At 59.5% G+C, this 68,449-nt stretch overlaps 3 protein-coding genes, 1 non-coding gene and 1 pseudogene across 4 annotated transcripts in view; 2 read left to right on the top strand and 3 right to left on the bottom strand.

Annotated features, from left to right (window-relative positions):
• Window positions 1–20,491: 20,491 nt before the first annotated feature.
• Window positions 20,492–30,959, bottom strand: ICOSLG (inducible T cell costimulator ligand). Its single transcript, XM_019432719.2, has 7 exons — window positions 30,759–30,959; window positions 28,727–28,767; window positions 27,494–27,856; window positions 26,547–26,843; window positions 24,271–24,436; window positions 23,379–23,415; window positions 20,492–22,475 (listed from the first exon to the last, which is right to left on the bottom strand). The coding sequence occupies exons 1-7, from the start codon at window positions 30,770–30,772 to the stop codon at window positions 22,425–22,427; spliced, it is 969 nt and encodes a 322-aa protein (XP_019288264.1). The 5' UTR covers window positions 30,773–30,959; the 3' UTR covers window positions 20,492–22,424.
• A 4,693-nt stretch (window positions 30,960–35,652) lies between these two features.
• Window positions 35,653–49,341, bottom strand: DNMT3L (DNA methyltransferase 3 like). Its single transcript, XM_053904044.1, has 13 exons — window positions 49,263–49,341; window positions 48,720–48,818; window positions 48,501–48,545; window positions 47,890–47,969; window positions 47,526–47,638; window positions 46,726–46,897; window positions 44,511–44,598; window positions 43,330–43,418; window positions 40,767–40,842; window positions 40,274–40,413; window positions 37,931–38,022; window positions 36,142–36,144; window positions 35,653–36,052 (listed from the first exon to the last, which is right to left on the bottom strand). The coding sequence occupies exons 1-13, from the start codon at window positions 49,339–49,341 to the stop codon at window positions 35,887–35,889; spliced, it is 1,242 nt and encodes a 413-aa protein (XP_053760019.1). The 3' UTR covers window positions 35,653–35,886.
• Window positions 39,153–39,237, top strand: TRNAR-UCG (transfer RNA arginine (anticodon UCG)). Its single transcript has one exon. It is a non-coding gene; the product is annotated as a tRNA-Arg (tRNA).
• Window positions 49,342–62,044: 12,703 nt separating the features above from the next.
• On the bottom strand, window positions 62,045–62,146 carry LOC128777548 (U2 spliceosomal RNA; annotated as a pseudogene).
• Window positions 62,147–66,406: 4,260 nt separating this feature from the next.
• AIRE (autoimmune regulator) overlaps window positions 66,407–68,449 on the top strand; it is a 10,688-nt gene continuing 8,645 nt past the window's right edge. The window contains exons 1-4 of the mRNA XM_019432615.2: window positions 66,407–66,652; window positions 67,190–67,364; window positions 67,594–67,749; window positions 68,123–68,197. Coding sequence (XP_019288160.1) covers window positions 66,407–66,652; window positions 67,190–67,364; window positions 67,594–67,749; window positions 68,123–68,197 — 652 coding nt within the window. The remainder of the gene's footprint in view (window positions 66,653–67,189; window positions 67,365–67,593; window positions 67,750–68,122; window positions 68,198–68,449) is intronic.

Here is a 68,449-nt window from a genome sequence, read left to right as displayed (position 1 = left end):
TCAGAGAGAGGAGGTGTGACGGCGGAAGCAGGGGACAGAGAGGGAGATGCCAGCGGGAGTGGCCACGAGGGTGGCCTCGAGAAACCAGAAGAGGCAGGAAATGGGTCCTGCCCTGGACCCTACGGAAGGATCATGCCCTGCCGATGCCTTCATTTGAGCGCACTGAGACCGAGACTGATTTTGGACTCGATCTCCAGGACGGTAGGGCGACGGGGGCATTTGCTGTAAGCCACTAAATGTGATGATTTATTACGGCAGCAGTAGGGGACGAACAGCCTGCCGTAGTCAAATTTCCCTACAAGGCTCCTGAGCGGCAGGAGAGGGCAGACATCTGGGTCGTGGTTATACGGCTCACGTCCGAAGACCATACTAGGGAGAAGCCAAGGGAGAACGAGAAGTAATTAGTCAAGCAGCTTTCTAACCGACTGCTGCACACGCATCTTCACAAACGGGGTGGCCTCGAGCCGGGACCTTGACTCTGATACTTATTTCGCCACTTAGGAGAGTAAGACGGCCTCCCGGTTGCATCACTGGAGATGTTTCCACACAAGCGCAGCCGGCCAAGCCCCGGGGGCTGGCGGCCCAGTGTCCAAGAACGATGGGCTCCAGCCGGCCAGCTTCCAGGACGGCGGATGGTCACTCCAGGACAAGATGCGGCCCCGGCAGCCGGGAAGGCGGGGACAGAGGAAGGAGAGGCCCGACCCCACCTTCCTTCCCAGCTTCCCCACATGGCGGGGGTTCAGAGAGACCCCCAGAAACGAAACCACCGGGATGCAGGGTGCTCTGCGGCCTGGTCCAGACCGTGGGCTGCTGGGGACCCTTGACGAGGAGCACCCAGATCTGCAGTGACCTCACTCTCTCAATGTCAGGAGTGCGCCCCCCGAGGCCAGCGCCCCGCTCCCAGCTGGGAGCAGTTACTCAGCACCAAGAGCAGGGGCTGGTTGACAGATGGAGCGAAGCAAGCCAGAGCCCCACTCGCTGGATTCCAGAATGTGAAACTCCCCAGGAATGCCGTTCTTTGTGGTGAAATTGGCTTTCCTGGAGTGACCACCCGCCGTCCTGGAAGCTGGCCGGCTGGAGCCCATCGTTCTTGGACACTGGGCTCCTCCCGAGAAAACCGGATTAACCCGTGACGGCCCAGAAAACAGGTATGAAAACCCCCCCTTGACGACTGAGAAAAGCTGTGCTCAGACCAGGTTTTGCGCGGTGCCCGTTAGAGCCCTTGGAGGGGAGAGCCTGGCACCCGCACACGGCACCGCGGCAGGTTCCAGGGCGGCCAGGTCCTCTCCAGCCGGGACGCCGGCTGCGGGGAACCCGAGGACCCTTGTGGGAGGCTTCTGTCTTTCTCATGGAGGCCGACGGTGACCATCCAGCCGTCTTTTCCTCTCTTCTGTGAAACGTCTTTGCCAACAAGAGTCCATTTACAGACTTTATGTGGGACTGATTGTCCTGCTGGCCAAATAGAAATAAAACTTGGCCGGGCGCTCCTGCACAGTTCACCGGAGAAGCAGCGTAACTGCCCTACTTCAGTCCGAGACCCTCACTGTCCTTTTCCTCATCGTGTGACTTTTCATCTTTCCCCACTTTTCTTGAGGTAGCATTGACAGGTAACATTTCATACGTTTAAGGTGAACAGTGCGTGGGGCGCCTGGGGGGCTCAGTCGGTTAAGCGTCCGACTTCGACTCAGGTCACCATCTCACAGTTCGTGGGTTCGAGCCCCGCGTCAGGCTCTGTGCTGACCGCTCGGAGCCTGGAGCCCGCTTGGGATTCTGTGTCTCCCTCTCTCTCGCCCCTCCCCTGCTCACGCTCTCTTGCTCTGTCTCTCAAAAATGAATAAACGTTAAAAAAAAACTTTTTTTTCTTTAAAAGGCACACGGCGTGTTGATGTGACACGCTTACTGCAAAACGAGGACCGCTGTCATGCTGGCTAACACCTCCGCCAGCTCACGTGATTACCCTTTCTTTTGTGGTGAGGACATTTAAGAGCGAGTCTCTAGGCAACTTCGTGCGTATAGCACAGTATTATTAACTATGGCCACCGTGCTGTAATTAGATCCCAGAATTTACTCATTTTGTAACTGGAAGTTTGTTCCCTTTGACCAACATCTGCCTGTTTCCCCAGCCCCAGCCCCTGGTAACCACCTTTCGAGTCTCGGTGTCAGTTTATAAAAAATTTGGACAACACAAAACTTCCCTTACAGGATCAAAAGAGTGAGTTTTCCAAAAGTAGATGCAAGGGAAGAGCCAACTCCTGAGAGAAAATTTTAGAAGCAGCGTTTCCATTAATAAGAAGAGGTCTGGTCTACAAATGTACCAAGCACCACTGCATTCCGTGCAGATGCTGAACTCTGGTTGGGTAAAGCCTGATCGGCAGAGAGCGTTTTCGGCTTTCTGTGGGATCTGAGCGCCTGCTGGGTGGGCTTCCTCCTGCGCACTAGGTATAAACGTGTAATTACTACACCTCCGTTGCTTACAACGTTGCCGGCTGACGTCATCCGTTCAGAATTTCAAGCCCGCTGTTTGTTCATACTTCAACTCTTTCCGCTTTGGTGGTCACAGGCTAGTGAATATCAGATCCGTAACGGTTTTCAACCGGGGGCACTTGGCAGGGAACACGCGTCTGTGCCTGAGGACGTATCTGCCGTCGGCACCTAGCAGGTCAAGGCTGGGGATACTGCTAAGCGCCCTACGTGGTGGAGGATGGCTCCTGTGTGTTCTAAAAGGATGGACAGTCAGGGACTCTGCCAGTGGTCCACTGTGGCACCCCTCTGATGGGTTGGGGGGTTCCCAGGGGCCCCGGGGAGGTGTGTGCGCCCTGTAGACACTGCTATGAGTGCACCGGGGCATCACCCATAACCACAACCCACATAGCCTGCCACCTGGGCGATACCATTTTCAGACCTTATTTAGTGGCCTTTTGCTATGAGTAATTTGATGTTAGCTCCTCATTCGATGTCAGGATTTTTAGTCCACAGTGATGATGTTTTGTATTATTTTGACTAAGTAAATATCGCTTACAGCAAAGACCAGGGGTACGTTATGATTGCCTTTCTGATACTGCCTTATGTTTTTCCCGGTCTTTCTACATGCTTTGCTTTTCTTTTTTCTTACACACCCCTCTTCCTCCCCACCTCTCCACTCTCTCCCTGGGAGCTGGTCATGACACCTCCCCCAGGTGACCTCAGCCCCTGAATATCAGTTTGTGCAAATAGATGCTCCATGATGCGACGCCCTTCCTCCTGTTGACGCCCAGTGGGGTTGACCCTGATGAGGCAGGGGGCTCTTTCCTGTTTATTACACGCACCCTGCTTCCTCTCACGGAACCCCGCAGAATGAGGGGCTTCCTTGAAGGAGAGGGGGCCAGGTAGAAGTCACCCAGGACAGATACTGTCTGTGTCACCATCCTGCCTCTTGAGTTCCTGGTGCCGAGATTGGAGTGGGCACTCAGTAAATGCTTGCAGAGGGGTGGCCAGAACAGTGAATTGACCGACAAGGCACGTGCTGCCCGGAGGGGCCTCGGGTTAGGGCTGGGTAGATACCCTGCCATGTGGGTTCTGTTTGCTGTCCTGGGACCCATGGACACGGAGGGACTGGACCCCATTAATTGCAGGCAGAGTGCAGACTTGGAATGTGCTTCTCTGGAAAATAAATCCCAGTGGCCCTCATCTTTGGGGCTTTCTGAGTTCCCTGTGAGTGTTTGGGGAAGAGAAACATCCATTGGTCTCCTGAAAATCCCTAGAATTTCCTCCGAGATTCCAGTCTACTCGGTCCATGGTCACTGGGGACACTGTCCAGGTTTCTTTCGGAGCCCCCAGACTCACCCTGACCTTGGAAGAGTCTCTTGGGGTGGCTTCCACAGAGGGAGGAGCAGGTGGCTCGAGGTGGGTCTCCAGGGATAAGGCCATGACCCAGAGCACTGCCTGCCACACCCCCAGAGCTGGTAGCTCCAGGCTGCGCCTGATTCCCTCCAGTTACCCCTGCAGAGGCCTGGTGCCCCTCGCCTAGGAACTGACACCACCTGAGCCAGCTGCAGAGCAGCCTGTTGGAGGTTGGCTCAGCCCATGTGGGATGGAAGGTGTGCCAGGACCGCGGTGAGTCCATCACACCTGGTGGTAGCATGCCCTTCCCCCCACTTTCCTCTCCTGTGACCCTGCTGTCTCCCCAGGTGCCTGATCCACCCAGCCCAGCGCTTCCCCCCAGCCCAGCACTCCCCCCCTGCCCAGCACTTTCCCCCTGCCCAGCACTTCCCCCCCAGCCCAGCACTTCCCCCCCTGCCCAGCACTTCCCCCCCAGCCCAGCACTCCCCCCCTGTCCAGCACTTCCCCCCAGCCCAGCACACCCCCGCCAGCCCAGCATTTCCCCCCCCCCAACCCCACACTTCCCCCCAGCCCAGCACTCCCCCCAAGCCCAGCACTCCCCCCCTGCCCAGCACTTCCCCCCAGCCCAGCACTCCCCCCCTGCCCAGCACTTCCCCCCCCAACCCCACACTTCCCCCCAGCCCAGCACTTCCCCCCCAGCCCAGCACTCCCCCCCTGCCCAGCACTTCCCCCCCCCAACCCCACACTTCCCCCCAGCCCAGCACACCCCCGCCAGCCCAGCATTTCCCCCCCCAACCCCACACTTCCCCCCCAGCCCAGCGCTTCTCCCCCAGCCCAGCACTCCCCCCCCTGCCCAGCACTTCCCCCCCTGCCCAGCACTCCCCCCCTGCCCAGCACTTCCCCCCCTGCCCAGCACTTCCCCCCCAGCCCAGCACTCCCCCCCTGCCCAGCACTTCCCCCCAGCCCAGCACACCCCCGCCAGCCCAGCATTTCCCCCCCCAACCCCACACTTCCCCCCAGCCCAGCACTTCCCCCCCAGCCCAGCACTATCCCCCTCTTCCCAGCTTCCCCCCCAGCCTAGCACTCCCTGCCCAGCCCAGCACTTCCCCCCCCAACCCAGCATAGCACTTCCCCCCCTGCCCAGCACTCCCTCCCCCAGCCCAGCACTTCCCATTCAGCACAGCACTACCCCCTGCCCAGCACTTCCCCCACCAACCCCGCACTTCCCCCCCAGCCCAGTACTTCCCCCCCTCCCCAACGTTTCCCCCCAGCCCAGCACTCCGCCCCCCCAACACTTCCCCCTCAGCCCAGCACTTCCCCCCAACCCAGCACTTCCCCCCCAGCCCAGCACTTCCCACCCTGCCCAGCACTCCCCCCTCTACCCAGCACTCCTCCCTCTGCCCAGCACTCCCCCCTCTGCCCAGCATTTCCCCCCCTGCCCAGCACTTCCCCCCCCAGCCCAGCACTTCCCCCCCAACCCAGCAGTCCCCCCTCTGCCCAGCACTTCCCCCTAGCCCAGCACTCCCCCGCCAGCCCAGCACTTCCCCCCCGCAACCCCGCACTTCCCCCCCAGCCCAAAACTTCCCCCAGCTGCCCAGCACTTCCCCCCCAGCCCAGTACTTCCCCCCTAGCCCAGCAGTCCACCCCCACCCTGCTGCCCAGCACTTCCCCCTGCCGCTGCCCAGCACTCCCCCACCAGCCCAGCACTTCCCCCCCAGCCCAGTACTCCACCCCCCCAACACTTCCCCCCACTGCCCAGCACTTCCCCCCCAGCCCAGCACTTCCCCCCCAAGCCCAGCACTCTACCCGCCCTCCCAACACTTCCCCTGCTGCCCAGCACTTCCCCCCCCAGCCCAGCAGTCCCCCCCCCGCCCAGCACTCCACCAGCCCAGCACTTCCCCCCGCCCAGCACTTTCCCCCCAGCCCAGCACTTCCCCCCCCAGCCCAGCACTCCGCCCTCCCCAACACTTCCCCCCATTGCCCAGCACTTCCCCCCCCCCCGCCCAGCACTCCGCCCCCCCCAACACTTCCCCTGCTGCCCAGCACTTCCCCCCCCCCAGCCCAGCACTTCCCCCCCCAGCCCAGCACTTCCCCCCCAGCCCAGCACTTTCCCCCCCCAGCCCAGCACTCCGCCCTCCCCAACACTTCCCCCCCATTGCCCAGCACTTCCCCCCCAGCCCAGCAGTCCCCCCACTGCTGCCCAGCACTTCCCCCCCCAGCCCAGCACTTCCCCCCCAGCCCAGCACTTCCCCCCTGGCCCAGCACTTCCCACCCAGCCGTGTTCCCTGTGAACACCCCACCTCCCATGACCCTTCAGGCTCTTTGTCCCCAGAGAGGAGGCAGAGGGGACCCAGACACCAGTCAACCTAAGGCCAGCCCAGGAGGGTGTGGGGGAAGGCTGCACTGGAGGTGGACCTGGGTGGGAAGAGAGGGAGGCAAAGAGGAAGCCACCTCCCCCAGGCCAGAGGAGCAAGGGCTCCTCGCTCATCCGCGGACATGGTGTCTGCTGAGCACCGAGGGCATTGTCCATGACAGCTACAGGACAGGCACTGGTCCAGGCTCTGGGGCCCTGGAGTGGAGAAGACAAAGTTCCCCAGGACTGCAGTGCAGCTTGGCCATGACTCTGTGGGGATGGGACGGGAGCAGGGTCCGTGGGGCCTCCTGGAGCAGAGACCAACTGGAGTGAGGAATTTCCTCCAGATGCCTAGGAAGGGGCACATGAGGAGAGACCAGCAGATGCAAAGGCCGGGAGGCAGGCTGGCCCTCTGCAAGCTCTGAAGGAATGGGGCGGGGGAAGGGAGGGGAGGGCAGAAGATTGGTGTTTCCTGGTGGGAGTTTGGGCTTTCGGGATGGGAATGATGTCTGTGCTTGGGTGCTGAGGGGACAGATTCGGGGAAGAGAAAGCGAAGGGTAAGAGAGAAAGGGAAAGCTGAAGGGGAGAGCAGGGACTCTCGGGGTGGGTCTTTTTTAAGGTTTCATCTGTGCCCCTCCCCACCCTGAACGCAAACTCCCGAGTCTCAGCCTGTGACTCAGGCCTGCGGGTTCTTGGGACACCTACCGTGGGACCCTCAGGCCCCGTGTCCAAGACAGAGCTTACCAGGTCCCCGGGAGGTGTGCCTGCAGCCCCTGCTGACCAGCGACCAGTGGGTGTGAAGGGCACGTCTGTCATTCTAGGGGCCTAATTCGGTTTCTAGCAACTGAGTGTAAGGAAATTCGGACGAGCCACAGAGATTCAAAGCTGGTGTCCTGCAGGAACAAGAACTCCTCCCGGGGTCTCCAGTACTAGGCTTCTGCTGCCTTTGAGCAGTTCTGCTCTCTGTACGTTATACACAACCGATAGCCTGAAGCGGGTAATTCTTACTTATGGACGAGGTTGAACCTTGGCCCCAAAGAGATCTGCTTGCCGCCTGCCCCCTGCCCCCAGCGCGGATGAACGGAAGTAGTATTTGCAGATGTTAACCAACGTAAGGACCTTGGGATGAGATCATCCTGAATTAGGCTGGCCCTAAAACCCAAGGCTGGTGTGCTTGTCAGAGAAAGGGAAAGGAGGCGTGAGACGGGACATTCACAGGAGGAACAGCCGGGGATGGCTGCCAACAGCAGCTGGGGAGGAGGCGGGAGGCATCCGTGACTTAAGACTCCTGGCCTCCAGACCTTGAGAGCCCGAGAGTGCCAGTGTCTGCTCGGCTGCAGCTACCCAGGCTGTGCCAGCCTCCCCCCCACCGCCCAGGCTAACTCGGCCTGCAGGTCAATTCTGCCCTGCGGTCAGCTTCCTCCGCCCACCCCTGGGAAAGCCACCCACCTGCCCCTGAACTCCTGTTGCCATTCCCTTGCTCCCCTCGAATTTGTGCCTTCTCGCTTCTGCTCCGAACTCTCTGGAAGGGCTTAACGGGTCCCTCGCTAACAATAAGTTACGTGAAATCTCTAACACGCATTCTTTTTATGTCTGTATGAGACATGATTTTACCTCTTGGCGAAGATTATCTTGGAGCTTGTGTGATGTCCGGACTGTGAAATAGAAACTTCTGGATATAAAGTCGGCCTCTTGGCTGCCGATCCAAACACCTGTGCCAACTACTTACTCATGATTCAAGAAAATAAATAAGTCAAAGTGCTCATGGGGGAAATGGCTGTAATCCCAGGAGGCATAATCAGCTTTGAAACCAGAGGAAATGAGCCCCTGAGAGCAGGCCTGTTCAGGTCTGGTGGGGCCTCAGGAAACGGCTGGTTCCGGCAGTCAGGATGTCGTCTAGGGGGACGCGGCCCGCTCTCCTTGTGCACCAGTGAGGTCCCGAGTGGGGCCCCCGACACCGGGGCAGCCGGGGCCCTGCACCCCCGGGGCCTCCTCCGTGGCCGTGCAGAGAAGGTGCCACTGGGGGCCTGGGCCGTGAGCAAGGCCTCTGGCACCTGCTCAGCCCTGGCCCCTCTCCAGGTGGCTGGAGTGCCCAGCGGGCCGCAGCCGCTTCTCAAGCGGCCCCTCTTCGCCCGACCGCTCACGTGGCTCCTGCCGCGTCCTGCTCCCACGCCATAGAATCCAGTACCACCGCTGCCGGCCACAAAGGCAGTGATGGTGATCCTAGCGGGCGTCAGTGGGCTGGGCCTCACCGCCCGCCTGGTCTGTGACCTCCGCTCTGTCCAGGGGCTGCCCCTCCCACCTGGCACCTGCAGGGCCGCCCGGCCACAGGCGCTACACACAAGATCACTTGAGGCCGGGGGCGGTCATTCACACTGCTGGCGCCTCCCGGGAGACCCCGCCGCCCAGCACTGGCCACAGAGGGACAGACCACCAGCAAGCGCACCGGGCCAGCTCTGAGCCCGGCCTCGCCCCCTGACCCCGCGCAGGAAGGGTTCCGGGCCCCGGCTGTTCACCGACGGCTGCCCAAGCTCGACGCGGCTCTGTTGTGTTTTATTTCCTCCCACGGTAAACCACACACCTGCTTTTATCAGGCTTTTCTGGAGGGGTTTTCCGAAGTTAGACAGCGAATTCTCCTTCGGGGCAGGGGTGGGGGGGAAGGGGGCTGTGGTGCAGAAGCTCAAATCCACACAGGCCGCTGTCCCCCGGGACCCCCTGCCACTCATCCTTACGCGCGGTGGTGTGCTCGTCCCCGACACTGTCACGGCCACCGGGAAGACGGGGGTCTGCTGCACACACAGAGTGACCAGTGTCACCACCGCCCTGGCCCGGCCGGGTAACTCGGACCCTCCGGGGTCGGGTGGCTAGGATACCGTCCTTATCCAGGGGCACAGCTTGGCCCACACAAGAGTTCTCAAAACTCAGAGTCTGGAGGCATTCTGGGCTGTCACCGCCAGGGACCGGTGCTGCCGGCAAGGGGTGGGGACGGCCGGGCTGCCGCGCATCCCACGGCGCCCAGGACAGAGAGTGACGTGGCCCCGGAGTCCGTGGAGCCTGGGGAGAAGCCCACTCTAGACAAACCTGCGCTTAACTCCTCGGGTTGACGTTGGCATGTTGACGTCGCCCGTGCCCACTGCCCCGTGACCCGTCCTGCTCGGCACATCCCCCCAAACCCACGTTGCTCTCTTCAGCCCCAGCTGCGGTGGGCGTGCCTTCCGCATCTGTGTCCTCCTGTCCCTCCGCGTCCTTCCTCCTCGCCTGGAGAAGCTGTCCTCTCTCCGGGGACACACGACCGGCAGAATGAGTCGCAGGGGGTGGTGGTGTTAAAACCCGCTTCACTGGGTTCCGGCTCCTCACAGCAGGTGAAGAATACCAGGCCTGGGTGACCCGTTGGGCCCCACATTGTTGCTCTCTGCCTCCTGCAGAGGTGATGGCATCCTGTCCTGCTGTCACCACTGGAGCCACGGGGAAGGCTTTGTGCGGGATGTGGGGGTTCCCGGGGGGCCTGAGGCACGTGTGAGTGGGGTGGGCCCGGGAGGGAAGCAGAGGCAGGGCAGGTGAGGGGACACCGTGGGGGGAATCAAAGCCCCTCAGAAGGCCAGGGACGGCGTGAGCCCACGGAGGTGGCGAACGGAGCAGCGGGCCCTGACGTGCCACACAGACCCGGGCCGTCTTGTCTACTGGTCACATGAGCTCTGTGAGGTCGGGGGGGCCGTAACACAGCCGTGAGGCTGGTCCCGGAGACAGGGGCAGAGGCTCAACATCAGGACGCTGACCTGGAGGGTGTCCCCTCAGCGGTGTCCACTTCCATGCCTCCTCCTGCTCACAGAAGGCCGTCCCCTGGGTGCACAGGCACATGCTTAAGGGACTCTCCTGGGCATATCATTCGAACTCCTTTTTTGTGTTTTCAGGTCAGAAGATGAACGTATAGCTTGTTCCATTAACTGCAGAGCATATCTCCGTGGGGGTTGGGACCACAGAGGTGGGGTCAGTGGAGGTCAGGACCACAGAGGTGGGTCCCATGGGGGTCAGGACCACAGAGATGGGCCCCATGAAGTCAGGACCGCAGAGGTGGGCCCCATGGGGGTCTGGACCACAGAGCAGGGCCCCATCATGTGACATCTGACAGACCACTGGGACCTGAAAGCCAAGGGCACTGGTGGGTCATTTTCAGGTCTTTTGTGGCTGAAACACAGAGGCATCACCCATGTCAGATAATGTCAGAAGTCGTCTCGGGACTGATTCTGGAAGAAGGTTCACCGGGCTCCTATCCAACATGAGAGAGAGGCTCAGCTCTCCCTCCTTCCTCCACCCACCAAGGGAAAATTGACCGCTGTCTCAGAGTCTGCGTCCCCGCCCTTCCCTGCCAACAGCCATTAACCCCCCAGCCCTCACGGTGGGCAGGCCCTTAACAGTGCTGAGACGCTGAGATTTGGGGCCTTTCCAGCATCTGGAGGTGGTGATGTCAGGAGAGGGCAGGCGCTCCCACCCTGCTCACCCAGCACCCTTCCAGACATGCGTGCCAGCCCCCGGCCCCACCCCCACCAGTGCCAAAACACCCCAGGGGATCTGGAGCCTGTGCAGACACGTCATGCTGTGGGCGGCAAACCCCACGCAGTTATCGGGCACTCGTGACACACCCAGCCAGGTCCCTGGATGACTGGGGCCCCCCTGGCAGGAAGAGCCCTCCCAAGCCAGCGGGCTGTGGATTCAGGCAAAATGACACACAGCTAGAACTAAGGAAAGGCGAGGGAACAAGGAGCATTCATTGTCTCCATGAGGGAACATCCTTATCAACTTAGCATACGTTCTAACTCTTCAAAAACCCACCAGCTTCAAGATAAGCGTAGCCATTCTCTGTCTTAAGGAGTGGGTCTGCGGGGCCCCAAGTCCTGACTCACCACTGAGCGAGCCCTGCCCCTGTAGGCAAAGCTCCCCTCCTCCACTGGCCTCCCCAACCACTGTGGGAGGAACATTACTGGTTTCTCCATCGGTGAGTGTTGGCTCAGGCTCACCCCTGGGCAAGGGTTGGTAGCTGAGCATGTGTCCTCTCTCCAGCAGGTCACTGCTCCTCACTGCCTGGAATGAATGCATGGTGGATACAGGGATTACATCTGCGCACACATCACCTCCTCAGAACCTTCTAAAGAACACAAGAAGGTGTCCTTCAACCCTGCTACCCTCTTTTTTCTCTTCCAGAGTCCCGATCACTCCGATACTCTCTTGTTCACCTGATTTCCGTGTAGCTGGAGGTGGTGATGTCAGGAAAGGGCAGGCGCTCACCTGATTTCCGTGTAGCACACCCACATCCCCAATGTCTAGAATAGTTCCTGCCCCAACTCAGCACTCAGTGAACATTTGAGCCCTCTTGGGGGGGCAGAGTGAATATCAAGTGAATGAATGATGGGTAGATGGATGGGTGGATGCTTTGTGGGTGGGTCGGTGGATGGATGGATGCTGAGTGGGTGGATGCTGGGTGGGTGGGTGGGTGGATGAATGGTGGGTGGATGGATGGATATGTAGGTGAGTGGGTGGATTGATGGATGGATAGATAAGTGGATAGATGAGTGGATGGATGGATGAATGGTAGGTAGATGGGTGGATGGATGGATGGATGGATGGATGAGTGGATGAGTGGGTGGATGGCTAGATGGATGAATAGGTGGATGGGTAGATGATGGATGGATAGGTAGGTAGATGGCTAGATGGTGGATAGAAGCTGTGTGGGTGGGATAGATGGATAGGTGGATGGATGGATGGATAGATGGGTGGGTGAGTGGGTGGGTGGATGTATAGATGGGTGGATGGATGGATGGATGGATGGATGGATGGATGGATAGATGGATGAATAGGTGGGTGGGTAGATGATGGATGGATAGGTAGGTAGATGGCTAGATGGTGGATAGATGCTGTGTGGGTGAGATGGATGGATAGGTGGATGGATGGATGGATGGATGGATGGATGGATGGATGGATGGATAGGTAGGCAGATGGGTGGGTCGATGGATCGGTGGATAGATGGGTGGGTGGGTGGGTGGGTAGATGTATAGATGGGTGGGTAGATGGATGGATGGATAGGTGGATGGGTGGATGGTGGGTGGATGCTGTGTGGGTATGGATGGATGGATGGATAGGTAGGTGGGTGGGTAGGTGAGTGGATGTATAGATGGGTAGGTGGATGGATGGATGGATGGATGGATGGATGGATGGATGGATGGATCGATGGATGGGTGCATGGGTGCATGGGTGGGTGGATGGATAGATGGGTGGGTAGGTAGGTGAGCGGATGTATAGACGGGTGGGTGGATGGATGGATGAATGGATGGATAGATGGGTGGGTGGGTGGGTGGGTGGGTAGGTGAGCGGATGTATAGATGGGTGGATGGATGGATGGATAGATGGATGGATGGATGGGTGGGTGGGTAGGTGAGTGGATGTATAGATGGGTGGGTGGATGGATGGATGAATGGATGGATGGATGGGTGGGTGGATGGATACATGCATGACTGAAAGCCACCACATGTGCTGTGTCAAGACTGCTATAGCAAGACAGTTTCTGAGAAGAGAAAACACTTGGATCCTGGACTCACAAAGACAAAGGGGGCCTAGCTGAAAGTGTTAAAAATAGAGGCTGTTAAAAACGTTTTGTAACGAACTGATGGAAATTCCCCTTATCAAAGGAACTACTGTAGATCAAGCCACAAACGTGGTGTGTCCAGGAGCTGAGGACTGTTTCTTGGGCCCACAGTGTAATCTCTGGGGGTTTCCCTGGGGGAGCCTAAGTGACCTCTGCTGCCGGGGAGAGCTGCGCATGTGCTGGCAGTCCTTTGGGGTGGGGGGTGGTCCTGCGGAAAGCAGCCATTCAACATTTTAAAAAGACACTGACCGTTCACTCCTGGGCTTTGCACATAAACTGTGAGCCTCATCTAGAGGGTAGTCATTGAGACAAAATGCCCTTGGCTAATTTGTGTCGACAAACAGCACTCCACAAGGTAGGACATTTGGACGGGAAATGCAAAGGTCCAGATGAATAACTTGGGGAGGGTCCTAGGCTCAGAGACCCGGCAACAGTGTGTGCTGGCTAAGTGTCCTTCCAAGACCGGGTGGAGCCCCACAGCAGCCCTGCGGCGCGTGCCAATCTCTGCAGCCAGAGCGCGACTTACCTGCTGCAGCCGTCTGCACGCTACCAGCCCCTTTCAACCGGCTGCAGAATTTCTGAACACCCAACCACTGTTTCCCGCTGCCTGGGGTCAGCAGGGCCAGAACGAGGCACTGAGGCACCGTGCCCGGAGCTCCAAGCTATAGGGAGGCATGCTGGTGGGTTTGAGCCCCTGTGGGTGAACACTGCCTCCGACTTTCCCCCCGGGTGCCGTCCTGGACTTGGGCCCCACTCAGTTCCTGCCTTGGGTCACAGACCCTGGGGCCTGACCTTTCAGAAAAATTGGGAGGTGGGACTTCCTTCAGTTGTAGGTGTCACAAGCTCCCCCGGTCCCCAGAGCCAGGCTGGGTTGGCTCCCGGAACGTTCACGGTGGTTCTTCATCCGGGGAGCTTTAAACACCCGGTGCCTGGGGTCTGCTCCAGACCTTGTGATGTCATTGGCCTGGGGTGGAATTTTGCTAGATTTTGCTAGCAGGGCCCAAGAAGTCCTAACATGATCCCAGCATGTGTACCAACATTTGGACCCGCCGGGAGGACACCGAGGAGCTCAGCTGGTGCGGCGGGGACTCTTTAGCACCGTAGAAGGAGGCCGTAATGTGGAACTGGAAGATTCCGCCATTAGCTCCGTGATGGGATTCTTTTTTCTTTTGTTGCCACTGGGAAGGAGCCACCTTGCTTGCTCTGCCTGCTCAACAATGTTATGAAGATCAATGAGCCGTGACTTCTAACAACCTGCCATGCAAATGCTCCCCACTGGTGGTGTGGCTTCAGAGGAAGGCACAATAGGGCCAAGAGGCTTGTTTCCACGTCTGGGGGCGTTAGCGCCCACAAGCGACACACACACACACGCAAGCCACAGACCGTGACTGCTCCGGCTGTGTGTGGGCACCTGCAGTGGCCACACCTGCGTCAGGGCCCTGAGCCCAGCGCAGCCGGATGGATCCCCTGCAGAGGGAGCTGCCAGGAGATGCCAGTCCTCTCCCCCTCCCCCGCCCCTCCGCCAGCAGAACCCGAGGTCCCCAGGGATTGGGGTCCATCTCTTAGATGTTCGTGTCTGAACGAAGGAGCCCAGTCTCTCATTTGCGGAGTGAGATCAGGTTGGCCTGAGGGTCTAGAGGGGGGAATCCAGCTGTTCTGGATTTTTTTTTTTTCCGGAAAAAAATTGCAAGCGTTGTGGAATTTGATGCAAAAACTTTGAAAACTGGTTTGTATATTTATGTAATCGTGTCCATCGGTTGCCCATGGTTTCCTGTCTGAACCTTCCCCTCCTACACGGCTGCCTCACCTCTGCCTCCCTGGGCTGCCTGCTGCCGGGCTCGCGTCTGCACACGATGCCGTGAACTGCACCCGCTGACATCTCAGGGCTCAGGGACACCCTGTGGTCTGGCAGGGACCAACCCTGGAGCGTGGCTGCACGTCCACCGGCTGTGGCCCCGGACAGGCCCTCCCTTGGGTGGGGCACCATGGGTGGCCCCAGGCACACTTCTGAAGGCCCACAGCAGGGGTCCAGGAGGGATGTGGGACCCCCTCCCCTGACCTTACTAGTCTCACCTCCATATGGGACACCATCAGCCTCTCTGGGGAGCCCCAGGAGTTCAGTCAAGAGGCTGCCAGAAGAGCGTGCCCTCTCCTTTGTCCCCACAGAGGGGCTGAGTCACTTGGCTGAGTGCACAGCATAGTGGTCAGGACTGGCTGGTTTGGGCCCTGGCTCCCAGCTGCGGCTGCCCAACTGCCCCCGTGCCTCCATGGGAACTGGGGAGCCCCCCCCCCCCCAATTCTCCCTGTTCTGGAAGGAGCACCAGGGCCGGCTCTGGGAAAGCCTACAAGTTCGAGAGGGTCCTTTCCGAATTGGCATCTTGGGCTATGAAAGTGTCACTTCCTCTTTCTGGCCCAAAGAGCAGACAGGAAGTTCAGGGAGGTAATTTTAACTAAAAGTCTGTTGCCTTTTCCTCTAAGCAGGTTGGGTTTTATGCAGTTTTCCCTGTGGCCGTTGCCAACGTTTGTCAAGGGCGCTTCTGGCCCACGCGGAACGTGCTCGCTGGTTAAAGCATGTGTCCTGGGCAGCTCGGAGCCACTCTCCCAAAGCCCAGAACTCAGCCCAGAAGCGAATGCTCCCCGCGCTCGCTCTCCGGTGCCCAGGCCCCGCTGCCCCCGAGAAGGGCTTACAGGCCAGGACACCAGCTGGCAGCCGTCGCCAGGAAGTCCTCAGCTGGAACACCTTATTCACGAGCAGCTCAAATTCTGATCTTGTGTCACAATTGTTCATAACAACCCAGCACAATCCCTTCCTCAGGGCATGGTGGGTCCCCTCTCTGACCTTGGTCCCCCCCCAACTGTGGGTACCCCCCGGCCACGGGTCTCCTTCTGACCTTGGGTCTCCCCCGACTATGGGTCTCCCCCTCTGACCGTGGGTCCCCCCTCTGACTGTGGGCTCCACCCCGACTGTGGGTCCCCTTCTGACTCTGGGTCTCCCCTCTACTGGGGGTCCCCCGTCTGCAGCCAGTAGCCTTTCCCAGACTCGGGCCCTCGTAATGAACGATCTTGCATTGTGCCCTTTATTGGCATATGTTACTCCCAGCCTTTGCTTGATGCTTATTTTATTCCAGTGGGAAAAGGAATCCCGAGCGTGTTCGTCATTAAGTCTGTTTTATAAACAACCCGCCCCGGTGGGCTTTCCTGTCCTCGGAAGGACACAGTGCCGGCTCCTCCGCGCAGGTTCCCGCCAGCCTGACCCTCTGTCTCATTTCCACCTGGCCCCGGAGGGGACAGGTCACTTTTAGGTGGTGACCGGAGTTCTCTTCCTTCCCCACCAGGTCTGCTGAGACTCACAGGAACCGATTTTCTTTTTCAAATTTGGAGGTTTTGTTGGAGGACGAACAGAAACCCAGTCAGTGGTTAAAACACACGTGGAGGGCTCCGGGATCTCGATTACAGGCACAGGAGCAAGTGGAAACTTGCCCGGAAGCCTGAGATGCTGAACCCCTTTGTGCAAACAGCCCCAGCCGTGGCCCGTCCGGGGTCGAGGGCAGCGTGCAGAGTCCATGGCGAGCCCGGGTGCCGGGCTACCAGGCAGCAGCCGGGCCACGTGGGAGAGCCCACGCCTTCCCCGGGTGGCGGGCTCCACGGCCCTCCTGCCCGACACGCCCCTGACACCGTGCGGCAGAGTCCGGGGGCCCCTACACAGACTGCACTAGACCCTGAATGCGCCCTGCATGGTCAGCACGGCCCTGAGACATCTGACGGGGCCGTGGCTCTGCCGTGATCACTGCGCCTCACCTACAGCCAAGAGAGAAAAGCCGTTACATCCCAGGTTTGCGATCCATTCCCCACCCTTGCTTTTCTAGGAAGTGACTTTTTTAAAAAGTAACTTTTCTGCCCCCTAAAGACTACAGTGTGGCTCTAGCCTCTTGCTCCTGGAGTCTGGAGTGAAATCTCATCAGGGACTTCTGCACCCCGGCCAGAGTCGGGCCACCGGCCTCCTTTTGGCCAGGTAGAGGCTGGCCTCCGTGGATCTCGTCGCTCTTTGCCAGTGGGGGCCTCGCAGGGCAGGGGGTGGGGCCACCGAGGACAGAGCCTGATGTTTGCGGTTAAATGGGCTCTGCTGGCTCTCAGTCCTCCAGAGCCTGGGGATTCCTGATCCTGAAACCCCTCCCTGGTGGCCTTTGCCACGTGTTGTATCTTCCCTATCACACCTCTGGGATCGGCCACTTCTCTTTCTAAGGACTCCCCACCAGCCTTGCCCCACCCCTGCCGCCAGACCCCCATGGCTTCCTCCGGCCTCAGCCCAGGCCGCACCCAGCCCTGTTTCCCAGCACCCCTTGCAGCAGAGCCGTGTCCAGAGTGCACGTCCTTGGGTGGGGAGGCCCCTGCAGGGAGGGGGATGGGCCCTAAGGAAGGCAGGGGCCTGGGGGGCGCTGGGATGCCCCGCTCCCCAGTCAGCCTCCCTTGCCAGCTGCATTGTGGACTGCGGCCCGACCCCGGTCCCCACCGTTAGAGACTGGCTAAGAGTGGGGCCACGGAAGGGTGACACGGTGCCAGGGCCAGTGCCTGTGTAGCGGGTGAGCCGGCAGGGCGGGACCCTGGCCGGCGCAGGGTCAGGGTTAGGGCCGGGACTCACCGCTGGGTCTGCCCCGTGGTAGATGCTCCCTGGAGAGGAGTGAACACGGGTGTCCGTGCCACATGGAGCCGCGACCCAGGCCGGTGAGCGTCGTGCTGCCCCCGCACCCCGCAAGCGCATCTGGACCTCAGCCGGACTGCGGAACCCCACCCGGGCCCCTCTCCCCTCTCCTCACCTGCTCCCTGGCCCCTGTCTGCTGTCTCCCTCTTCCTCTCCTCCTCTTGGCCGCTGGGTTGGGCCGAATGGTGTCCCCCCCGCCCCAGTTTTAGTCAAGTTGAGGTCAGCCTGGGTCGGGGTGTGGTGCTCCGGGGGAGACAGACGCGGGGAGCAGCAGAGACGGGGCACAGCTCGCCCAGGAATGGCTGTGAGCCACCAGCAGCTGGAGGGGGCGTTGAGGGTCCTCCCTCCGAGCGCCTACAGGACCGGCCCGCCAGCACCTTGCTCTTGGGCTGCAGCCTCACAGCCTCCGCCTGGCCCTCGCCATCCGGGCCCCGAAGCTCCCGGGTTGGTATTTTGCCGAATCCTGGCGTTTGCTCTTGTTACCTTCTGGTCACTCTCTGGGCTCAAGGACAGCGTGAGGGAGGGACTCAGCCCAGATCCGAGGGCAGGAGTCTTCGCCGTCCCCTTGTCCCCACCACGGGTCCGTTCTTGGCCACACTTTGGACCACACCTGTGGCATCTACACTCTCTGAGAAACTACGCTGTGCGGGCACCTCGAGTGCAGATCCACGGGGCCCTTTGGGCGACCCCCCCTCACAGCCTAGGAGCCGCCACTCTGATGGGACAGGTGTCCTCTGCCTTCCTGGTGGCACGTGCCCCGACAGACCTGGGGTCGTGGGGGGCGGGCAGGGAGATGAATCACACTCTCCCAGGGGAGGGGTGCAGCCCTGAGCTCAGGCCAAGACCCTGAGAGGGGATGGTGGGGGGGGAGGACAGTGGGAGGGAGGATGAAGGGGGGAAGTCAGAGGGAGGACGAGGGGGGAGGGAGCACAGTGGGGGAGGACAGTAGGGGAGAACAATGGGGGGAGTTCAATGGGGGGAGGACAGTGGGGGAGGGAGCACAGTGGGGGGGATGGGGGGAGGGAAGGTAGTGGGGAAGGGAGGGCAGGGGGCAGGAACACAGTAGGAAGGAGGACAGGGAGGGAGCACACAGGAGGGAAGGAGGGCCCTGGACCGGTCTCGGCTTGCACACCCCAGGGCCCAGATCAGGGTGCAGGGCCTTTGCTGCAGTGTCCAGCCCGGCCCGGTCATACAAGGAGCTGGCTGGCAGGATGTGACAGGACACCCGCACATCAGAGCTTCTGTTCGTGCGTGTTATGGGGGCCCAGGGTCCTCCCCAGCACCTCCCAGCAGGGACCGTGGCAGGAGAAGCCCCCCCCCCCCCCCCAGCTCAGCTTCTGGACACGGAAGGCAGGCTGACAGCACGGGAGGCCCCTGGATTGTCAGCCTACAGCACCCCCGGGCCCTGGGGCTCGGAATCCAGCCCCCCGTGTCGGGAGCTGGGCTGCCCCTGCCCCCCCTCACAGTTGCCCCCAGCTGCCTGCCTCGCCCCGGTTCCGGCAGGACCCCCCTGGATTCACCGAGAGGGGTGACCCTCACTGGGAGAGTGGGAGTGAGCAGACCCGATGCCGGGGAAGGAGGGGGCTGGGGCGGGCTGTGCCAGGGCCAGAGAACGCTCAGGAATGCAGCGGCGGCCCGTGGGCTGGGGTGTGGGTTCGGACGGGCCAGGGGCCGTCAGGGTGGACTCCTTCTCTAAGGACAGAATTATCTCAGATTAAATCAGGAGAGCCGCCTTCTGTTTGGGAAAGCTGGGCGTGGAGGGGGGTGAAAACCAGATGTGCGGCTGGGGGTTCCTCAGCACTGCCCGGAGTCAGCCTGCTGGCTTCTGCCCCTGACCAGCTCCTGGGGCCTTCTCTCGAGGAGTCCGGGCCTGAACGGCCATTCCAAAGCCACGGCTGCCCTCCCCCGGGTCGAACAGAACGGCTGCAGTGGCCACGGTCGGTCGTAGGAAGCATCCGAGCGGCAGGGGCCCGTTCGCGGAGCCTAGTTCCAGCCTCCTCGCCTCACAGGAGGGGAAACCGAGGTGCAGGGAGAAGTGACGTGCTCAGGTCACACGGGCAGCTGACCCTGCTCTGTCCCCTGCCCTAGTGATGGGCCACCCTGTTTGTTGGCCTTGGCTCCGCCTCCCCATGGGTTTCGCCGCACCTGCTATGCGCAGGTGGGCAGCGTCGCGGGATTCCCGAAGGCTCGCGTGTCTGGCGGGGCCTCTGCCCACAGCACCGCCAGGCGCCCACCGGCCAGGCTCCGAGAGCAACGGGACAGGCAGCTTCCGGGCCCCACACGGAGGGTCAGACAGGCAGCGGGCTGAGCTGAGTGGGAGGGAGGCCCCCAACCCTGAGCTAGGGCATCCCCCAGCCTGGACCTGTTAACCAGGAACCCCTCACCTATGCCACAGCCAGCCGTGGGCAGGGGCCCCAGCGCGGATGGGGACAGGAAGCGCCCCCCCCCCCCCCCCGCCTCCCACAGGAAGGCGACGACGGAGGGCACAGGTTCTGACTCTCGGGCCACTGACCTCTAACGTGGCTACTTCTCTGTGCTGGGCCGTCCCATGTGCCTCTACACATTAAAGGCCAGTGGCAACCCCAAGTGTGACGACCAAAACTGCCACCAGACCGTGTCCAGCGTCCCCTGGGGGACAGACCTTTCCTGGGTGAAAACCAATGGGACAGGGGCAGGGTCCCTAGGCTGGCAGTAAGGTTTTGTTTTAATGTTTATTTTTGAGAGAGAGAGATTGCAAATGGGGGAGGGGCAGAGAGAGAGGGAGACACAAAATCCGAAGCGGGCTCCAGGCTCTGAGCTGTCTGCACAGAGCCCGACACCGGGTGCGGGGCTCGAACCCACGAACCGCGAGATCATGACCCGAGCCGAAGTCAGATGCTTAACCGGCTGAGCCCTGCAGGCACCCCTGAGGCCGACAGTAAGGACGAGCCGAGCTGAGTGTGCAGGTGACTGTCACGCTGACCAAAACCACCGGACACAGACACCACTTTCCATCTTGTTATTCTTATAAATCAGGTTTCCAGAAACAGATGTAAAAACACTGGCCTTCGGCCTGTTCACAGTGCAGCGTAAGGAGTGGACAGTGACGTCCAGGCCGAAGGGCAAGGGGTCACTGTGCACCCTCCCAGGCCCGAGGGAGTGGGGGGGGGGTCCTGCTGGCATCCCTTGGGAGCCCCGGGTCCAGGCAGACCCACAAACAGGCGGTGGTGGGAGAGCGGCTGGGGGTCTGGGCACCTGGCCCCCCTTGCCCCCCCCAGGGAGAAGCCCGCTCGGACAGGGGAGCGCTGGAAACAGACCCTGTTCCGTCCCGTCTGGGTGGGCGCCCAGTGACCAGGGTCTGCTGCGGACGGGCGGGCTGCAGGAGGTGCAGGACCCTCAGCCTGGACTCGGGGGGCCCCCGGGGAGGGCGGCTGTGCCGGCACCCCTGCCCGAGGCCATAGGCGGGCTCCGCAGCCCCTGCCTGCACCCAAGTGGTCCTTCTGCTTTTTGCTCTGGATGCCAGTCGGCGACCTTCTCGTCCCCCTTTGGGAACACGCCTCTCCTGATGCTTTCGGGTAAAGTCTGGGTGCAGTCCGCGGCACGCTGTGACAGCCAGGCAAGGAGTTTTGGGTACAAACACAGACAGTGAACACTTCTTGTAACGGACTGGGCTCAGCATTCCCACTGAGCCTGGTCCTTGTTTTTGCCATCACGCCCGCCACCAGTGCTGAATGACCGCGGGCGGGACACCGCCTTTCCCAGGGGCGTGCACACCAGGGTTAGTGGGCAGCCGGCTGTGCAGAACCTTCCAGAAACGTCAGCTGCTAGATTCAGTGGGGGCAACAACATGGAAACCACGCGGCGAGGGTCGAGGCCACGGGCCGCACACCCCTGGGTGGACTTGGGCCACCGCGCCTCTCCCGTCCCCCGCTGGGCCTCGTGGGCTCCACGGCAGCCGTGCAGGTCCCGGGGGAAGCTGGGGGTGACAGGTGCGGAGGGTGGCATGGAATTAGTGCCACATTTTGAACGGCTGCCACTCTGCGGGGAGAGCGCCCCCTCCGTGCGCGTCACGGCACCAAGTTGAAGGACCTCGATGGCCACGCAGTGAAGCCCGTGTCCACTGGAAACACGGGTCCCCAGTCCTGCCTGAGCAAGTTTCTGCGTTCTGCTCTTTCCCCTGCTTCTGTCACGATGGCCCCAGCAGCACAATGTCTTCTCGAAAAAACTCCACTGTGCCTTTTTAGGAGGGACATCCAGCTTTTGACTAAAACAAACAAGGTCAGGTTTTCTCCCCGGTGAAGATCCCAGAAGAAAAGGAGCTCCCAGGGACCTTCCAGTGTTGACCGGTTCCTGCATTCTGGACACACTCACACACGCACAGACACACGTACTCACACACACACGCACACGCAGCTCAGGGTGCAGGAGGGGAGGGGGCCCCGCACGTGTGCCTCTCCCAACAGCCCTGAGTGACCTCCAGCCGGCAGGGGAGGTCCTGGAGGACACCCAGCTCGCCTCACTCCTTCCTAAAAGAGCCACCCTTCCTCTGGTCTCAGAAAGCCCCCATCCCCCAAAACCCCCACGCGTTTTTGGGATTGAGAAGGGTTCCGTGGGCTCCGGGGGGCTGGGGCGGGGGGAGGAGCCATCACGAGGCCCCTTCCTCCTGCATTTGGCAGCAAAGGCGGGGAGCCCGCTCACTTGGGGGCATGTGCGTTCGGAGCTGTTGGCCCTTGTGAGAGGTCCTCGTTCCAGGATTCGGGCGGCACCTGGAACATTCTCCCTGGGATCAGGCACGGTCCTACGTGTCCCTTCCAGGCCAGAGAGCCCCCGTGTCCGTGAAGCCCCCTTGTTAATGGCACCGATGGGGGCAGACGGTCCCCTCTTGGCCACCAGAGTCAACTCCCAAGCTGCCATCCGCCGTCCCTCCTGGTGGGATCTCACAGAAACCCTGTCCACGCTCCGGGTGGTGAGTTCTCATCAGACACGGTCTTGGAAAGAAACAGAAGGGAGAGCGTCACGGAGCACTGTGACTGCTTCCCTCCTCTCGCGGGCGGGCGGCTGCTTTCTCAGGACATAGGATGGTGGAAACGAAGGACCGGAAACTCGGAAAACCCACAAACAGTGTCCTTTGCCTGACGGGCGGGCCCTGGTGTTTTGGCAAGTTGTGTTCTGCAGTTGTCTGAAACTGGCTTGCGTGGCCTCAGGAGCACCGGTGTGACCAGGCTCAGCCCGGCCCAGCCTCCCCAGGACAAGCGTGGCTCACAGGGGTGCAGACGGGGCTCAGAGAGGGGTGGCCGCCTGCCGAAAGTGTCCAGTGCGGGCCAGCCCGCCTACGAGCCCCACTGCCCTTTGCAGCCCGAGGCACCTGCCACTTGGGAAACTGGAGGCTCTTGTGTGTGGACGCTTTTCCCAAACTGGGTGGGAATCACTCGACCTTTGCTCCTGGGACAGCGGGCTGCCTGCTTCTACCAGGAGACCCGGAGTAACTGTTCTGTGACAAAGGGCTTAGCGTCCGGACTCCCTTGAGACCCCCGTGGGGGTGGGGTGGGAAGGGTAGGGAGGAGGGGGCCCAGGGAGAAGGGATGAAGTTTGGCAGACGTGCCTGGGGGTCATCATCAGAGGCTCACTGCTTTCGTGAATGTCTGGAGAATTCTGTAACCCGAGGTCAGTCAGCAAGCGTATACAAGGATAGGATTGCATGCCGAAGGGGAAAGCGTGACACGCCTTCTCTAGGGGCTCATCGTGTTTCTGAAAATGTCCACATCCAGCTCCCCGTCATCGAGGATAGCTCGTGCCAGAGGCCAACACTGACAAAGCCACCGCCCAGCCATCCGCTCACGTGAACCTGCACCTGCTGTCCACGGGCCCCCCTTCCCTCCTGGCAAACTCACCGAAGAGAACGTCTGCTCTGGCCTTGCAGCCCAGCTCCTGTTGGAACAAACCGGAAACACTCAGGGCAGGTAGCAGGGGTAGAGAGGCGTTGCTCTAGAGTCCCCAGTGGCCCTGGGTGCCACGCACAGCAGGGACAGACTCACAAGGGAGGGTCCCTCGGGCCACCTGGTTTTCCGGGAAGATGCTTTATAAGAGGTCTGTGCTCCGGACTCAAGGCGCCTCTCCAGGGCCTGGCCAGATCGGCAGTGGGCCATGGGCCGTGGGAAGTGTTTCTGGGATGAAGGCATTGGCAACAAACCAGAAACTCCAGCAGCACATGCAGACTTGCATCAGGGAACCAGCGCTCCCCGTGCCCCGACCCTCCCGGAAGACCCGGGAGATCCCCAACTCTGTCAGTATCTTGGGGGATGCCCGCCAGGCCGAGCTGGGGAGACGTCTCTTCCCTGTGCCCCCCGCTCAGGGCCTTCCCTACTGACCCTGGTTGACATGGTTGTGACCGTGTTCATGTTCTGGGCTTTCCTGCCTCTTCTGTGAGTTCTGCTGCTTTGTTTTGTAGGGTCAACCACCCAGCCTTTCTCACTCTTTCTAAACCCCTTTGAGTTTGGCCAGAGTTCAACAGCCTCGTCAGGACCAAAGGCGGCTTGGCCTCCATAGAAAAGGACTCCGTCCTGACGTCTAAATTCAGAAGCTGGCACTCCCACCCCACACTGGGAGAAAGCCTCACAAGGCGCCCTCGGCTCGGCTGTGTCAGAACTATGGAGCCCACGACATCAGGGGCCACGCCCAGGACCCACGTCCCAGAGTTCAGAGCCGCTAGAACTCGTGAGCGTGAACGCTATTAAAGCCGCACTTCGCAGGAAAGCAACGTCTTGCGGAACTTTTAACGGGTACCTGCGTGGATCCCGCGGGGGGCACCTGCTTCGGCACACCCAGCCTGTAGCCACGGCCACGGCCACGACCACGCCCAGCACGATGAGGGCGCTGAGGACCGCCCCTTGTTTCTTCGGGGCATCGGCTTGGCTCTCGGTGATGCCATATTCAGTTCCGGTGACCGTTTCTACGGGAGAGGAAAATAACACAAGACTGAAAGGGTGGGGAGGAAAGGGGAGGGACCCCTTCCATCCTGAGCAGGAGAGAACCGGGGGAGGCACCGAGGCCTCAGAACTTCCCTGGCTTTGCTTTGTGATGTTTAAAATCTGCGGCTCTTCCGGGGCGGGGGGGGGGGGGGGGGGGGGGGGGGGGGTGGAACTCCACCTTTTCGCGACCTGGAACCCCAGCCCTTTCTAGCTGCCGCCACCTGGGCAGGGCATGGTGGGAAGCACAGAGTCCTCCTGGCTTTCAAAAAAATGTTTACTGTGATTTAATGTATCATTTTATTTTTATTTTTATTATTATTATTTAGTCTTATAGACAGATTTAAAAAAAGAAAGGCAAAAGTCACATAAGGCAGTGAACACAGCAGCAGCATTTTGTACGTTTCCAGGGGGGCACGGCCATCGCCACCGTCTGGGTGCAGAGCTTCTGCGTCGCTCCCGGAGACGCCGTCTCCATCGGCAGCCACCGCCCTTCCCCTGCCCCCGCCCCCACTCATGGACTTTCTGTCTCTAAGGATTGACCTATTCTGGACGTTTCATAGAAACGCGGTCACACGGCGTGTGTGCTTTCTGGCTCCTCACTGACCACGGCGTTCTCCAGCTCCATCCGCGTGGCAGTGAGTATCAGTGCCTGGACGGAAGTGCTAATCCGGTCGCTGCTCGTTGTGAGTAATGCTGCTGTGAACATTCACGTACATGTGAGTCCATCTGCAATTCTGCCGGGTGTACAACCCAGGAGCGGAATCGCTGGGTCACATGGAGACGCTACGACGACCTTCAGAGGCACCGCCAGGCTGTTTTCCAAAGTGGCTGCACCATTTTGCGTCCCCACCCCCCCCACCCCCCACAGTGCATGAAGGGTTCATCCCTCCTCTCTTAACGTGATTGCTTAGCCCCTTGGAAAGTGGCTCTCCCGGGCACACGAGGAAGGGAAGCTTGTGATAAATGCCCCGTACGTCTCCAAAATGGGAGACACCACTCAGTGGCTAGGCCTTGAATGCACCTTGGAATCATCTGGAAGCCTTTAAACGTGTCCTGGTGCCCGGCTAGCCCAGGGGAGCAAATCCAATGGGTCGGGGCTTGGGGACTTTTACGGGCTTCCCAGCCATCCCACAGCACAGGAGCCGAGACCACAGCCCTAAGAGAACCTTCTGGTTCCCCTTTCACCTGCTGCCGGGGCCGCCTTGCCGGGGAGACCACTGCTGGGAGGCGGCCATCAGAGGCAGGCTTTTTGGTACAGCCCTTGTCTTGGTCCATTTGGGCAGAGAGGCCAGGACCACTGGGTCACGAGGCCGTGCCTTGACTTCAGGGAGGAGGATGTCGGGCCCGCAAGGATTCCTGGGGGTCAGGGCCAGTCTCACAGCATGCGACCCACGCGGGCTCACGGGCCCACACTCAGGGGCTTGTGCTCGGCGTGACTGCTGCCACGGCCCCCTGGGACTCTCATAAGGCCCGAACCAGGAGCTGTGCTTTCTCTCCAACCTGTGCGGGGCCCTGTAGGGCACGGGCAGGCCCACAGAGTCCATCCATCCTGGAGCTCTCCCGCCTCCACCCAGGGGACCTGTCATCTCAACACTAGTGACAGGGACGCAGAATGAGAGAGCCCGAGGCCTCTGTGGAGTCGCCTGCCTGCACCCCTCCCACGAGGAAGCCCGAGCCCGCAGCCAGGCCAGCTGCCGGCGGCTGGAACCCCAGCATGGGCGCTCTGGCCCTCTAAGCGGCAGAGGCTCAGCCATGCCTTCAACCCTGATGCCGCCGCTGCCCGGTCCTACACAACCTTCCAGGCCTCAGCCCCTCGTCTGTGAAGTGAGTCACCAAACCTGAGCTTGAGAGCGAAGATTAAGTGAAACCACTTAAGCACTAAGCGCCCGGCCCCATTCCCGCCCTCGGCAGCCGTGGTGAATTTCGTCGTCGAGTGCTGCCTGTCACCTCCTCCCCCTTCCTTCCAGCTTCCGGAAGCCACTGCCCAGGCACCTTGCAGGGGCTCGGTCTTCTGGCTCAGAGGACCTCCTGAGTCACCGCAGGCCCACAGTCTTGGGTCGGTGTCAGGGGACAGACCCCGGGGGACCTTACCTGCCTGAGTGCTGATCGTCGTCAGGTTTTGGTGCAAGAGCACGTTCTCTATGCAGCAGCCGACGTTCACGCTGGGGGTCTGCCGGATCGTCAGGACACTGACCACGTCGTACAAGCCCTGCGCATTCAAGGAGACCGTGTTGTTCTGCAAGGTCTCGTTCAGCAGGCTGTTGTCCGTCCTGTTGATCCAGTACACGTTAGGCCTCGGGTAGCCATTCACGGACGTGCACGTGAACGTCAGCTCCTCGTTCTCGGAGGGGCCGCTTGGGGCCCTGACCACGGGCATGCTGTAGTTGGCTGCAGTGGGGGAGATGGGTGGTGAGGGAGGCAGGTTCTGAAGGTCAGAAACAGAGGGGCACACGGTTGGTGCCCAGGGCCAGGGTAGAGGGGAGGTGGCCCAGTGTTCCCTGACCGCGGGGGAGAGGCAGGACCGGGGCTGCGGGCCGGGCAGCCCGCACACACCGCCGCCCCCCAGCAGGGCTGCTGGGCCCGCACCCCCTCCCCCATGTGAGCAGGCGGGGTGCGTGTGGATCTCCGGTGACACGGGAGGCTCGCAGGCCTTCCGGAGGGGACAGGGTCCGGGGTCCTTGGTCGACTTTAATTTTCTTCCTAAACTCGGATCTCCCTTGGTGCATCACAGCATTCTCCCCTAATTTCATTAAGAACACCTAGTTGGACTTGAGATGCAGAATTTAAGGCCCAGACAGCAAGGTTAGGAGTTCTTCTGTGACACCAGGTGACCTCAGGCTACGGAAAACTTCCCACGAGCTGAATGAGTTTTCAACCAGTTCAGCTTCCCGCTCGGTTGGACAGAAACCCGCCGGCAGAGACTAGGACGTTCTTTACGGAAGAAACAGGTGACTGAGCCCGAGAATGGGCCTCGTTAATACTTTCTCTGGGACACAAGGCTGGGGTGGGGTCTGTCCCGTCAGCTTCCACGGTCTTACCTGCCACGTGTAACGTCACCACAACATCCAGAATCTTTTCTAACTCCAGGGATTTCCTAAACACCAGGCAGTTGAACCTCTGTTCGTCCTGGGGGGTGATGTTGTGCAGATGGAGAGAGAAGTCACCCCGCTTCATGCTCTCCAGCGACAGCCGGGCCCTGTCCCTGTAGCGGTTGTCCTCGTGGCCCGCGGAGCTGTTCCCGGAGAGGTAGTAGGTGACCACGGTCTTCGGTGTGCCGACGACACTGGTTTGCCAGTACACATAAAGGTCATTTAAATCAAAACTGTGTCTTTCGGGGAAAACGCAGCTGAGCTCCACGTCGCTGCCCACCAGCGCCCTGACTTCTTTCTCTTGAACATCTGCTGTGGTTCAGAAAGCACGAAATTTACTTGCTACGGTTGATTCCTAGCCCGCGAAGTTCTCTAACTAGGGGGAGGGAGGCTTTTGGGTAGCAAGGGTCAATCAGACACCTATTCTGATTCATTTCAGTAGAAATGTTAATGCATTAATCAAACAGACATAGGAATGTGCTGGCATGTTTAAAATTCAAACAGTTTTGGAAAGCACTATATTCTCTGGCGTGGATTTCCGCCCCGGTGGGAGAGGCCGGCATCGGGAGGAGTCAGGGGAGGGGCGGGCACCCAGGACAGCTCTGCACGGTTTGGGCCACCTCTTGGGTGTTTATAATTAACTCAAAGTAAAAAGTTTTTTTTTTTTTTTAATTAGGACATTTACAAGAAAGCAGTTTCTCAGCAACAGCATTGTATTAAAACGCTGCTCGCAGGGCATCAGAAAGGCCCACGTGCCGAGTCTAGAGCTGCCACACCACCGGTGCGGCCACGGCAATGCCCGTGTCCCCTGTCCTGCCACCCTCGGGGTTGGAAGGCTCCGCAAGGTCTCAGCCTCGGCTGTGGTGCCAGATCCCTGTTCCTTGCTCTTCTGGAAGGTGGTGGCTCTGGAGGCTCCCCGGGGCTGACTGGGGCAAAGGGGTCAAGAGAAGTGGGAAGCCCCAGCTCATCTGGAACGCGGAGGGACGGAAACGACTGTCGCTAGACACGAACTAAGACAAGAACTGCAGGGGCTGCACAAGCGGCCCCTTCGTGGCCTTGAATCTGCACGCTCCCCTTGGCCCCGAGCCCCGCTTTCCCGTAGGGCCCCCTGCAAAGGCCAGAAGGGCCGCAGTGAGGTGGCACCCACATCCGCAGCCCCGGCAGGAGCCTCTCTGAACTTACTGGCTTGCAGGGCGCTGAACAGGAGCAGGAACATTCCAGCGCTGGAAAGAAACGACCGGAAAGGCAGGTGAGTTCCCGCTCCTCCCCGACCTCGTGGGCAGCGGTGCTCATGCCCACAGAGGAATGTGAACACACCCACAGCCCAGCCCGTCAGACGCGCCCTCCCCCCACGCACAGCAAGTCCGGAGCCACCAGCCAGCTCACAGGGTGGAGGGAGCCACCCCCCAAGCCACTGCCTTCAACCCTGTGCCCGCCTGGCCTTTGCCGGGGATGGATTCCAAGAGACTACATGAAATCAGAAAAATACACTCTCAGGGACACCTGGGTGGCTAGGTCAGTTAAGTGTCCGACTTCGGCTCAGGTCACTATCTTGCGGTTTGTGAGTTCGAGCCCCGCGTCGGGCTCACTGCTGTCAGCGCAGAGCCTGGAGCCTGCTTCCGATCCTGTGCCCCCCTCTCTCTCTTTGCACCCCCCCCCCTTGTGCTCTCTCTCTCTCTCTCTCTCTCAAAAGTAAATAAATCTTAAACAAAAAAGAAAGAAAAAAAGAGAATACGCTTTCAGGGTGTTTCTAGTCAGAGCTACACTTAGGTTTGGGGAGACAGAGAGGCTGTAACACGCCCCGCGGCAGGGTCGACTGAGCGCAGGGCGGCGTTCTGAAAGGACACGATTGCTGAAGCTGCATCTGGTGTCTCTTCCAGAGCAGGCGGGTGGCTCAGCTGCCCGGGGCCAGCAAACCCCTCTGGGGACTTCCGAGGCTCTTCGACCCAGACCTTCGACCCCAGGGACTCCACACCGTGTGCAGCTCAGCCCAGCCACCCCCTCCTGAAGGCCTCCCAGGCTTCGGTGTCCGCTGAGCTCTGGACCCAGAGAAACCCCTGCCTCGCCCGCCACAGCCGTCATCTGAATGTGCACAGACGCGTGTCCCTTGCCGAGTAAACTCAGGTCTGCATGGCTGTCCGGCCGAGCTGGGCCCAGGCCACCAGGGGCTCCCTCACGCCAGAGGCCACAGCCTGCAGACAGGCCTGTCGTCTCTCCTGTCTCTGTTGGGGCCACCATTGCTGCTCGCGGGGACAGCTCCCATAACCGCCACCTGCAGCCCCCTTCCCTGGAGCCAGAGCAACCTTCCAAAACACAAGAGCTGCGAACACCCTGGTGGCTCCCGTGGTGCCCATCAGACCCCCTTCTGCACTGAGGATCCAGGGAGCATACACCTGCTGGGCCTCCTCTGGTTATCTGGGGGCAACCTGGGTCACAAGCACTGGCTCTGGGGAGGGAGCTGGGTCGGCCTGCTTCCTGGGTGCGCCCTGGGCCCCCTGCTGGCCCACCTGGTCCCCAGCCTACACCCCAGACTCTGGGGTGTGGGTGACCATGAGGACGTATTTTCTTCGCTTGAGAAAATGGTTGTAACTACCTGCATTTATAACTGGGGACACCCGGTGGCAGCCAGCTTATCAAGGCGGGCACGCCCCCGACCTGACCTGAAGGGGGCGCTCTGGCCAAAAGCGGAGAGCAAGGCAGAGTCCCCCAGCTCTCCCGCCGGCACCGCGAGCGGTGAGCTGAGCCGGGGTGCCAGCTTCGCACCTCCTCCGGGTTGGTGCTGCCGACGGGAAGACATGTCACCCAACAGTGGGCACCAGCTGGCCTTGGAGGGAGTGGCCACGGCACTGCGAGGTCGCGCCCCACCGCTGGGCAGTCCGTGCCCTCGTCCCCTTAGTGCGGCGCGCGGCTGCTCTCCTTTAGCTTTCGCTCTCGCCCTCTCGCGGCGGGCACCCGCCCCCAGGCACACCCACGCGCCGCCGTCGGCCCCCCACAGCGCGCCCCGCCGCTGGGCGGAGGCCACCCTCCTGCAGGTAGGGCTCCGGGCGCAGCGGCGCTCCCAGCGGCCGGCCCTGCCCGCGGATCCGGCCGGCGCCGCCAGGTGGGCGGGGGGGGGGGGGTCCTACCCGGCCCCCTGGGGATCCTGCTCCCTGCTCCAGCTTCTCTTCTTCCGGTGCACCCGCAGGACCCGTCCTCCCCGCCCCCGCACGCTCACCTTGTCAGCCGCATGGTGGGGGCGGGACCTCGGGCCGCCGGAGCCGTCGGAGCGAGAAAGTCCTCGGGCCGCCGGAGGCGTCGGAGCGCGGGAGCCCAGGTCTCACTGCGCGCCTCCGCCGCTCTGCGCGCTAAGTGAATCGCAAGAGCTGACTTTCCCCGGCGCCCGCTCGGGGCCTCGCCCCTGTTCCCACCCCCTGCCCAGTCCCTCCCACGCCCTTGGCCGCAGGCGGGGCTCGGAAAAACGGAAGCTCAGTCACAGGCTCCACAAAGTTAAGCCCTCCCCGGCCGCTGGGCGCCGAGTTGGGAGGGTGGTGCGTGGTCCCGGGGAGGAGGGCGGCCGAGGGCTCTGCGGGAGGCTGGCGGGGCTGGCGGGGCCGTGGGAGGCTAAGTGCTGCCCCCCGGTGTCGCGCAGAACGTCCGCGCCCCGATGGGGAGGCAGAGGCCGGCCTTTGGAGGTGAGGGCCAACGAGGAGGGGTCCCCTGAGCCCAGCCACCTCCAGCAGCCCGTCCTCCGTTCACCAAAGATGTAGCGCACACCCACCGCGGGCCAGGTCCTTTGTGAGCGCCAAGGACCGACTGTTAAAACCAGACAGGCCGTCCCGGGAAAGTGAACATTCCCGGGGAAACAAGGGAGGAAGCGGGGCCCGGGAGACTGGGGCAGACCGCCGGGGAGGGCGGCCAGGGAGGGGCGGAGCCTGCAGGTGAGACCCGCGGCCAGGCAGGGGCGGGGCCGGCAGTCCCGAAGCTCTGGGGCTGCACCCCTTCCGGGCCTCTGGGAAATTGGGTGGAGGGCGTACCCAGGCCAAGCGGGGCCGCCCTCCGTTTTAGCCGGGGAGCCAGGGCCAGGGGGCCAGGCCAGGGCTCCATTCACGTGTCCGGAGAGGGGCCGGGCCGTCCGAACTCGGCGTGTGGCGGCGTCGTGAAGGGGGCGGGAGATGGGGGCCCGCAGGAAAGGTAAGATACGGCTGGGAGAGCAGGGTGTGGGCGTGAATCAAATCCTAGAGAGGTCTCAGGACGCTTCCTATTCCCGGAACCAGAACGCCAGGACCATATTCTGCGCGCAGCCGGGCACGCCTGGGGGAAGGGCACCGGCTCAGACCCAGCGGGTCCGGAAGGGGACACGACGCGGGTGGCCTTGCTGCCCCTTGGGTTGGCAGCGACTGGCAGCGGAGGGCCCGCGGGTGAGGAGCGAGAGCGCCGGGTGGGAGCAACTCCACCTCCCGGCCCTCGCGGGTCCAGCCCCGCCCACAAGCGCCGGGGTTCCCTCTGATTGGGCGGGGAACGGGCTACGCTGCACTGATTGGCCAACGCCTGGGTGGCGCTCCACCTCCGGAAGCTCCCCGGGGAGCCCACTCCGCGGGTCTGGTTGCCCCACCCCCACCCCCAGTGCGATCGCCGCCGGAGTCGCTGGCGAGGGCAAGGAAGGTGCCCAGTCGGGTGGGCCCCGGAAACGCAGGCCCTCGATGCAGCCCGGGCAGTGCCCCACGGCAGCGGGGAGGCGGGAGGGAGGGGGCTTGCAGGGGCTAATCTGCAGAGCTGAGGGGTGCTGTGGCTGGTGGGGAGGCACCAGGTTCTGCTTTCTGAGCAGCGCCCCCACCCCTCGCCGCAGACCCCAGAAGGTCAAGTGCTGCTGCCAGGCCAGCCAAGAATGGGCACTCGGACCAAGGAAGCGCTGTTTGTTGAGCAGGTAGAGGAGTGGCAGGGAGAGCAGCAGCTGGGTCGGAAGGGACATCCGGGCAGGACCCGGGTCTGGGGGAAGTGGCGCACCCAAGACCAGTCTCAGGGACCTCAGCCTGATGAATGCATGTTGGGTTCAGGAGCTGTGTGACCTGAGACAAGTTAGTTAACTCCTCTGTGCCTGCCTTTGCTCATCTGCGGAGCGGAGACAGTTACAACACCTTCCTCAGAAAAGCAGCTGACTTAATACGTGGCTATTGCGAGCGGATACACATAAAACATTCACACCAATAATGGCACGAGGATTTTAAGACAAGTGGAAAAACAGAACATTCCTCTGAAGGCTTCCTGCAGTGGAGGAAAGGTTTCCCTTTCTTCCCCTTGACAGTGACCCTGTTTCTCAGGCGGTCACAGAGTGGAGAGAGAGAACATCCAGGCCTCCCTGGGCACCAAGCAGCAGTTGTATTCGTGCTGGGAATTGGAAGTCCTTGGCACAGACGAGGAAGGAGCAGGCTGCACTTTGCTGCTGGAGACCCAGGCTTCCTGTCAGCTGTCCCGAGCAGCTCCCTTGGGGTCTGGCACAGCGCCTTGCTGTTGACATGTGGGCGTCCCTGGTCCCAGAGAGCCCACCCTTCTGGTGCGTGTGCCAGTTTCCTGGGCGAGCCGTAATGAATCATCAAAACTTGGCGTCTTAAAACAACAGAAATGTATTCTCTCAAAGTTCTGGAGGCTGGAGGTCTGGAATCAGAGCTCCTTTGGGGACTTGACATGAGGCTACTTCCCATGTCTTCTGCTCTTGGTGGCCCCCGGCTCCCGCGGCTTGCAGCTGCTTCTCTGTCTCCAGGGTCATGACCTTCTCCTCTGTATGAGGTCAAGTCTCCCTCTGCCTCTCCCCATAAGAACCTTTGTGATCACATTTAGCCCCCCCCCCCACCAGTAATTCCCGACAGGCTCCCCATCTCGATTTCACAATGTCAGCTACATCTTTTTTGCCATATAAGGTGACATTCACAGGCTGCAGGGAGTAGGACAGGGACATCTTTTGGGATCTGTGGGTGGGATTAAATACTTGGAGAATTTTGGGGTATTTGAGGATCGACAGTGTTCTGCTGTTTGAGCAGCTCTGGGCCCCTACTTGGGAGCAGTCTGATAGAAAGCACACACCAGGGGCGCCTGGGGGGCTTGGTGGGTTGAGCGTCCCACTTCAGCTCAGGTCATGACCTCCGGGTTGGGGGTTCGAGCCCCGCGTCTGGCTCTGTGCCGACAGCTCGGAGCCTGGAGCCTGCTTCCGATTCTGTGTCTCCCTCTCTCCCTGCAACTCCCCCACTCACACTCTGTCTCTCTCTCTCAAAAATAAATACACATTAAAAAATTAAAAAGAAAAGAAAAAGAAAGTGGACACTAACACATTGGCCCCACAGCACTGGTTCCCTGGGGTGGAAGCAGCCTGGAGTCAGCCCCTCCCCACCCTCCAATCCCCCCCACCCCCGTCACCTCACCCTGTCCAGACAGTTGTGATGAGCTCGCATTTTTGTCAGACTGGCCCCAGAACTTGACCTACCGGGAAGGTCCTATCTGTGCTTGTATGATGTGGTCTCCACTCCCCACCTTTTCTGGGGCTCCTGTGGCCTCTGTTCCATTACAGATCATGCTAAATGAGCCCCTGGACCCAAGACCTGTGACATCAAAGCCCAGCATTGTCCTCCTGTCCACCCAGGAGAGAAGGTTCCTAGGGACTCCGTGAAGGCCTCTGAATTAATCAGGACTCTAGAGAAACGGAACCCACGGGATGTGCCTATATATACAGAGGGAAACTTACTTCAAGGAAGGGGCTCATGGGATCATGGAGGCTTGGTAATTCCACAATTTGGGGGTGCGCTGGCTGTCCAGAGACCCGGGGAGGAGGGGAGCCCGCGGGCGGCCTGCTGAAGAATCCCCTGCTCGGAGGAGGTCAGCTGGCTCTAGTCAGCCTTCGGTGGACCGGTAGAGGCCCGCGTGTCAGTCTGATTGGGCTGCCATAACACACTATCGTACGCCGAATGGCTTCTAAAGGGCCCGAACGTGTGGCTCACGGTTCTGGAGAAGGGAAGTCTGAGGTCAGGAGGCCTGCAGGGTCACGTGAGAGCCCTCTTCCTCATCACACACTTTCAGTGCAGCCTCAAGTGGCAGAAGGGGCGAGGGGGCCCTCTGGGGCCTCGTGGATGAGGGCGCTGGTCCCATTTTGGAGTCCCCTCCTGAAGGCCCCATGTCCCAACACCACCATCTGGGGGGTTAGGATTTCAACATGTAAATCTTGGGGAGACACAGACCTTCAGCCGGTAGCACCCACCCGCATTATGGAGGGCAGTCTCCTTTACTCCAAGCCCACCAATTTAAATGTCAATTTCATCCAAAAAACACCTTCACAGAAGCATCCGGAATAACGTTTGAACAAGTATCTGGGCCCCGTGGCCCAGCCAAGTCGAAACATAAAATTAACCATTACAACTTCTATTCTCCTTCCAGGTATTTTTTTTTTTTTTATCTTGAGAAGGCCCAATTTTAACCCCACTTTTCTTCCGCAAAGCGTGGGCCCCGAGGCTCCCCTCACCCCAGTTGTGACGCCCAGGATAAGCTGGGTCTGTTTCATTAAGTCTACCTCACTTTGGGGGAGTTTCTGGCTAATCTGGAAAGGTCCCTTTGGGATTCATTACATGTGATTTGAAGCCAGCTTGAGTCGATGCCCTGTAACACGTCTGTCCTCACCGGGGCCCGTGGCGAGCGGGAATCCCACTTCCTACGGGCAATTGCCTCTGGTTTAAGGAGCACCCGTGGGCTGCAGGCCTCGAACGGGGATCGGACCTTGGCCTCTGTGCTGTCCACTCAGCTCTTTCTCCCTTTGTTTACCAACCGTCCTAGTCTACGCTTTGCAAGGGTTTGGGATGTTTGGTGAGGCTATAATCGGGGGGAGTGGGGTTCACTCTCAGCCGGCGGCAGTCACGCACCCACAGGGGCCACATGTGCACAGGGGACACGGGCCACACCCACCGTGACAACCTGTCCTGCCTATCTTCCTCACACACACTCCCACGTCCTACGGGATAAAAGAAAGGCTATCCTTGCACATAAAAACACCAGAATATGACCAGTAACAACCACAATGAATATATTTGTAACGTCTCAACCGGCACACACAAACGTTTTCAGCAACAAATATGCTTCATAACGTCAGGGTCTTGTCCAAGGTTAGAGGCTGAGAATGTCGCCCCCATGAGAAAGGGCGGGGCCGGCCGGGCCGGGCCCTGCATCACCGCACCGAGCAGGAGGTGCCTCTGTCTGAGGCCACCTTGGGAAATCCAAAGTCAGCCAAATAAAATAATAGTTTGAAGAGAGAAAAAAAAGAAACAATGCAAGGAAAGTTGCCCGGTTCTAGGAAGACTTTTTTTTTTTTTCATGGTAAAATGAATCATTTATAAAGAGGAAGTGAGCCCTGTTGAAAAACACTTAAAATATTCTCTCAGGGGGAGAAAACAATTCTTCACCAGCTTGGCTGGCCCCTGGGCGGGGGGCTTCATTCTCCGCCTGTCCTGAGCCAGCGAGGACAATGCCTCTTGGGAAACCAGGGCGGAATGCTTGCTGCAAAGGAGAGAAGGAGGCTCATTACCAACCCGGGCCCCGCACAGGCTCCCCAGGGGTGGGGGTGGTGGCGCCGTGAGTGGGCGCACGAGCTCCCACCGGATTATCCAGAGGCCTCGGAAATAGACATCCTTGGAAGCCCCCACCCATCTTCCGTAAGCTTTCCAGCCAGCGTAGAATGACAAGCAGTCCTTGGACAGCAGGGGACCAGATGGCTCCTCTGGGGAGCAGCCGGAGCCCCGGGCCCAGCTCGGCAGTCCACTTTCAGTGTGAAGAGCCACCATGGAGAAAACCCGTGCACAAGAAGGGGCGGGACTGCGCGGCCAAGGTTGGCCAGACTGCGCCGTGTATCACTCCCAAGGACTTCCTATACCCGAGACCCAGGACGGTACCACGCATGTCCCCTGAGGGTGCCGTGGCCCCCAGTGCTGGGGGCCCTGTGTGTGGGGCAGGTGCATGGGGAGATCACGTGCACCCTGGCCTGCGATTTGATGTCGCCCGTAGGACTCAAGTCTTCACGGACTTGGTGCCCAGCACCCACACTAGGGTCGGGGGACATCACTGGGTTTACGTTAGGGATGAAGGCCACAGGTGAGGCGGCAGAAACACACGGCGCCCATCCCAGCACCCTCCCCAAATGCCTCCCCGGGGACAGGCCTACTGCCTGAGGGATGACCGTGGCCGTGGCCGTGGCCGTGGCCATCCACAGGCAGCTGCCAACCGTCTCAGCTCAATGCTTCCACTCTCAGCGAGCGTGAGGCTCTGTCCTCGCTACTGAGACATGAGCCTGGAGGCAAAGGCCCACGTGAAGACGCTGCTTCCAGCTTTATTCTGGGAACCAGGCGCCTGCACCGGCAGAACTCCGGGGGGGGGGGGGGGAAGAGGGAGGAGGGCAGGGAGAGGAGGCGGCCTGACGCTCAACGCTTCCGAAGACATGGGGAAAGCTGCTTCGCTCCGCTCCACCGAACACGGAGCCTGGGTGTGGGCCTGGCACACGCCAAGCCTTGGCACTTCCTGCCACGAGCACACACCACACTGCAATGTGGGGAATGCTGGACATGGTGGGGGGGGGCATAGAAGTTTCCAGAAACTCTCTGTCAGAAGCAGAAGGCGTGGCTTAGCTCAGATGCCGTCAACACTGGCTCACCACAGGGCAGGTGCCGCACGGTGTGGGCTGTGGGGGAGGGAGGCGGCCGTGTCCTCAGGGGCTCTGGGGCACATTGTGTGGATGAGGACGGATGAGCGAGGGCGGGTGTCCGAGGAGCAGAAAGCTATCCAGGGGAGGGGGCAGGGGGCGTGGGGGGGGGGGGCTGGATGCTCACGAGAATGAATGGTCCCAGGCATGTTCTGGCAACAGAGAAGGGCCCAAGGCCTGGTGTGTTTGAGTGGTTCGTACAGGCCAGAAATGCACTGTGAGTGAGCTTGTGTGAGTGTGACAGTGTGTGTGAGGCTGTGTGTGTGAATGAGTGTGAGCAGGTGGGTGGGAGTGGGTGTGCACGTGTGCAGGGCAGGGCAGGGCAGGGCAGGGCAGAGCTCCAGAAGGCTGGGTGGTTTCCAGGGCCAGGTGACGGGTGTCCGGGAGTTGACTTTCTTCTCAGGACCCAGGGAGGCCCTGCAAAGTCCTGAGGGGACAGCCTCAGGCAGCCTTGATGCAAGAGGCTGGGGAAAGGTCCCCAAAGTGGGAGCGGGCATTCCTGACCTGGATCAAGCCCAGAATCTGGCGGAAAAGAGGCACACCGGACACAGCCCCCGACCGGGGCATGGAGGCTGCCCGGGCATGGCTCCGTCTAGAAAACTCCACGTTCCCAGACTTATGCTGGGCCGGCGTCCCCACCCCCACTGCAAGCGCCCCGAGGCCCTGGGGCGCGCCGGGAGCACCTTCTCACGGCCGGGATGTTGCTCCACACGTGCACGGCGTTCACGTTCTGGATGGTTCTGCCACAGATGTCCTGGATGGTCACGGGGTCGGCCTGGGGGAGGGAGACTTGGGCTGCGGCTTGGCGTGACCCGGGCAACGACCTCTGCCCCTCACGGTGCCCACAGGCCTCGGCCACCTTTCTAGACAGACTGTGGCTGTCAGTCACCGTTGCTGACGTCTCGCATCTGATTTCCTAGAAATCCTCTGCGGGAAAGAGGCTGAGACATCGCTGGGAAACCTTTACCAGCAGACCTTCCAGTCCCAGAGGTCACGTGGGCAGGGCTTCCCCACGGGCTCCAGCTCGGAGGTGAACTTCCCTGAAGGATAAAGGGGTCCTTTATCTTTGAGCCAACAGCCTTTCTGCCTCAGGAAGATAAGAGGCTTTGCTGGCAACGAAGGGTTTTCTAAAGTGCCGGTGTTTCAGGAGCCAAGCGGGCTGCCTGGACCCTAGAGGGCCCTGGAAGGGGAGGGGGCGGGAGGGAGACGGGCCTTCCGCCAGTGGGAGGGGGAGAGGCTAGAGGAGAAACTGAGACAAGAAGCCCCCTGGCCCCTGACGCCCAACGCAAGGTAGGCTGACCCCACTCACACGGACTCAGGGAGCCTACAGAGTCCCATGTGCACCGTTCCCGGGCCCCCCCACCCCGCCCGTGGACACCCCAGCCTCCTCCTGGACCCAGACACCTCGCCGGGAGAGAGACACCAGACAGCCCGGCACTCGCCAGAGCCGAAGGAGACCGAATGTCTAGATCTTCCCTGCCTTCAGCAGGAGCGATGTTCCACAGCGAGACGGGAGCCGTCACAGGAAATGCGGGACGCTCCCTTTCTGGCCATCCTGATCTGTGACCAGTTGTGACCTCCCAAACGTGTGTGCAAAACCATCCAAAGGCAGGATTTTTGATGGGCTCTACGTGTGCGGATCACTGGCGTCCAGGCTTGGAACCTGCACCTTGTGGCTGGACCCGCTATCACTTACTCTTAGATTTTCTTTTTGTTTTTTTTGATAAATGATTCAGGATTCAAACCTGGTCCTGGCAGCTTCTAGGGGGGCATGTTGCTATTTTAAAAATTCCAGACTTCCTAACGAGGAGAATAACCACAGACGCGGAGGGAAGCGGAAGAATCATGGGAACGTTTTGCTCAGCCCTGTAAAAATGACTTTTAAAACCATAAGTCACAGGGGGCGCCTGGGTGGCTCAGTCGGTTGAGCGTCCGACTTCGGCTCGGGTCACGATCTCACGGTCCGTGGGTTCGAGCCCCACGTCGGGCTCTGTACTGACAGCTCGGGGCCTGGAGCCTGTTTTGGATTCTGTCTCCCCCTCTCTCTCTGCCCCTCCCCCCCCAAAATAAATAAACATTAAAAAAATTTTTTTTAATAAAAACAACTATAATTCACAGATTGTACTCTAGGAGAACGTAAGGTGCGGTGACGCACGGGCAGAAACACAGCGAGACTGCATGGGACAGCCTGACCCTGTGGGCCCTGCGTCCCTGCAGGGGTCTAGGGGCTGGGACAGCCCGACCGGGCAGGTGGGTGCAGCAGCGAATACGCCACAACTTGGCCCAGCAGTGTCACTTCTGGAACCGTCCCACGAGTGTCCCCATACACGCCCCGCAGCGCAGGCTTGTCTGTTAGACCTCAAGACTACAGCGACCCCATTCCCACTAGGGAACAGATCAAATACGTTTTTTACGTCCAAAGTAAAACCGCCCAGAACAGGCCCGTCCAGGGTGGTCGCTAAGTGACTCAAGCCCGCGGCGGGGCGGGCGTCTGCACACCTGCGTGCAGGGGCAAGCACCGTCCCCGGCGACAGGACTGGAGAGGGGGACGGGGCGGGGCGGGCAGCGAGGAGACTTTCTGCCGTGACTCTGTGAGCATCTCAGCATGAGGGAGACTTCCCGAGAGGGGGGCGTCAGGCCCCACCGGGGGCTGTCCCATGGGGGGGCCCTGCGGCCGGGGCCCTGAGCCAGTCAGCCCAGGGCGGCTGCTCTCGTGGTCAGGATTCGGGTCGGCGGAGAGAAGACACGAGGCTGTCGGCGCCCCAGAGGGACAGTGCGTGCGATGTGTGTGCGGTGTGCGAGACGTGCGTGTGCTCAAAGGAAGAGCCCCACGCTGGCCTGTCCTGAAGTGCGGGAGCAGCGTGCAGGGCACGCCGACCAAGGCCACCTTGAAGGGGCTGTGCCCCGGGAGCGCGGTGACCCCCGCGAACCGGGTGAAAAGGAGGCTCAGGGGCCGGGCTCCGAGGAAGCCGACCTGTCCCGGGGAGGCCCCCGGACCGGCCCCCGGACCGCAGCGCGGCACGTACCTCCAGGAAGCGAGTGGCTACGGTCCGGTCCTCTTGGGTCAGCACCAGATTGTCCACGAACATCCAGAAGAAGGGCTGCTGGCGGGCCGGCCGGGGCCTCGCGTACTGCAGGACGCGGTGGAACTGGAGCAGGTACCACACTGGGGGAGGGGCGTCCGGGTGCGTGTGGGCTCTGCCCATGGGGTCGCGGCAGAGGGGCGCGGCGGTGACTGCCCGGACCCGGCGCCCGCCTCTCCCCGGGGCAGGCCTGTCCCCGCCAGAGCAGCTGAGCCTCAAGGGCCCCGGTCGCTGTGGCCTGAATGCAGACCGCCCCCCCCCCCATTATGAGGGGACAGGGCAGTGAAAACGGCGTGGGGAGCACACGTGCGCGTCCTCCCGCCAACGACCCCACTCGGAGCACCTGCTACAGGGACGCAGAGCACCGAGGGCGGGGCGTGCAAACGGGTTTGGGGACCAGACGGCCAGGGAACGCGCGCAGACCTCGGTCTCTTACCCGGAGGATGGTCACAGGCGTGGCCGACGGGGGGCGTGGAGCCGTACACGAGGTCGAACGGGCCCCATCCTTCCACCTGCAGGACACAGGCACACAGAAGGCAGGTGGGGACGGCCTGTTTTGGCAGGTGGCTCCCGGGCACCGAGCGGCCCCCACCGCAGCAGGCACCTGTGCGTCCAGGTGAGTGGCTTGCGATGAGGCCGAGCCCCCACAGCGCCCTGGCGGGAGCAGTGACACCCCCCCAGGTCACAGCCGCCACTGGCCTCAGGGACGCACGGAGCCCGGCCTCCGTCACCCGAGGGGAGGCCAGCCCCCCGCAGGGCACTTGGAACGTGAGGCGAGCCCTTCGTGCCAGGCGCTGGCCTCATAGACCCGCCCCCGGGAAGGCTGGCACGCGGACCCCGGGATTCACACGCGTTTCCTGTGCTTTGCCGGAATATGACGTGCGCCTGACGTGACAGCCGGGAGCGGACAGCGGGGCCACAGCCTTCCCTGACCGGCCCACAGTCAGCCGGTCACTGCGGGCGGGGGGAGGAAGCCGCCCCTCCAACCGTGCCTGAGCCAACGAGGATGCTCCGGAACCACAGTGACCCACGTGCCCCTCTCCTGCAGGACCCGAGGGACTCCCGTTAATGACAACCGTAAGCCCGCGTCTTTCTACTAAAGGAACATTAACAGAGACCCAGGTGCTGGATCGCTGGTTTTTCCGACGGCTCCTGCCCCAGGGCAGACCCCCTTCCCCGGGCCGTCCCCCAGACCGCGTAACCAAAGCCCCCATCCCTCGGTGAGCCCCCGAGCCTGTGCCTCCTCCGGCAACCTTCCCGTGTCCCCGAGAGCTACTGGGGGCGTCTGGGCACCGGCCTCCGTCACGGCCTAGTGACCGGAGCAAAGGCGCGAAGGTGCTGTCCAGGCAGGGTGGTCGGGGAGGGGGGGCAAGGAGGCGAGCACGGGCGGGCGGTCCCAGACCAGCACCCCCGCAGTCACCCACCCGCTGGCCCCCAGTACGTGCTGCCATGAAGCAGCTCACGGAGAAGACACCGGAGTCTTGGAGGGAACACGCGGTCCCCCCCTCCCAAGCTGTCTGCCCCCCACTCTGGGCTGGAACAGAAACCCACGGCCAGGAGGAGGTGGGAGCCGGCCACCCCCCGTCTCTAGGAGGGGCTGCAAGGGCACAGCCCGTGTCACAGGCCTCGTGGAAAGAGGTGAGGTCAGGAGGCGTGGTGTGGGGGCGCTCAGAGATGCTGCACGCACCTGAGTCGTGATTACTGTGGTAACAGTGTCACTCACGGGTGTCACACACGGCTACAATAAACAGGTTTCCAGTGTCACGATCAGAAATAGAGGTCCCACATTGCTGTCATAGGGGGTGTGACACGTTCCTATTTGCTAATAGAGGCCAGGTTATCGCTGAGAAAACAGGGGCCCCGTTTTGCTGCGGATGACAGGGGGTGCCCATTGCTGTTGGCAGTGGGCCTCTCTAAGGAAGACGGGGTGTCTGGGAGCCACAGCTGGCATGCAGGGCGGTGCCCTGGTGTCCCCTGCAGCCCCGCTATAGGGGAGGCCTGTGTCACCGTCACGTTCCACACCCTGCCTTGCCCCGTGAGGGCGGACTCTGGTCCCGGGGGCGGGAGAGGAGGCAGGATGGGCGTGCCTGCAGGACAGATTCTCGAAATGGTCGGTCCTCTCAAGGGGTTGGGGTGAGGGCAGCGTGTGGGATCTTGGATGAGGCCCATGGTGATGAAGTTTAAGGTCATGAGGTTCAGGTGTGCCCTGTCCCACGGAGAGACCTGTCCTCGGGGCCTCCGGGCAGGGGAGCCCTCGGTGGGACGAGGCTGTGGGGCTTCTCCAGGCATGGCCAGAGCGGGGCGCTAGCCCCCTGGACCACAGGCTCCCAGGCCCCACGGGGAGCAGAGAGGTGAGGACCTGGCCGGCCCCTGGCAGAACAGAACCCCCACGTCGGCCCCCTCCTTGTGGCCCCTTCCACGGCCAGCACTCCTGGCCCCAGACCCTCTGCCCACGGTTAGTGGCTCTCAGGACGATGGGCTCTAATCCTCTCTCCTGGGCCCAGAGACCGAAGGACCGGGTCCTCCTGTCCCAGGACCACCAGGAGGAGGCTTCCCAGACCCTTGCCATCCGTCGCCAAGGGCTCCTGGCCCAGCTGGATGCCAGTGAGTCACTTTTTAGGCACTTCCTCCAAGGTCACTGTCCGGGACAGCAGGAAACAGCCTTCAAGGGAACCAGAACATTCCAGGCTGTGTTTGGAGAATGCCCCCAAACAGTGACCGTTCAGTTCACGATTTTATCTGAAGGGGCAGGTGGCGTTTCATCCCGTCTGTGTTGGGATCGGGCCCCTGGATGACAACCACAAGAACCAGAGTTCTGGCCCATCGCTCTGGGCCGTGGGGCGGCGTGGGGGCCGCGAAAACACCCCTCTCGCCTCCCCCACTGCCTGCGGGCCCCCCACGCACACCCTGGCTCGGGGACCCCGACCCCCGCAAGCACCCGTGGGGGTCTTGCACGTGTGCCCTCATCTTGGCATCTGGAGGCACCCCACGGTACTTACGTCCCTCCTCACTACATCGGTGGCGTCCTCTAAGTGTTTCAGTCTTCCTGGGTCAGAACCAGGTTCCAAGAAGCCCAAACTCGTTAGTTCTGCGCGGGGAGAAATAGGGCTCAGAAGGGTGGCGTCGACGTTGGCCCCACACAGACCCAAAGGCCAAGGGTTGATTAGACAACATGTCTCTGTCTTAATGAGCCAACTCTGTCTTTTCAAGGACAGGGCACCGGCAGGAAGGATGAAGGTCCCGTTCGCTACCGCTAAGCAGCCAACTCCGCTGAGTATGGATTTAAGAAAGTCAGGCAATTGGTTGCAAAACCAGGCCTTCGTGGGCTGCTGTGTCGTCTCTGGGTTAGGAAATCCGCCAGGCCGTGGTGTCCACGCTGAGGTCACCCAGCCTGGCTGTGTGACCCGGCGGGCATGACCTGCAGGCTCCCCGTCACAGCCTCGGAGAGTCCTCGGCCTGGGGGCGGGAAGGCGAGTTCAGAAAGGACCTTACAAACGGGAGTAAGGGACGCGTGGTCTGGGTGGGGAGACGCAGGCCGGGGTGGCCTGGGGTCGTGACTCCTGCGCCCCTTCAGCCGGCAGGCTTTGCCCCCCATGTCTCGCGGACACCCCGTCGGCAGCACAGGTGCACGCGGGGCCGCTGTGACCACGGTTCGCGAGGCTCGCGGTGGCACAGTGCAGGAAGTGGGGCACGTCCCGATTCTATCTGGCCAGAGACTAAGGAGTGTTTTCATGGATTCTTAGGTCTGCTGGGCCCGGAAGCATCCACAGGATTTCCAAGGCACCAGCAGGTGGGGGTCCGCGAAGGGCCCCGGGGGTGGGGATGGGCAGGACAAGGCTGGGACGCATCACGTGGCCGGCCTGCACAGGCTGGGACATTTGGGTAGAGGGAGGGGCAGGGAGCCCTGCGGGTGGTCAGGTGTGTGGGGTGGCCACGGGCAGGGCCTGGCCTGGACTGCTGCCCTCTGCACAAAGCCTGGGCCCCGCAGCTCTGCTTGGTGGCATCTCGCATCCATACTTGCTTCCTGCATTTTCTGTCCTGTCGGCAATTCTGAAGGAGTGAGCTCCCGCTGCTCTCTCGTGCCCTTCCCTTCCTGCCAGCCGCCTGAACACACCGGGTCCCCCGCGGACCTCCCTGGGGGCAGACCGTCGCGGGTCCGGCGTGACCTCACTGCACTCACCGTTCCTGATGTCCCCAAACAGGGACAGCACCCGGACCGGCTCCCTCTTCCACACGGGCACCGTTTTGTAGGTCTCCAGCGTGTTCTCCTATCGAAAGAAAACGCAGTTCTCACCGTGGCCCGGTTGCAGAGCCCGTGAGGCCCAGGGAAAATTCTTTCTGCCCCAGCAGAGGCAATTCCCCACCAGGGGAGACACCCCTGAACGCGCCTTCAGGGCAGGCTGGCCCCCCCAGGCCGGGCCATTTCTAACACAGGGAAGGCAGGTGCAAGGGGCTTTTCCTGATCGCAGAGGAAGAAAATTCTATCCCAAGAGGAAGCACTTCCTCTGGATCTCTTGGGGGATCCTGCATATGGACAGCAGGGGGATCGCCCGACTGTCCTTCCTCAGTGTGGGCCCCAAGGCGCCTGGTGGCCCTCACGGCTGCCTGCTGAGGACAAAGGACCCGAAAGCCCATGGGTAAACCCCCCCACCCCTCCCAGGACGCCCACTTGTAAAACAAACACCCCAGACTCCCTGCCCCCAGGAGCGTGCGCTGGCCGGGCCGGAGTGGGAGACCCTGAGCCACGTGGGGAAGGGCCTGTCTGTGGCTGGAGCCCACGGGCTGGGGGGCTGGTGAGTTTGCAGGTGGGCGTGAGGAGGGCAGCTGGTCCAGCACAGGCGCGGCTCTGATGGGCGCCGGGGGGGCGTCCTGGTCCCCTCTGCTGTGACTGTCGGCGGGGGGCTCCTTCCTCCCTCTCTCCCCCCAGCACTGGGGCATTAAGGACACTTGTGAACATGAAAGGAGACTTCCTACAACTGGGGAGCATGGCCCCTCCTGGGACGCACCCCACCCATAGAGCGGAAAAAAAAGCACTACCAGGCTGCGTCTCCTTTTCTGAAAAGCACTATAAACACACTTCAGCCACGGGGCCCACGCCGTCCAGCCTCAGGGCCTGTGCCTGGAGGCCAGCAAGTCCCCAGAACTCTGGTGGCCGAGAACCCGGGAAGGGTCGGGGGGGTGGGAGGGCAGTCCTGGCTCCAGGAGAGAGGGGCGCCCATGGAGGTGGGGAGGTGCCCCAGGGTCAGCACACACCCCCTTCCAGCACCCCCCGCCCCTCCAGTGAGAGCCAGCACGGGCACACCCAGGGCCTGGACGGCCCTCTCCCCCCACCTGCTCCCACCAAACAGCAGCCAGAGGCTGAGGGAGAGAGTGAGGCTGAGGGGGAGGGAGAGGCAGAGGCGGGGGCAGGAGGCTGAGAGGCCCAGGGGGATCCCTAGTTCTGCAGACCTATGTGTGGGCCCCACGCGGCACCCGCTTACCCGGGGTGGTCCCTCTCGAGCCTTAGTTTCCCGGGGCTGCCCTAACAGTGAATATAAACAGTGGCACAAAACCACTACCGCATTTCTATGTGGACACCAGAAGTCCCAGGTCCAGGTGTGGCGGGTCTGGCTCCCTCTGGGGGCTCGCAGGGAGGGTCCTCCTGCCTCCCCCGAGCATCCCCTGTACTGGCCGCAGTCCTGGGCTGGACTCCAGCCCCTCTGGCAGTATCGTGTGGCCAGCCTCCCCCCGGATGTCTCCATCCCTCTCTGCTTTCCCTCTGACACCTGTCCTCCTGCCTCACCCCATCCAGGAAGACCTCATCTGCAAAGGCCCTGGTTCCAGCATCAGCCACATTCACGGGTACCAGGTGTTAGGTCTTGGGGGACATACTGCAACCTGCTTTGATGAACCCATAGGTCCCGCCTGGCTCACGGCTCCTGGCCTCCCACAGGAGGTCCCGCAGCTGTGCTCCGTTCCATGCCCCGAGCCTGTGCCCCGAGCCTGTGCCCCAAGCCTGTGCCCCGAGTCTGAGCTCCACACCTGTGCCCTGAGTCTGTGCCCCAAGTCTGAGCTCCACACCTGTGCCCCGAGCCCGTGCCCCACATCTGTGCCTCAACTCCACGCCCATCCTGCCCTCTGACTGGGTGTTTGTCCCCACGTGCCGGACCTGGAGGCAACCCGTGCTGGGTCCGTCTCCTGCCAGGTCCCCCTTCCCCTGCTCGGAAGCAGCAAAACTGCCAGGCCAGAGTCGTTTCCACAAACTAGACCCCGCGGAGCCGGGACCGGAGAGGAAAATGAGAAGAGCGCGTCTGCTTGGAAGCCTGGGCTCCGTCATCGCCGGTGTCAGCGCAGGTGGGCGTCGTGAGGAAATTGACGGTCGCCAACCACCCCCCCCCCCCCCCGCCGCCCCTCACCGACTCGCCGTCGCAGAAGGCCTTCAGCCAGCCCCGCCACTTCTTGCGCCGCCGCAGGAGGCCGCTGCGGGGAAAGGGCAGACACAGGAAGCACACCCAGTTGCTCACGGCCTGGACTCTCCCCGAGGTCCCGGGGCCCACCAGGGTGTCCACGCACTCGAAGCAGTAGCACCTGGAGCCAAACAGAACATCACAGCGACCGAAGGGGCATCCGCTGGCCGCCAGGCAGGGGGACGAGGGGCGGGAGCCGCCCTCAGGCTGACGGGCACCGGGCGGGGGCGAGGGAGAGCCGTCACCCCGAAAGGGGGTCCAGTCCGTCTCAGGGACCTCGAGGGGCAGGAGGGAGCCATCTGCCGTCGGTGAGGTGGGGGGCCGCCCGTCTTCCCCACCTCCAGAGCCTGCAGGAAGTCGGGGTCAAGGACGCCAGCTGGGGGGTGGGGAGGGACAGATTTGGGAGGAGGGAGATTAAGTACCACGGGTGCTGGAGCTCCACGGGGAACTGGCCCTGCCCGGCCCCTGCCTGTGACCACCAGCCCTCGCTTCCCCGTCCCCGCTGAGGGTGCCGCCCATCCTGGCGGTGACGATAATAAAGAGAAAACTCAGGAACACAAATCTCTCGATGCCCCGCCTCCCGCGTGTGAAGGCTCTACACCGAACAAAATATTTGGGATGGAAACGGGAAGCTCGGGGGGAACTCGTCTTGAGGGGACGTCCTCCACACTCTGGGACAAGGAGCCCGAGGACGGAGATGCCTGGGCGGTGGGTGGTGGCACCTGCCCCGGGGCTGCCCCCAGGCTCACCGGGTACAGTCGGGGTTCTCACAGATGAGCAGCGTGTCCCCGGAGCAGCAGACAGAGCAGTAGGACTGGTACCCGTCATCGTCATACAGGAACAGGCGGCCCAGGAACTTGTCCTTGGCAAGGGGCAGAGCCTGGCCGGTGCCTCCTCGGTTCCCCGGGCTCCCCGCCTCCCAGCCTCCCTGCCTGCCTCTCCGCTGCCCCAGCCTCCCCCCTGCCCCGGCCTCCCCCCTCCCCACCTCCCTGCTGCCCAGCCTCCCAGCCTCCCCACCTCCCCAGGCTCCCTGCCTCCCGGCCTCCCCCCCTGTCCTGCCACCCCAGCCTCCCCAGGCTCCCTGCCTCCCAGCCGCCCCACCACCCCGCTTACCTTGCACGGAGCGCACATCCCTCCCTCAAACAAAGGGTGCTGCGTGTGCACCTGGAAACTTCCACAGCAGATGCAGATGTCTAAGGTGGGCACCCACAGTGCAACACGTGTCACGACACCAGCAAGCAGAGCAACAGGTTTAGGAATAAATGTAACAAGGGGAGAGCAGGCCCCGTACAATGAAAACCACAGAACACCGTGGACAGAATTGAAAGATCTAAAGAGGTGGGCAGGTACCTTGGGTACCTTGGGTAACGGGTCAGAAGACACCGCAGTTGAAGGCCAGGCCTCCCCAGAGGGCCCCCAGACCCCTCTCAAAATCCCCAATGTTTTGTGTTTTTTTGGCAAAAATTGACGAACTGATCCTGAACTGCGTGTGGAAACCCAAGGAATCCACAACAGGCAAATCCATAGGGAAAGAAAGTGGTTGAAAAGGGGAGGCAGCAGCAGGGGTGGGGAGGGACTGTTAATGGGAACAGGGTCTCTCTCAAGGGTGTTGAAAAGGCCCTAAAACTGGCTGCACAACTCTAAGTATCTGGGAGACACCAGGGTGGGCTCCCCGCGCCTGAGTCTTTCCAGAGCTGCTCCCCCTCGGCTGGGCAAGGGCTCACCTTCTATGTTCCTCTCGTTGACCTTGACTTCATATGCAATGAGCTCTGAAAAGGAAACAAAAGGGGATCCTTCCCTCTCCTTTTTCTAATGTAAACCTGGCCCAGACGTGATGTCAGAGGAGTGGAGGGGGCTCGTGAATGAGGTGTGACTATTCCAGAAGCCTGGGGCCTCAGACACCGCCAGGCCTGGGGCTGACCTCCTAAGGGAAGACACCTCACCTCTGCTGGGCCCTGGGGAAGCGGGGGATGACAGCTCTGAAGGCTCGCTGGAGCCCAGCAGGATGATGTCCGTGTGGTGCTCTGCCTCTGGCTCCGGGACTGGGGCCACCGCCGTGGAGACCCATGGGCAAACAGGACGCGTACAAACAGAGGGGGAAAACGGCCTGTCGGCTGCTGCCTGGGAGCCCCTGGCCCCAACTCAGGCCCCGCCCGCCTCCTTTGGTGACACCTTTCCCTCTGGACCCAGGGGACCCAGGACCCAGGGCCAGGAGGACCTATGGTGAGCGCCGATCTGGACGGGGGCTCAGTGTGTTCCCCGCGGCGTCCCTCCCTGCCCAGGCCCCCGCCACAGTGTGGGCTAGGTGGGCTTCTCCCCACAAAGGGGAGGACAGGGGGCCTTGGGAGGGGTGGGGCGATGGAGGCCCCCCGTGGGTCCCTTGGATACCCCCATGCTCTCTCCTCCCACGGCGTCCCCCAGACCACAGCTGGTGGTCTCCCCGGAGGCCACCCGGCCTGAGGCTGGGAGGAGCAGAGAGGGCTTACAGGAGCTCGCCTCTGGCGGGTCAGGGTCTGAGACATCCAGGGTCTCCACGCTCACAGTCCCTTGCGGGGACAGGGCCATGAACGCAGGGAAAGGGGCTCCCCAGAAAGCAGCAGGAGACAGGTGGGGTGGAAGGACTGGGGGCCACAGGTACAGGACCCGCAGAGGAGCACTGTCGGAGGGAGCGGGGGCGCGCAAGGTTGCCACGTGACGTGACGTGCGGGGGCGGGGAGGCGCGGGGGAGGGGCGAGAAAACCCTCATTGTCAGGGGGTGAAGGGTGCGGGCTCATGGGGGGGACAGTGGGGTTGTTCCTGATGGATGGGGGTTGGGGGCCCAGTGGGGGAGGGTGGGGGGAGGGACTCAGGGGCGGGGTTTAGAGGGCTTGGTGCTCCCAGGCCGGGGGTGGAGGCAGGGCTCCAGCAGGAGGATGCAGGACAGGCAAAGCTCAGGGCGAGGAAGATCTGTGGAGGCTAGGTAGCCCGTGGGCGGAGTGGCATCCAGAGTAGGGGTGAGGCAAAAGGAGGCAGAGGGCATTTACTGCAGGTGGGACAGGCCCGGGGACACCCGATGGGAGGCCGTGGTCGGAGGGGCTCATTTGGGCCCTTCTGGGGATTGCGCAGGGGCTGTGCCCAGAGGCAGGGGACCACCCGGCAGCGGCTGCCCCTCGGGACGGTTATGGTGCTGGGCAGAAGTTGGGGAAACACCTGGGGAGGGGGCATAACTCCCTTTCTCCCAGTTTGGGTGTGGGCCTGGTGACGACTTCCCCGTGAAAAGTCGCAGAATCGGGGAGGCTGGGGTGTAACTCTGCAGGGCTCTGCCGGGTGCCCAGGGTTGACTTCAACAGTGACGGCCTGCCTTGACTGCATGTCCCCTGGACACGACGTGACCTCCGTGGCCTTCCTGCCAACAGCCCATGACCCCTACCTCTACCCATGAGAAAATCACCGGAAGATTCCAGTTGAGGGACACCCTACAAAATACCTGCCCACGGGGGCGCCTGGGGGGCTCTGTCAGTTAAGCGTCCCATTCTTGATTTCAGCTCAGGTCATGATCTCACAGTTTGTGAGTCTGAGCCCCACATGGGGTTCTGCTGATGGTGTAGAGCCTGCTTGGGATTCTCTCTCTCTCTCTCTCTCTCTCTCTGTGTGTGTGTGTGTCTCTCAAAATAAATAAACTTAAAAAAAAAAGAAAATTATGTATTAAAAAAATACCTGCCTAGAAGTTCCGAAAACTGTCATAGTCCTCAAATGCAAAGAAAGTCCAAAACACCATCACGGCCGAGAGGAGCCTCAGGGGACCTGATGGGGAAATGTCACGCGGGATCTCGGGACAGAGAAGGGAATCGGGGGGAAAACTAAGAAAATGGGACTAAACTGTGGTGTATTCGTTTAGTTAACACTCTATCAGTATTGGCTCATTAATTGTAACCAAGCTGTCGCACGAACACAAACACAAGGAGTTAATAATGCGGAAGCTCCGGGGTTTATGGGAACCGTGTATCACCAGGTCTGCGAATTTTCTGTAAATATAAAACTGTTCTAAAATTATGACTTTTTTTTTTTGCAATATAGTGTCGTTAACTATAGCCGTCATGCTGCGTGTTACATTCCCATGACTTGCTTACTTTGTAAGTTTGTGCCTTTTGACAACCTTTAACCTGTTCTCTGTATCTACGTGCTCAGGGTGTGTGTGTGTGTGTGTGTGTGTGTGTGTGTGTGTGTGTGTTTCAGATTCCACATAGAGAAGAGAGATCGTATGGTATCTGTCTTTCTCTGTCTTATTTCAGTGAGCATAACGTCCTCAAGGTCCATGGCAAGATTGCAAATGGCAAGATTTCCTTCTTTTTTACGGTAATATTCCACGGTGCATCTACACAATGTTTTCGCTATCCATTCATCCATCGCTGGGCACTTAGGGTGTTTCCATGTCTTGGCTGTTGCAACCAAAGCTGCGGTGAGCACGGGGGTGGGGACGGTGCGGATATGTTTTCGAATTTTCGTTTTCTTTGGATGCATCTCCAGAAGTGGGACTGCTGGCTCGTAGGGTTCTGTCTTTAACTTTTTGAGGAACCTCCACACTGTTCTCCACAGAGGCTGCACCAGTTTGCGTTCCCGTCAGAAGTGCACAAGGGTTCCCTTTTCTCCACATCCTCACCGACACCTACGTCTCTTGTCTTTTTGATTCTAGCCATTCTGAAGATGTAGGGTGAGCTCGTTGTGGTTTTGGTTTGCGTTTCCCTGATGAGTGATGTTGAGCATCTTTTTATGTACCTGTTGGACATCTGTAGGTTTTCGGTGAAAAAAGATGTACTGTTCAGATCTGCTGCCCATTTTTAAAATAAGATTGTTTTGGGGCGCCTGGGTGGCTCAGTTGGTTGAGTGTCCGACTTCGGCTCAGGTCATGATCTCACGGTCCGTGGGTTCGAGCCCCGCGTCGGGCTCTGTGCTGACAGCTCAGAGCCTGGAGCCTGTTTCGGATTCTGTGTCTCCTTCTCTCTGTGACCCTCCCCCGTTCATGCTCTGTCTCTCTCTGTCTCAAAAATAAATAAACGTTAAAAAAAAAATTTAAAAAAAAAAATAAATAAAATAAAATAAGATTGTTTTATTGCTATTGAATTATATGCGTTCCTTATATATTTGGAATATTAACACCTTATCGACACGGAATTCACAAATGTGGGGTTTTATGGTTTCAGGTCTTAAATTTGAGTCTTTTAAAAGATATTTTTTAACTTTTTTAAATGTTTATTTATTTTTGAGAGGGAAAGACCGAGCATGAGCAGGGGAGGGGCAGGGAGAGAAGGAGACACAGAATCAGAAGCAGGCTCCAGGCTCCGAGCTGTCAGCACACAGCCCGACACGGGACTTGAACCCACGAACCGTGAGATCATGACCTGAGCAAGCCGGATGCTTAACCAACTGAGCCACCCAGGCGCCCCACATTCAAGTCTTTAATCCATTTTGACTTGATTTTTGTGGATGGTATAAGATAGGGGTCCGGTTTCATTCTTCTGCATGTGGCAGCCGGGTTTTCCCAGCACCGCTGATTGAAGACCGTCCCTTCCCCAGTGTGTATTCTTGGCTCCTTTGTCATAAGCTAATTGGCCATGTATGCGTGGCTTTATTTCTGCGTTCTCTTTTCTGTGTCTGTCTACTGATCTGTGTGTTTGTTTTTAGGCCGATATCAAGCTGTTTTAACGACTACAGCTCTGTGATATAGTTTAAAATCAAGACGGGTGATGCCTCCAGCTTTGTTCTTCAAGATTGCTTTGGCTGTTTGGGGTCCTTTGTGGTTCCGTTCACATTTTAGATCATTTTCTCTATTTCCGTGAAAGAGGCCGTCGGAGTTTTGCTAGAGATTACTTTGAGCCTGTAGGTTGCTTTGGGCAATACAGACATTATAGCTTATATAATTCTAAGTTTTTTAAATGGAAATTGTCTTTGTCGCTTTTCCCTCCTTTTATTTAGCGTAGTTTCGTTTTTTAACAAAGATGCCAGAGTGAAAATCATCACAGGGCCAGGAGCAGTTACCGCCTGGCCCAGCATCGCGCCTGAACCCCTGACCTGTCCACACTGTTCCTGCTCCCAGAAGGGGCTGGGGGCTCCATGGAGAGACGGTGTGCTCACTGTTGGGCCCAGCCAGCAGGAGGAGCACCCTGGCGGGCAGGGGCAGCGGTGAGGCAGAGGCTCACGGAAGGTTCTGCCCGGGGTGGGAGGACAAGCACGGATGTGGCCCGGGATGCCCCCACGGCAGGTGCCTTCCTGTCAGTCTTGGGGTCCCCGTGTGCCCCGTGGTGGCTGCCCGGAGCGGGGAACAGAGAGAGGACACCCTGCTGGAATGGAAACAGGCCTCAGAGGTGCTGGCCTCTTGGTGACCAGCTCAGTCCCCAAGGCCACCCCCTGAGATCAGACCCTGAGGTGCGCAGGCTCATTCTGCTGGCCACGGGTGCCAGGCCTGGGTGGACCTCTGGACACCTGTGCTCACCCAGGGAAACCCCAGGAAGCCTAGGATCCCACATGTGGAAGGTTCCACGTGGGAGCAAAGGGCAGGACCTAACACAGGCCTTCTCCAGCTCCACGGGAATTACTCGCTGAGCCCGAACCTCTCTAGCCCCGCCCAACCCAGACCAGGCTGCCTGCTACCCCTGCCTTTCCATGGCCAGGGCACCCACAGGTTTGGTGCCCACTGACACTCTTGTTGGGAGCCCCTCCACCCTCTGAGCCACAGGGGCTATGTGATTAGGCCCCGCTTGGCCGGGTGGTGACTCTCACATGGCCGCTGACACCCTCTTCTGGCCTGGCAGGGTCACCCGCCGCTTGATCCTCAGTGGGTTCAGATGCTTTGGGGCCTGGGGGCCTCCAGCAGACTCCAGGTGGCCCCCGGCCCAGCTGGGTCTGGGGGTGGATCCCACCCCGGTTCCAGGGCGTCGACCAGGTTTGACACTTGGATCCTGGCAACGGTGAGAGACGCCCCCACCCCACACCAGCCTTCACGCTGTCCTGTGTTGCTGCCGTGGCCTTGGGAGTAGCAGGAGGGGCTCGGGGCCCCACGCCAGGCAACCGGAGGGGAACCTGGGGCGAATGAAGCCGAGAGAGGGGGGCCTGGCATGAGACTCACCTGATTCGCCTGTTGGCCGGGGGCAGGTGGCGGCAGGAGTCCCCTGAAGCAGCGTCTGGGAAGCAACAGGGTGTGAGTGTCCAACTTTTTCTCCAGATGTCAGTGGGGAACTCCTGGCTGCCTGCAGATCATTCAGAAGGAGGCGACACAGAAACGGCCCCTGGATACGGGAGCTCGCAGACTTGACACCTCCCTAGATGGCAAGTGGGGTTGGGGGGCGGGGGAGAGGCTGAGCCCAGTCACCACCCGACGCTCTGGAGCTGATTCCCCGGAGCTCTGTGAACACAATTTCACATGTAGTGCTTTTAAATGCACTGTGAGGGGAACATTCTCTGCTAAGTACGTTTGGGCAGATGGAGGGCTTGGCACGTCTCCCGCAGGACTTCTCAGAGACTTTATACATTGCAGGGAGTCACGAATCCCCAAGCAGAGGACAGGCACAAGCATGTCCTGGGCCAATCTGGCCACCAGACCTTGTTCGCAAGGCTCCGTGTGACCGTATTTCCGAAAGCAGGGAGGAGCTGCTGGCCGCTGGCCCCAGGCTGGGCACGGCGGCCACCGGAACGAACAACTGTGGGTTCAGAGCTTCAGTGACGGATGCGCGTAAGGGAGAGAAGGCGGCCCGGACACCTTAGAGCTGGCCGGGCCCCGTGTGCTCCTGCTGCACACCGACGACCCCAGACAAGGCCACTCTGTGACTGGGAGTGAAAAATGCCCTTCCAAGCTGTGTGTAAGCGTAAGCACACGCCACCCGCAAAAGTGACCAGACATCCCCCTCTCCTGGCTGAAGTGGGGATTCCACTGGCCGCCCCCCAACCCCCGCCTGGGGATGAGGTTCCTAGAGACAGCCAGCCCCAGAAGTGTGCCCCTTCTCAACAGCACCCCATCCGGGGCTGCCGCGGGGGATGGGGGCCTTGGGAATGGGGCTGCCGGGCGACTGGGGGGGACACGCGCCACGATGACACCTCCACTCACTCTGCTAACCTGCATTATGCAGAGGCAGCGTCCTTACGGCACATTTACGGGCATCAAGTGCGAGGCGCCTGCTACCTGTGCACAGGCCATGTATCTGCACCGTCCAGTGTTCAGGAATCCCAAAGGGGACCTCGGAATCCCGGTGCCACGTGCTGGTCCTGGGTTCGCTGGGCTGTGGATCCACAGTCAAGAAAATTAAGGGGACGCCTGGGTGGCTCAGGCGGTTGAGCGTCCGACTTCGGCTCCGGTCTGATCTCGCGGTCCGTGAGTTTGAGCCCCGCGTCGGGCTCCGGGCTGACAGCTCAGGGCCTGGAGCCTGTTTCCGATTCTATGTCTCCCTCTCTCTCTGCCCCTCCCCACTCATGTTCTCTCTCTCTCAAGAAAAAAATGAAACGTTAAAAAAATATTTAAAGAAATTAAATCCAGGAAAATGGTCTACCTTTCTGTTTCTTTCTTCTTTTTATTTTATTTAATTTTTTATTTGACAGACAGTGTGTGTGTGTGTGTGTGTGTGTGTGTGCGCGTGCACAAGGAAGGGGCAGAGGGACAGAGAATCTTAAGCAGACTCCACACTCAGCACGGAGCCCAGCTTGGGGCTCAATCCCACGACCCTGGGACCATGACCTGAGCTGAAATCAAGGGTCAGACGCTCAACCAGCTGAGCCACCCAGGGGCCCCTCTTGCTGCGTTTTAAATAAAGTGGGTGCTGCACGTTTCTTATCTTTATTTCTAATTATTTGATGTTTTGATTGGTCTTGTGAATATTTTCCATTACCTTTTATCCTCTACCTTTTACAGAAAAATGAATATAGATGCATGTTACAAAGCTCCAGCCATACTGAAGTATCCTGATTGCACAGTGAACCCCACCCCACCAGTGACCCAGGGCTCACATGGGCTATGGATCCTTCCAGATGCAGAAGCGTCCTTCCTTCTGTGTTCTCCACAATCATCAGTCGCCCCGAACACACTGGGTCACCACGCACAGCAGTTAGTTAATGCTCACGGGCAGGTGCTCACGCCCTGTCTCCCCTGCCGGCTTGTCCAGCGTCTGTGGAGAGCTCTGTGTGGCCGCTAACCTGCTTCTGTCGAGGGACACTTTGGTGGTTTCCGACCCTTCCTCCTCATAATCAGCAGGGGCCTCCCCTGCAACCGTGAAGCGGGTCACATCTGTCCTTTGTTCTCCGCAGACTCGGCAGGACAGAGGCAGGTAGGGACGGGCCAGCTCCCGCCATGTGCTTTGGGAGTGATGTCCCCGGGGGACACTGGTCTCAGTGTGTCCACAACTGCGTGGCTCAGGGTCCCCGCCACCAGACACCCGGCAGGGCCAGTGAGTGGCCAGGGTCTGCCCTGGGGGGCAGGGGTGGGGGGAGGCTGGGACGCTGGTTCGGGGGCGCCTTCTGTGTTTTCCCGTTCATGCTGTGGAGCACCCTGCCCCCCTTTTCAGAAGGGTTCCGCTCTCCCCAGCACTGGGCCACAAGCACTTCCTGGGCTGGCTCCCCATCCCCCATACCTGGCCGGGTGGGAGGCTCATCCCCTTGTCCTCTCGGCGAGCACGGTGTGGCCCTGCTCCGGGACGGGCCCTGGCAGAGGCCAGGCGGGCAGGGGCCCGAGGACAGGGGTGGGGGGCGAGGGGAGGTTAGGCTGAGCCGGGGCTCAGAGGAAGGGCCATGAGGGCTGCCTGGGGCGGCCAGCAGGGAAGGCGCGTCTTGGCAAAGGGGAATCTTCACATGAGAGACCATGACCCCCACTGGGTCAGGACGACACGTTTCTCCGGGGCCCCCTGTGCCGGCTCCACTGGCCCCATCTGCCGTCAGGGCTCAGGCATCACTTCCCATCTGAGTCCACATCAGGGGTCCTGCCGTGCCGTCGTCTGTCACAGCCCCGCCGTGTGGGGCTGTCTGTGGGAAGCCCCTGCCGAGACCCCAGCTGCCCCAGCGTGCTTCCCCCTTTGTTCAGCGCCCGGCGTGTCTCCTTCTGGGCTTTTCTGTGGTGCCAGCCGCTTGTGGTGTGCTTTCCACCCCCCCAGGAGTGAGGGCTCTGGGTACACACCCGCGGCTGACCAGGTCCACGTCCAGGGGTGAGGCTCAGACCCGGGGTCCTTCTGATGCCCCACCGCCCACCCCTCGGCTCTGGGTAGAAGGCCTGGCAGAGGAGAAGCCGCTGAGGGCCGGGGCCACACGGGAAGGTCCTGCGCCGCCACTGGCCTGGCACAGGGAAGGTGCCGAGGGGACAGGGGGGCTCTGCTCGCTAAACCCTTGAAACCCACACCCACGCTGTGTTCCCTCCAGGGGCTGAGGGGCCTCAAAGCGGTGGGCTCCTGCTCCCGGTGTGTTCGATGGACGCCCAAGCTTGACCTTGGTCCTGGGAGTGGAATGCCAGGGAGGGCCGAAGGTGGTGGGGGGCTGTGAGTGGGGAGCCACAGAGAGAACTCTCCACTCGGACCCCCCCCCCCCCCCCGCCCAGGCACCCCTACTCAGGATCTTTATTCAGAGTTGTCTGCTCAGGCTGCTTCACTTCTGTAGACACTGGCCCCGCCTGCCCCGGGCCCCTTTGTCTCTTCTGTCCTGCTCTGTTTTCCTCCTCTGCACCCACCACCCCCGGGTGCAGTGTGGGTCACTTGCTTATAGTCTCCTGCCAGAGTAGGAGCTTCCTGGGCAGGGAGTTTGGTCAGTTTTGCTCTCCTGGACCACTGCCTGGCACAGAGCAGGTGCTAAAGAAATGCTCATGCACTTCACGCTGCACGCGCACCTGGCTCACCTGGGGTCTGCAGCAGGGAGCACGCTGGTGTCCCCCCACCGATGCCTCTTGCTCGAAAATGGAAGCGAAGAAAGCTCAGAACCTTCTGTCAAAGCAAACACCACCTAGGCAGCCACGCACAGGACGGACGAGTGTGTATTTAATACATGCTTTTAAAATAGCAATGTTGGGGCACCTGGGTGGCTCAGCCGGTTAAGCGTCCGACTTCGGCTCAGGTCATGATCTCGAGGTTCGTGAGTTCGAGCCCCACGTCAGGCTCTGTGCTGACAGCTCGGAACCTGGATCCTGCTCCGGATTCTGTGTTTCCTTCTCTCACCGCCCCTCCCCCACTTGCATTCTGTCTCTCTCAAAAATAAATAAACATTAAAAAAAATTTTAATGCTTCAGTGAACAATTACAAACACGTGAGAAACAAATGGAAAAATAGCAAGTTTCAGTCGAGAAAAAGTCTTGACAAGAAACAGAAAATACAAAGAAGAGACCAGTGAAAATGAAATGAAAATATAATAGCTACATATATAACAACTAAATAACTAAAAATTTAAAAAAAATGTATAACTCCATGGAGGGATTGGAAGAAAGAATCGGTGAACTGGAAGACAGAACAGAGGTACCCAGTCTGAACAACACAGACACAATATACTGAGGAGAGTGAATGGAGCCCAAGGGACCTGGGTGACTCCATCACAGGATTCATCATTGCCACCCCAGAAGGAGGAGAGAAAGAGCACGGGCCTGAAAAGTGCTTGAAGAAACGATGTCTGGAAAAGTCTCAAATTTTGGCAAAAGTCAAAAAGCCCTAGAGATTCAGGAAGCTGAACAAATCCCAAATAGGACAAACCCAAAGAAATTCACACCGAGACACATCACAGTAAAACTTGTGAAAACTGAAGATGAGGAAGTCTTGAAAGCAGTGAGATCTGACGTCATACCTATAATAGGAAAAACAGTTCAAATGACACCAAATTTCAGAACCATTTTTCAGGCGTTGAGAAAGGAGAACTGCTAACCCAGAGTTCTGTATCCGGCGACAAGTTCCTTCAGAAATGAAGGAGGAGCCAAGACGTTCTCCGATAAAGGAAAACGAAAAGGATTTGTCACCAGCAGACTGACCCTAAAAGAATACCCAAACAGGAAAAAACAAAACAAAACCAAAAAAAACAAAACCCACCCAACCAGTAAGGAAATTACTAAAGAAGGAATTCTGGACATCAATAAGGAAAGAGGAACAATGAAGAGAGTAAAAATGTGGGTAAATCCATTTTCCTTCTTCTTTTGAGTTTTACAGATTTATGTCTGACAGTGGAAGCAAAGATTATCACACTGGTTCTAAATGTACTCAGAAGAAATATTTAAGACAATTACATTATAAATGGGGATGCTAAAAGGATAGAGTCAGGTGAGGTTTCTACACTTTACTCAAATTGGTAAAATGTCGACACCGGTAGACTGTGATAATTTATGTATAGAGAATATCATACCTGAAGCAACCACAAACAATCTATACAAGAAGATACAATAGACAAATCACAATGGGACTCCAAAAAGTTCAGATAACCTACAGGAAGGCAGGAAAAAGAAAACAGTGAAATAAAAAGCAGAGAGAAGGCACAGAAAACAAACGTAAAGCAGAGGATTTAAGTCCCAACGCATCAATAATTACATTAAATGTCGATTTTCTAAGTATACCAGTTAAAAGCCTGGTTTGGCAGAGTAGAGTTTTTTAAATGACCAACTATATGCTGTGTACAAGAACTTCACCTCAACTATAACAATGTAGGTAGATGGGAAGTCACAGGATGGATGGGAAAAGATGTATCATGCAAACATTGATCAGAAGAAAACAGCATGGCCATCTTATATTAAAGTACATTTCAAAGCAAAGAAAATGACCAGAACAATGAAAATGGACCCTTTCACCATTTATAGTGATGAAACAGTTAATCCAGCAGGAATTCGTGAAAGCCTAGACATGTATGCAACAAACAATCGAGCTGAAAAACATATATGGCAACCCAAATAGAACTGAAAGGAAGAGAGAAATCCACAAGGTAACTGGAGACATCAGCATCCCTCTCTCAGCAAAGGCGTAGAGAAACCCTACGTCACCATCAGCTAATAGCCAACATCTAATCAACATTTACAGAACACTCCACCCAACAGCAGCACACACACTTTCTTTTCAAGTGTCCACAGTTGTGTACCAAGACAGACTGTATCCTGGGTCATAAAACAAACCCCAACAAACTTAAAAAAAAGTGGAATCGTATAAAATGTGTTTTCCGATCACACTGGAGTCAAACTAGAAATTAATAGCAGAGGGCTGACAGAAAAGTCTCCAATCACGTGAAAACTAAACACCACGCTTCTAAATAATCCCTGAGCTAAAGAGAAACACATTGAACTGAATGAAAACGAACACAGCAACATACCCAGTATTGTGAGATGCAGGTAAACAGAGCTAAGAGAATGTTGTGGCACTCATGCAGACCTCGGAAAGAGGAAACCTCTCAAACCAAAAGTCTATGCACCCACATCAAGGACTTAGAAGAAAAGGAGCAGGGGTGCCTGGGTGGCTCAGTTGGTTGAATGCCTGACTCTTGATTTCAATTCAAGTCGCGATCCCAGGGTTGTGGGATCGAGCCCCACATCGGGCTCTGTGCTGAGTGTGGAGCCTGCTTAAGATTCTCTCTCTCCCTCTGTCCCTCTCCCACACTTGTGTGCTCTCTCTCTCTCTAAAAATAATAAGGAAAAGAGAAAAATAAAACCAAAGCAAGCAGAAAAAAAGAAATAGTCAAAATAAGAGCAAAAATCAATAAAAGTGAAAACAGAAAATAATAGAAAAAAATCCATGAAATAGAGCTGATTCTCTGAGAAATTTTTTTGAAAAATCAATACACATCTAGCAAGACTGACAAAGACAAAAAAGGGAGAAGGGGTGCCTGGGTGGCTCAGTCAGTTGAACATCCAACTTTGGCTCAGGTCATGAACTCACAACTTGTGAGTTTGAGCCTCTCGTTGGGCTCTGTGCTGACAGCTCAGAGCCTGGAGCCTGCTTTGGATTCTCTCTCTCTCTGTTTCTCTCTCTCTGCCCCTCCTCTGCTTATGCTCTGTTTATTTCCCTCTCTCTCAAAAATAAATTAATCTTTTTTAAAAGTCCTAAAAAAAAAGAGAAAAATCACATGATCATATTGATCAATGCAGAAAAAGCATCTGACAATTTTGACACACATTCATGATAAAAACTCTCATAAATATAGGAATAGAAAGGGGCTTTCTAAAATTGATAAAGAAAACTTACCAAAAAACCTGCAGCTAACATTATACTTAATGTGCTAGACTGGAGACATTCTCTCTGAGATCAGGAACAAGGCAAGGATGTCCATTCTCACCACTTTTTTGTCTCTTTGTTTTGTTTTAATGTTTACTTATTTTAGAGAGAAAAAGCATGAGCAAAGGAGGGAAGGGCAGAGAGAGAAGGGGACAGAAGATCCGAAGTGGGTTCTGTGCTGACTGCAGAGAACCCAATGCTACGGTCGAACTCATGAACTATGAGATCATGACCTGAGCCGAAATCAAGAGTCAGATGCCTAACTGACTGAGCCACCCAGGCGCCCCTCTCACCATTTTTTATTCAACATAGTGCTGGAAGTTCTAGGCAGTGCAGTAAGGCAAGGCAAGGAATTTAACAGGCATATAGATTGGGAAGGAAGAGGTAAAAGTGTTCTGTTTCCAGATGACATGATTTTGTTTGTAGAAAATCCCAAAGATTCTATAACAAAACAAAACAAAACCCTAAAACTTCTAGAACCAATAGAGGGAGTTCGGCAAGGTTGTAGGATACAAGATGAATATGCAAAAAAAGCATTTGTATGCTAATAATGAGCAAACAGGTGGACACCAGAAGTAGAATCACAAAACTATTTACACTTGCGCAAAAGTAAGTGCTTAGGTGTAAGTCTAACAAAACATGTTTAAGACTTGTTTGCTGAAAACTACAAAACCCTGATGAAAGAAATCAATGAAGCTCTGTATAAATGGAGAGACATACCATGTTCATGGATTGCAATACCCAGATGTCAATTGCCCTCAAATTGATATATAGAGTTTTTTTTTAATTTCTTAATGTTTATTTATTTTTGAGAGAGAGACAGAGTGTGGAGGGCTGCAGAGAGGGAGACAGAATGGGAGGGAGGCTCTAGACTCCGAGCTGTCAGCACAGAGCCTGACACGGGGCTCGAACCCACAAACTGTGAGATCATGAACTGAGCTGAAGTCAGACACTTAACCTACTGAGCCACCCCGGCACCCCCTTTTTTCCTGTTTTTTCAAATTGATGTATAGATTTAATGCAATTCCTATCAAAACCCTGGAAAGATCTTTTATAAATAGAATTATTCTAAAATGTATATGGTAAATCAAAGGAACTAGAGAAACTGAAACAATTTTGAAAACAAAGGATAAAATGGGAGGAGATGGTCTACTGGATTTATCATACTACACTTGATCTTAGCCAAAAGGCCGAGAAGCAATCTACTGGATTTATTATATAGTTACAGTAGTCAAGACCGTGTGGTACTGGTGGAGGGATAGACACACAGATCAATGCAACAGAGTAGAGAACCCAGGAATAGACCCACACAAATATGTCCGATTGATTTTTAGCATTTTTATTTGTAGTAAGATACGCATAAAATTAATAATTTTTATGGAAGTTGATAATGCAACGGTGATTAGTATCTTGTAATGTTGTGTAACCGTCACTGTCTATTTGCAGAACTTTCCGTCACTCCAAATGGTAACTCCATACCCATCAGCAATCTCCTTACCCCTTCCCCCCAGCCCCAATCCCCTCTGTGGATTTGCCTCCTCTGGGTATTTCATATAAATGAAATCATACAATAAGTGGCCTTTGATGTCTGCCTTATTTCACTTAGCATAATGTTTTTGAGGTGTATCCACATTGTAATGCATGTCAACACTTCATCTTTTTTCATGGCTGAATAATTCTGTTGTGGACAGACCACATTTGATTGATCCATTCTTCTGTAGATGAATATCTGGGTTATTTCCACCCTTTAGCTGTGGTGAGTAATGCTGCTGTGAGCATTTGTGTACCCATTTTTGTTTGAACAACTCCTTTCCGTTCTTGGGGGGTATATCTGGGAAGGGACCGGTTGGGTCATATGGTAATTCTTATTTAAGAACTTAGCATATTGGGGCCCCCAGCTGGCTCAGTCAATGGAGCATGCAACTCTTGATCTCAGGGTTGTGGGTTCCAGCCTCACACTGGATGTGATTACTTAAAAATAAAATCTTAAGGGGCTCCTGGGTGGCTCAGTTGGTTAAGCATCCGACTTTGGCTCAGGTCATGATCTCTCATTTTGTGGGTTCGAGCCCCGCGTCGGGCTCTGTGCTGACAGCTCAGAGCCTGGACCTGCTTCAGATTCTGTGTCTCCCTCTCTCTCTGCCTCTCTCTCTCTCTCTCTCTTTCTCTAAAAATGAAACAAATTAATTAATTAAAAATAATATAAAATCAAATCTTAAAAAAAATTAACTTATTAAGAAACTTCTTGAATCAGCCAACCTTCTTCTCAGTGGAGGCACCATTTTGCATTCTGCCATCAGTATAGGAGCATTCTGATTTCTCCAGGGTTTCGCTAACACTTTCTTTTCTGTCTTTTGATAATGGCTCTCCTACTGGGGGTGCGGTGGTATCTCATTTGGCTTTAATTTGCACCCCCTAATGAGTAATGATGTGGAGCATCTTTCATGGGCAAACTGAGACCCAGAAAGGGTCACACAGCTAGCTGGTGGCCGAAAGACAGAGTGTCACCAGGAGACTGAACCTGCCCTGATACCCCACCAGCTGGGAAGTCCCCAGGGGACAGGTCCCAGGGCCCCTCCTGCCCTGGTCCCCGAGCCGAGGCCTGGGCTGGTGTTCTAAGGCTCCTGAGGGACCTCGTACCTCCTTACCGCTGGGAGCCTAGCCCTTTCCAGGGAACCACTTGGACTGAAGCGTCCCTCTGCGGCAGGAGAGAAGATCACTGTGTCCGGGCTTCTTTGAGGGAGCCGAGGCCAAGTGGCCAAGGAGCAGGTCCCTCTAGGCCCCACCCTACCCTGCCGCAGGGACCTCGCTCATCCCCAATCTGTGGGCACTTCACACAGGAAGCGTTCCCCCCTCTCTGCAGCTGACATACCCAACATGGCCTGGGCACGTGAGGAGTGTCCTGTGTGCTGAGAGCATGGGCCCAGACACTATCCATCCACGGCTATTTACTTGCCGTGTGACTTTGGTCAAGTTCCTTAGCCTCTCTGATCCTCACCCCCCTCATGTGTAGAATGGGGGTAGTAACGCTGACCTCACAGGGCGGTTCTGAGATTGAGTGTGATTGCCACGTGCCCACAACAGGGCGTGGTGCAGGGTGGGCTAGCCGTGTCTGAAACATAAAATGACCGTGCTGGAGGAAGAGACGCCTCGCAGGTGAGGACAGAGGCTCAGATGGCCCATCAAGGGGCAGGCATGTCGCCGTGCCCGGTGGCTCGCCGAGGCACGGAGCGAGGCTCAGCCCCACGAGAGGAGTGACCAGCCGAAGGCAGGGCGGGGCCCCTTGCCCGGCCCCTCCGTGGGTCTCACAGGCCGCCCCCACCAGCCCCGGTGGCTCCAGGTCACCTGCAGCGAGGGGTCGCCAGGGAAACCCCCCGCCTGGCGGAAAGTCCAAAATTCTCCAAGGAGCCTCTTTGCAGAGCCAGGCCTGGCTGCTGACACAGGTGCACCCACAAGGCTTTCGTGGCTCCAGAAAAGTGAGGTGAAGACCTTGATATTGTTGGCCGTTTCTAATCCCCCGGGGACCGTTGTCTGGTGGCTAAAGTGTCCCTTGGTCAGTCGGCCACGGGGGAAAACTCTGCCGAGCATGGAGTGGCACTGGGGGGCAGCCTGGCCCAAAGGAGGTGGACGCTGAGCCCCCGGGCCCCAGAGCCCTGGGACCTTTATGTGGGAACTCTGCAGCTGGCGGGCCCAGCAGGTGCCACGAAGGAGCTTTGCTCCCTGAGACCCGACCCCCACGAGTGAGGACACTAGGGCTGCCCCAGAGGACGGGGCGTTCAGGAGCGACTTCGACTTCTCCTTTCCTTCAGGTGCTTCCGTGGATGTACACGTGCCAGAGGGCACAGGAAAAGGCCAGGAGGCGGCTGCCAGTCCCGGGCTGGGGCGAGCCCGTGCCCTCCGAGAGGGCAGCCCCGGTGTGGGCCCGAGGGGGCGTCCCCTCTGGGTGTCTGCGGGTGGCACAGTGCGGGACAGGCGGGCCCGCCCCAAGTCCCACACCTCCACTGCCACCACCCACAGCACCGCAGCCCGGGGGCTCGGAGCCCCAGAGGCGGGCAGCCCAAGGGCCCTGCTCCCCGGCGAGAGCCCCAGAACATTCCACGGCAGCCCCGGCCTGTTCTGAGCCTCACTGCCCTCAAGGGGCCCAGCTCTCTGAGGTGACCAGCCCCACAGCCCCACCACTCCCGCCCCACCGAGCCCTATCTTGCTCCCACACGCCCCAGGACACCGCCCTGGGACAGCCTCAGCTTGTCTAGGACTGAACTCCCAGGGACCCTGGCCTGGAGAGGGGGACACACCGAGACAGGACTCCAACTCCCATGTCAGTAGAGAAATCCTGGCCCCTCTGCACGCGACGCTGTGCTGACCCCAGGCTTCCCAGCACCTGCGCTCACCTCCAGCCCCGCCCCAGCCTGACCAGGTCCTTCTTCCGGAAGTCCTCTTGTGGCTCTGCGGCTGGGCCCGGGGACGGCCTGGCCCCTCCGCCCCCCGCCACACTGGGCCACCGTGGGTGACCATCGTGCAGATCCCAGTCCCCGGCCCTTGCCCGCCAGAGCTTGGGATGCGGCCCCCCTCTGCTGCAACCCCCTCTGGGACACCACCCCCCAGCCTCTGTCGCCAGCCCTAGAAGGCTCCTGGGGCGTCCCTCCCTTCCCCCGGGGCTGGGAGCGGGACAAGGCGCGCACTGGCCTCAGTCCACGGGGTCAGCTGTCTTTTTTCTAACACACCTGGAGGAAGGGGAGGGTAGGGGGCAGCTGGGTCCCCCAGTGGGGGATGTGCTCAAGTTAGAGATGAGGGACTGAGGCTCAGAGAAGGAAAGCAACTCGCCCAGCATCACACAGCCTCCAGGCGACGCCCACTGCTGTGCCCACTGACTCTCGTCATATGCCCGGTCCTCCATCAGACAGGGACTCTTCCGTCTGGCCCCCCTACAGCCCGGCCCCAGGGCTCTGAGCTGGCGCAGTGGGGATGGTAATGCCCCCTCCCCACCTGGGACGCTGCCCCCATCAGCCCCACGGTCCCCGGACCACCTGGACAGTGCCTGCTGGTGCCCAAGACACGGGGCCCCAGGTGAGGCCGAGGGCACCTGTCCTGGCTGTCTCCCATTCGAACAGAACCACAGCTGGGGAGTTGACAGCCCTCCCAGCCCTCTCACGGAGGGGTCGGGCCCTGGTCCGGTCCGGAAGCTTCCTTTACAGAGGAAAGAGAAGCCAGCAGCCTGCTGGCAGGTGTGAATGGAGCGGATGGGACCTTCTCTTTACTGGGTCACAGGGAACTTTCCATCCCTGCCCCTCCCTCCCGCCCTGATTGGCTCAAGGGAAACACGGCCTTTGCTCTGTCCTTGGGGAGCCTAGTATAATAGAGACGGGGCTCTGGCTCACAGAGGTGCCCCCCCAGGTGCGCCTGACCAGGGGTGCCCGCCCGGGAGCCCGGCAGGTCAGGGGCAGCGCGGGGGCCAGAAGGCAGAGATGGCCCAGACACCCCACAAGTCCAGTGGTACCCCGAGGCCGCGGGACCCCAGGCGGGGAGAGGGGGCCCCCAGCCCCGCGCCCCCAGACCCCGCGACGGCGGGTGAGGCCCAGGCAGGTGGGGACACGGTGCTTCGTCACCTCCTGAGGCTGTACCGCACTGAGATCGCCATGGCTGTGGACAGCGCCTTCCCGCTGCTGCACGCGCTGGCGGACCACGACGTGGTCCCCGAGGACAAGTTCCAGGTGGGCCCAGACAGACCCCCAATGTCCCCCTCGCCTTCCCCAAGCCTTGCCCTCTAGCCAATGTCTGGCAAGATGAGCTCCAGACGGACTCCGCCCCGCCCGTGGGGGGGAAGGAAGGGGGGTGTGGGCGGGCCGTTTTGGTGAAGAGGAGAAGGCACAGGGTCTCCAGGGCGAATTCCTGTGCCTCCCCAGCGCCCCTGCCCAGCCCTCCTCAAGCTGCCCTCTAAGCTAGGGGCTCCCCTAGCATGAGTTCCAGGTGGGCCTTCTTCACCCCCAGCACCCCCAGGCAGCCTCATGCCCGCTGCAAGCTGATGGCATGGACACGGTGCCCAGGTCACCTGCAGCACCCTCTGGGATGGTGTTCTGCCCTCCAGAAAGACAGAAGGGGTGTCGGGAGGTGGGGGTGCCGTGGAGGAGGGGGGGCGGGAGGAGGGGGAGTCAGGAGGAGGGGGCAGTGTGGAGTGGCGGGGGTCAGGAGGCGGGTGCTGTGGGGGGGGGGCAGGAGGTGGGGCCTCCCAGCCCCCACTCTTGCTTCAGGAGACCCTGCGCCTGAAGGAGAAGGAAGGCTGCCCGCAGGCCTTCCACGCGCTCCTTTCGTGGCTCCTGACCCAAGACGCAGTTGCCATCCTGGACTTCTGGAGGGTTCTCTTTAAGGACTACAATCTGGAAAGATACGCCCGGCTGCAGCCCATCCTAGACTGTTTCCCCAAAGGTCGGGGGGGGGGGGGGGTGGAGTGCTGCGAGAGGAACTTGGGTTCTGCGGGAGCCGGGGGCGGCTGGAGTCATCCCAGCCGGACTGTAAAAGGGAGGGGGGTGGCCAGGGAGCCCCCCGACACTACCGAGGACTGCCCTGGCTCCTGAGCGTCAAAGGGCCGAGCTCTCGCGCACCTCGCCAGGGCGTCGGCTCTGGTCTTGAGGCCCGGTCCCTGCTCGCCCCGCAGACGTGGACCTCAGCCAGCCGAGGAAGGGGAGAAAGCCCCCGACGGGCCCCAAGGCCCCAGTGCTGCTGCCCAGACCCCCCTCCAAGAGGAAGGCCCTGGAGGAGCCCAGGGCCGCCCCACCCGGGGCACTGTCTCCTAGGGGCACCTCCACCCCAGGTATCTGGTCGGAGGTACTGATCGGTCACAGATGGCCCGACACCACTGGCCGTCCCCCCTCCTGTCTTGCCGTGGAGCCCCCCTGCCCCCGCCGCCCCGGCCAGCCACCGGGGCTGCGGAAAATCCCTGTGGGTGCTTCGTGGGTGAGCCCAGCCGGCCCTCGTCCCAGGACCCCGAGAAGTAGGCAGGTGGGGGTCACTTCCTTTTACTGACGGGGACACCAGAGCCAGTAAAGCTAGGGGACCACGGGAGTTGGGAGGCCCCGCCCACATGCATGCGCCCTTGGCCGCCAGCATTCACCCCCCCCCCCCCCACCTCCGTGGGGAGCGGAGGGCCAGGCTGGTGTGGCTCCCCCTGCACACTCCCCCTACAGGCTCCCAGGCAAAGGCCAAGCACCCCAGGAAGCCGGAGAGCAACGCAGAGCCGCAGCGCCCCCTGCTGGGGAACGGTGAGCCAGGTTCCCCGACCTCCTGGGCTGGGGTCACGGAGTCAAGGGCCCCGTGGGGTGCTGCCCTCTGCCGGCCTGTCCTGGGAGCTGGGACCCTGCAGGCCTGGCATGCCACCCCACAGCCTTGGCTGCACAGCCTCACTGGGGAAAGAGGGGCACCTCGGGTTAACCTACGTGTGCCCGTCTCAGTGTCCCCGTCCTCAGGGCCGGCCCAGACTGTGCTTCCTCCGCAGGATCCTTCTTGGTCCCTCA

Source organism: Panthera pardus, unplaced genomic scaffold (assembly GCF_024362965.1).
Source record: "Panthera pardus isolate Hobbes unplaced genomic scaffold, ASM2436296v1 HiC_scaffold_16, whole genome shotgun sequence".
NCBI lineage: Eukaryota > Metazoa > Chordata > Mammalia > Carnivora > Felidae > Panthera > Panthera pardus.
Note: the sequence above shows the minus strand (reverse complement) of the source record. Positions and strands in the feature narration are given on the sequence as shown.

Bases quoted from the DNA above. Each gene is read 5' to 3' on its own strand.
- DNMT3L (XM_053904044.1), bottom strand. From the start codon at position 49,341: ATGGCCCTGTCCCCGCAAGGGACTGTGAGCGTGGAGACCCTGGATGTC. The intron at 47,639-47,889 runs GTAAGCGGGGTG...CCCCTTGCCAAG, and splicing joins GGATGTGCGCTCCGTGCAAG to GACAAGTTCCTGGGCCGCCT. The intron at 38,023-40,273 runs GTACGTGCCGCG...TCCCTCCCCCAG, and splicing joins TAGCCACTCGCTTCCTGGAG to GCCGACCCCGTGACCATCCA.
- ICOSLG (XM_019432719.2), bottom strand. The intron at 27,857-28,726 runs GTAAGTTCAGAG...TCTGAACCACAG, and splicing joins GTTCAGCGCCCTGCAAGCCA to CAGATGTTCAAGAGAAAGAA. The intron at 23,416-24,270 runs GTACCCGTTAAA...TTGTTCCAACAG, and splicing joins CCCCCGCGGGATCCACGCAG to GAGCTGGGCTGCAAGGCCAG.